The sequence below is a fragment of the Balaenoptera borealis genome (genome assembly GCF_965194805.1).
Source record: "Balaenoptera borealis genome assembly, chromosome: 2".
In the NCBI taxonomy this organism is placed as follows: Eukaryota; Metazoa; Chordata; class Mammalia; order Artiodactyla; family Balaenopteridae; genus Balaenoptera; species Balaenoptera borealis.
Window position 1 is genome coordinate 25897652 of NC_138867.1, and position 72089 is coordinate 25969740.

General features: G+C 33.9%; 1 long non-coding RNA gene across 1 annotated transcript; it reads right to left on the reverse strand.

Moving 5' to 3' along the window:
• Positions 1-15443: 15443 nt before the first annotated feature.
• LOC309624483 lies at positions 15444-55006 on the reverse strand. Its single transcript, XR_014241966.1, has 2 exons — positions 48750-55006; positions 15444-48699 (listed from the first exon to the last, which is right to left on the reverse strand). It is a non-coding gene; the product is annotated as an uncharacterized lncRNA (long non-coding RNA).
• Between the last annotated feature and the right edge of the window lie 17083 nt (positions 55007-72089).

Genomic DNA, 72089 nt, shown 5'->3' on the forward strand with positions numbered 1-72089 from the left:
ATTTTTAGATAGAAAAAAAAAAAAAGGAAAAGAAAACAAGAAACTAGCCAATTAAAATATAAATGGAATTTACTGAAAGATATTTGGATCTTTAGGTGGGTTAAAAAGTCAGGCATAGAGATTACTTACTACATAACCACAAGTCATAACATGGGAACGTTCCATCGAAGACCCCACAACTGCCATTTTACACTGTTGATGTGGGTACTGGATGCCAGAAACTTTTTGCACTTTTGTCCCTGAAGTCCAGGTGATTTGGCCATCATTCTTGCCGTACTTGGATCATGTATGGTGTTTGCTGCCTTCATTCCTCTTTTCTGGATGAAAGTCTCGTATTTAGAATTGACAAGATGGACCCATTGTGAAATATCCTAGCTGTAAGAGAAGCTAGGAAAGCAAATTTCTGACATGCACCTTGGTGAGAAATAACAATGGTATGAGAATTCACTTAAATGTAAATAGGAGGCATTCAAAACTTGCTGCGTGACTAAAATCATGACAAATTTCCACCACACCTATTGGAAAAAGATGGAACACAATTTTGACATCTTTATCATTGTTTCAATGTGTGCACTCTAGAAACAATAATGTGCTTGCTACTCTTGAGTGAACCCTAAAAACTGCACATCTGTTCCTTAAAGAAGTTGACATGATCTGGCCCAGTAATTTTTGCATACTGATTGTTGATGTTCTCCAAAACATCAGTGAACATATTGTAATGCAAAAGGTACTGAATGTCTATGTCTATGTCTGTCTTATGGTGTCACTTAATTTAATTTCACATTGATTACAAATAAGTGCTATACTTCTAATTTCAGTAACAGGTAGTATTTACATCCATATGGCTTAAGTACTAATTAAAAAGTTTGTGTGCAAATCTAAAGCAAAACTGTTTAACTCACAATTAATTCTCAAATATTCTCTAATCTCTCTCTCTCTCTATAGATAGAGAGATAGATAGAGATATATATGTATGTGTGCTACTGAGAGCAAATATTCTCTAATCTCTCTCTCTCTATAGATAGATAGATAGATAGATAGATAGATAGATAGATAGATAGATAGAGATATATGTGTATGTGTGCTATTGATAAAATGCTAAAATGTGTGCTATTGATAAAAATTTTTAACATTTGATTTCAGCTTCAATCAATTGTAATGGAGAACACAATTATTGTACAAAATAATTAGAGGTGAGGAGACAGGTCAATTCAGGAGGAATGAATTATTTTTTTCTCAAGAAATATTCTTTTTATAATAGGCTTCTTGGAAAATGGAACCTAAAAATTAGGACATCGTTGCCTAATTCTTGGATTCCTATCTATTTCCCTTCTTATTAATTTAATGTGCACTTCAGTGTCTCATGGATTCTAGGAGTAGCTAATTAACTTGTCAGCATGTAGTGATATTTGGCTAGCAAAGTAAAGTGATTCATTTTAGAAAGCAAAACTAAAGTTTTTAGTTGCAATTTTAAATGTCTATATTTCATTTAGTACTGGCTAAGAACCTCAGCTTAGAAATTCAGCTCTGATCTATGAATGGGATAGGACAGGGATATATGGCTTTTTCTTCTCATTAACTATTTCTCTGTAGAATATATTTATCTCATGCCTTTATTTTTTTGGCCTAACAAAGAAGCTACAATTACCCAAATAATGTGAACAGTATTAACTATAGGACAAATGTAACTGGTGAAACTTGAAATCAAGTGTTAAATCTTTTCATTACTACAACACATTTTATCAAACCATTTTATTTATAGAGGAATATATATAGTGTGCCAGTCTCATCCTACTGATAACCAGTGCTGCGGCTGGACTGGCTCTTGTGGTTATTACGATTACAAGACAACCTCAGTAATAACCATCAGGAAACTGAAAAAATAAGGAGGTTTATTACTTACAAGTTCTGGATCATATAAGGCACTGTCTGGGGCAAATTGTGAGATCTCAAGCAGAGAGAGAGAGAGAGAAAGAGAGAGAGGGAGCAGATCTGGGGTTCTTCTTTTATTGAGGTTGAGGTGGGGACCCAGAGATTCTTGGTCTCACTTTTTATTAGTGAATTTAAGACACCAGAGCAGGAATATTAAAGCACAGGAAGAGAAAAATCAAATGGCCCAAATGGTCAGTTATGAAAATCAATCAAGATCTCTAAAAAAAAGGAAGGATGGGCAGCCCAGCAGACAATGTGTTTATTCTTTATCTATAGCCATCTTTGAAGTGGATGCTTAGGCTATCAGGCTCAAGTCAGGCGCTTGCATTACAAAAAGAAGAGTCAGATGTAACGGTTTACACTACAGCATATATATATCAAGATAGATATCAAATTTGACAAAGGGAGTCCTAATTGTGAACCTAGACAGGAAAGGAAGTCACACTGTGACTTACCAACCCCTGTCTCATACCTCTGCACCTGGGTCATTGAGTCAAGGCATCCTTTTATATTGAACCATAAGAAATGGCTGGTTTGGGACATTTTTTAACACAATGTCGATTTTCTATGGTTCAATTTAATAAATCTAAAACCATGATTATCGTATAGCTATATGACAGTCATCACATCAGATCAGAGGCTCTGTCTTTTCCTGCTCCACCTTTGGCTACTATAACTACAGCAAGTAGCAAGTACAAATAAAATGTGTGTTTTGTAGAACAGGACATTTTACATCAAGAATTTCTGATTTTAAAAGGCCTTCTACCTGTTTACTGTATTATCCACTTATTCACTCTTACAAAGAAAGAAACATTTCTAGTATTCATCTGATCATTGTCTCCCCCATTTGCTGTGGGCAAATAAAATTTACTAAAGACGTCATTTGTACTGGAGTAACCCACCAAATAAATTGTCATCTCTGGTAGTACAATTTTAGGAGAAATGTGTTTGTGAAGAAAATGGAAGGAAGATGGAGAAAGTGTAAAATTGAGGTTAGTCTAACTTTGATAGTGTTTCCTTTCTAGCATGAAACATAAGAAAACAAATTGAAGAGTAAATTCCAACAAACAGCTTATACTTTATTTATTCAATCTGGGGACAATTTTCTATATGACTGCATTTCAAATACTGCATTTTCTTTCTAATAGTTTATTCCTTTGAAATAATTGGCTTAACTGTGTCAAAATAATACTTTTTCTAATGTCTCACTATGTGTTTCTCTTTTCCCCATGGAAACAAAATGAGATATTATGCATCAATATGCTGGTTACAAATGTAGAAATAGTTGTTTGAGAGCAGCTCTCATGACCAATAATGCTCTGGAATACATCCTTCTTTCCCCTCATCTGTAACCAAGTGAAAGATTTTATTTTTTTGTCTCATTCTACAGTCTTTTTGGACCACTCAGGGCCCTTGTTTATATAGGGCTTCTACTACTCATTTCCTCGTAGTTTTGTGTGTTTTGGCCTCTGCTTTCTGATCAGGTGAGCAAGTCAGCATTGATCATAGGTACCCCATTGGGAAATGTGCTTCTCCCCTTGTGTTTCCTAACAAATGTGAATAATTCTTCTTTATCTTAAATCATCCTGGTTCTTGTTGGCTTTATCAAAGATCACCTGATAAAAGTATGGTAATGTGTGGGCAAGAAACTTATCAGAAAGAGGCCATAGACGTGAGTAAATGACCAAAACCATATAATTTCCAAGATTTGTGTAATTCTGTGAGTATACAATGCGGTCATTGATAAGGATTAAAATCATTTTTTAAATTATCATAGTGATTTAATTTTGAAAAGACAGTGACAGTGCTGAGATATCTATCTGAATGTACCTTACATTTTGGACATTTTACAATGTACAAGAGTCATCTTACTATTTTATAATCTTGGAAGGATACTACATGTCAAAGTACCTGACATCCTACCAAGAAAGTAGAAGTCATTTTCACATTATTTCCATATTCCCTGTGGCTTATTTTATTCCATGGAGGGAAATTAGCTATTGACAAATGAATTGTATTAATTGTAAGTTATCAGGTTATATATCATAAAGGAATAATCACATAGAAAAATGGGATATTCAGAAACACTGGAACATATGCATTGAAACACTTATTAATGTAATTCTAACAAAGTAAAGCCATTTCATCAAATTAGCAGAATATATTGCAGTGTGATCAGGAAATTATTTTTTCTCTTTTCAACACTTTCAAATATAGTATATTGGAATTGTCAGGAAGATCCTGTAGCTATTTTGTTACTTCAAGATTCTATAAACAAGCAAACAAAAACTTAACCTGTTTAATTCAAAATCCACATATGCAATTCCAAGTTCCATTCAAGTTCCTCTGTTTACCTTTTGGAATGAAAACCTGTACTTGGTTTTATCTTGCACTTTTCTACCTGCTTCTTTTATTCTCCATCCCCGTCCTATAGCTAGATCTTCCAAGGCAATTGATTGGAGGAAGTGGAATTAGAGAAAACGATCCTAATTCTTAAATACCGGTGCTGTTGTGATCTGGCCATCCGTACCACAAGGCTTTGTGATGGTAAGCCTGAAGATGTTGCCTCTTTCTCTGTCCCATTCACTGATGTGATTGAACTCAACTACTACTACTTCTGTTATGCTCCCCAAAATAGTGCATCTGCAGCTTTTTTTCTTCTAAATTTTCTTCACCAAAGCAGATATTGTCTGGGCAAAATCTTTTAAAGACGACTTTTCATTTACAAATCTCAGTGGGGTCCAAAAGTAGCATCATAAATCCTTGCTAATGCAAGTGAAAGTTAACTGATTCCTGCCCTTTCTCTTTGCTCTAATACCACGAGTGATTCTAATTAGCCTCTCGCCTTAAGCATTTTCTATTCAAAAAGCAAAAACAGGTACAATGAATATTCTCACTTGTTTCCCTCCCATAGAAACACAGAGTGGGGTGTGAGCTTCCCCTTCTGTGAGTTATCCCTCTTTTCTCTGTAGAATTTTTTTTGACCTTCCTTTAGCCTAAATTTCCCTGTCCCATGGAGGTAGGAGGATGACAGCATCCTCTCTTTGCCTAGATGAATCCCTTCAAAGAATCTCCTCAGTTTATTCTCAAAGAGTCTTCCCTTACATAGGCTATTCTGCGGGACAGGTGTAGGCTGATTTTGCTGTTTGGGTAAGTCTTACACAGATTGCCTAAACTTTTTAAAAGGTAGAGCCTCTTTTCACACATTTTCTCCAATATTTATAAAACATGCAAAATACAGAAAGTCCTCTTCTATATCCTGTTGTAAGGGAGTCAATGAGAAGGTGCATTGATTGGAAAGAAGAATATGGAAAAAGCTGAGAGTTTAAAATGCATGCGAGTGTGTGTGTGTGTGTGTGTGTGTGTGTGTGTGTGTGTGTGTGTGTTTTCACTGTTCAGAGGAATGGGTTTCTTGACCCATAAGGACAAAACAGCAGTCTATATGTAAGAGCATTGATATGGGAGTTAAAAATTCAGCTTTAACTCCATATAAATGCATGAATCATAAATGTTCTTTAAGGTAAGCTCTTACAAGAGGTTCAGAAAATTTTATTTCATATCTTAATAAGTGATCCATTAGGTAGCTCATAAAGTAAAAATCTATTTTTATACCTATGAGTCAATCTATTTCTGACAGATACATTTAACATGAATCAAGTATTCACTTAAAGAGAAATATTTTCTTCATATAGCCTGTTCACTATTATTAGAATTTTTAAACTGTAGATTGTAATTATACTACCTTGTAGTATTAAATCATTCATGCATCCTTATATATGATAAATATATAATCGTAATGTCACATTATAATATCAAATTATCATTAACCTTATACAAGAATTTTTTAAATTCTGAATTATGAATATTTAATAACAGGCATGAGTTCCTAGAAAAGTCCTATTTAAAAGAAATAAACATTTGTTTACATACAAATTATTATTAACCAAAATTCATCCACCTGATTTTATTGACAACATAGAAAATAATTTGTTTTAAAAACAGATTATCTCATACATTAGATTTTAACTGTAGTCTTTCCATTTTGATGAGGTCTGGTAGATTAAAAAATAATAGGTTTAAGAACTCAAAAAGAAAATTAAACAGTAATTTGGAGTCTTACAAAACACCAACATGACTGTTTACTTCACAACAAATTGTTATGGAAAATTTTTTTGAATTAATCATTCGAAACACTCTATGTGTGAAACTGAAGCCAAATCCGCCCTGTGTACCCCCCAACACCAAATTATATCTCGGAGGACAGAGTTTTGGGTGAAGTAGAAAAGAATAGCTTTATTGCTTTGCCAGGCAAAGGGGGCCACATGGGGCTAATGCCCTCAAAACTGTGTGTCCCAACCCGGGGTGGAGCGGCGGAGGCCGTGAGGAGTCTTATAGCCCGGGGTGGGGGGGGGGGGTTGCTGATAAGGATCAGGGTGCCTGCATGGCATGCAATCCTTCAATCCAGATACCACCTGGCATCAGGTAGTGATGGGCGAACTGTGACCTTCTCTGGAATGAAGAGTGCTTCATCAAATAATTAACATCTTCCATTTGGTGAGGGTTTTAGTTCCGCAGAAGAGCTCAAAGATATTGTTATGAATATCCTTTGAGGTGGAGCCAGGACTCTGCCCCCCAAGGCTGTACTATTGTTTCTCAGCTGCTCCTCCCTTGTCTCTGCATCCCCCCGCCCCGCTCCTGATTAGCAACCATTTAAATCTGGCCTTTGGAACTCAGAGAAGGGGACACAGGCTTTTGTGCCCAGGAGCTCCATAGGGTCCTGCTTGGTTTCAAATCTACGGAGAAGAAATGATGCCCAAATTTGTCCTTTTTGATTAACTTACTTTTTAATGTTGGGTTTATGATCCTAACAAAAAGCACTAATTATGTAAAGAGCATAACTTATGGAATATGTGGACATTTTCTTATTCTTCCCAGTCTAGATCCCAGTCATCCAGTCATTTTGATAAACAATTCCTTTAATCTGAGTTCTTTTCTGAAAGATAACAGTACTCACTATTACCAAACCATTAGTTTGCACACCAGTTTGGTTTGTTTAATAATTATGATTTAAATAGAATGAATGAGAAGTGTGTTTCTTCATCGTTCTCAGTCCTTAGAATAGGCTATAAGATTGAGAAAAGTGAAGGAGCATTGAATCCATTTTCCCTCAATCCATTTTCCTAAAAGAATCAAATTCATTAAAACTAAGAAACTATTAATTTTCTCCTCTATTTTCAATTAGAAAAGCAAAGTTGGTAACATACCAAAGCTCAGTTCTTTGCTGCATATATTGCAACCTAAAAGCAAATCAATATGAAACTTGCATTTTTATAAAATGATATATAAATCTGTTATGATGTTTTCAATTCTTGATACACTAGACAGATATCTTGTTTGTTTGCTCTGCATTTTGGCTTTAAAGAAGATAAATGCCAATATGATTAAACAAAAACCTATATTGTGAACATTTGCTTGTTCCCTATAAAAATATAAATATGTAAATATAAACAAGTATAATTTGGGTATGTGAATATACTTGCATGTATGCATACATGGTATATACTATATACCTATACATTAGACATTTCATGATAGAAAATATTTATTGTAACATAATGAAATATTTATGCTAGATATTGTAGCATAATGAAATTTTTGTCTTTCCTGTTACTCTTTCATGAATGTTTTCATGTTATTAGATGACTGATAAAAATGTATTGGGCAACCATGTCAAATAAGAAGTTCGATATGTTTAAATGTGAAAAAATAACTTAGGTACCATCTAGGATGAATTTGTGGGGAAAAAATTTCATGAAGTAACAATTGACAGCTTTATTCCAGAGAGGAGATTAAATCATGATTTATAAAATATACTTTATTTCCATTTCATTGACTCTTTCTATTGAATTTGTTCATTTTCCTTTATATGTCTCATTATTTTACCTGTTTGACATTTCAATTCATTGGTATCTGTAGAAATATGATTGAGTGACAAATATTGAAAAAGACATTTTCAGGCATACAGTTGAAATGAGGCTGATTTTTTTCCTTTTTCAGCTTTTTAATAATAATAACTTGTATTTGTATTTTAATTCTTCAGAATATTAAAAATGTGTGCACTCTTTTGACTTTACTTTGTACAATCATGTATCTGATATGTAAAGTGTACAGAAATTTATGGAAAGTAATAGTACAGTTCATCAGAAAGCCACAGAATTTCAATTTAAGTGTAACTAATCAAATCTTAATAACAACTGTACCTTTATTTAATATCTGTTTTAGACTGTCTTTAATCAAAATCTAATTGAAACTGTACAGTACTTGGGAAAAATTTTTGTTGTGAGTTCATTTATATAAATATTTGAGACAGCATATCAATATTCCTGAATAACTTATTTCTTTATATCAGTAAACATAGATTAGATATAAAATTGAAATATGAACTTTCATTACAAAATAAAATTATAAAGCTATTTACTTAAAATTATTGACTAGTAATACATTAAGAATGCCTTAGACAGCATTTAGGAAAGTCATTTTTAAAGTAATTGGATCTCAATTCATGTATGCCAATTATTTATAAATTTTAAAATATTATACATCATAAATAAACATGTCATTTAAAATAATAAATATTCATATGGTTAAATGGTAACACTGGCAAAGTACTACACCACTCTCCTAACAAAGTGAAGTAAATTAGTAAAACTAGACTCTGTTGCCCAGAAGTAGCCTCACATGGCATATACATATTTAAATACATTTCTGTGGATTTCACTTTGTTCTTTTTTTTTTTTTTTTTACTTTTTCTCATTAACATTTTATCTATCATAATTTTTGTCTATCCTTTGTTCTCTTGTTTCATCATGTGAACTCTTCAGATGGTGAAAATATTAAATGCTTGCAATATTACTTAAAATCATTCTTGACACTTTTCATCAAAGCTATTATTCAATAATTCTTGTTAAATCTTTCTTGGCAATGTTTTTACATATGACAATTATTTACTGATATCACTAAAATGATGGCTGAAAAACTTAATCAGAATTTAATTGTATTATTGCAATAAATATGTAACTAGTCACTTGCTTTCTACATCTGCATATTAAATAGGTGTATGTACACATTGTTTATAAGAAATGTTCAAAGTCCTTAACATGACAATCCAAGCATCTCAAATATAGCATTCAAACTTATCTTGTTATTCTCCCACATAAACGCTCATTTTGAGTATTTCATTATATTATGCTCAGTCTCTCTTTCAAATCTTGTTTACGATTTTCTCCTTTGCATAAACCCAGACATCTTTATCCCTATATATATCAATAGTATTCATCCATCTAAATCTTCTACTTACACTTTCATTATAACAAATAACAGTATCCCAAAGAATCAGAGTCCTAACTAAAGCCCTTTTCTGCAGCTAATTAGGTTGGGAATGTGTCTTACACAATAGAAACAATATATTTCCTCTATCCATTCTTCAGATATTATCTCTTCCTATCTTTATTAACATCTTCATCCATTAATTTTCTGTCCTTAGCTCTTGTATGCTCAATGCTTCTCTTCTTTTGGACTATATCCCTTAAACCATAAATATGGTTAAGCCAGTGACATACGCTAAATAACAACAGTAACAAGGAGAACATTAAATGAACAAAATATAAAAATAAAAAGTATTTTTATTGCACATAATAGTCTCTGTACCTCCCTATACTGCCTGTATTTCTCTATGCAGATGCAGCCACATTCTCTAAAAATAAATAAAATAAAGTATGCTACCTGCCTCTACTTCTTTACCTATCATTTATATTTAACCAATTACAGTCTGGTTAGACAGTTCAAAACGAAATCTAAACTAATTGTCAAGTTAAAAAACAACAAATGACACCTTTTAAATATTCCTTTTACTGGAATTTTGTTCATTTGACATGGTTGCAAATTCCATTGTTGAAACCCTTTATTTTCATGATATTAATGACACCCTTCTCTCCTGGTTCCTTTTTTTATAACTTTGGATTCTCTTCTTAAGGGTTCTCTTCCTCCTTCTGTTAGGCAGACTCCATGGTCTTACATAGAATCACACCAACATCCCAATTATTTACTCTAAGTGTCCTAAGTAGGTGGACTATACTCGGCTTCAGACTCTAATGGCCACTTACAGGGATTTCATTTTCAATCTTAACACTTTATGGGACAGTTTTCGAACTTGGATCTCTGACCAACACACACACACACACACACACACACACACACACACACACACAAATTCAATTTTCCTCTAAGCTATCCTGATACTTACTTTTGCATCGCTATAAATTATGTATTTGTTTGGGATCTAATGACCTGAAGTGATGGAGCTGGATTAAAATTATCCTTGTCCTATCAGTGCCTAGCACAGTTACTGACATATAATGTTGAATCATTGGTTGAAGAATGGATGAATGCAGATATTTCTGGTATTGGCTCAACAAGTTTTATTTTTAATAACTAGAATTCTGATATTCACTAAATGAATTGATTAATGCATAAATGATTCAGTGAAGTGTATGAAATAAATGAAAGAATTTACCTTGACTTCATTTTCATCTGATATTTCACATTACTTAGAGTCTTTCATTGAAAACTGGGTAATGCCTTGTCTGCTTACTTAAGTATTGCACTTGAGTAAATTTATCTAACAAGATTATGTTCTCAATAAAGACAGACATAGTGCCTTACATAATTCTTTTTGCAATTCTTAGGATAATACTGTGTACATACACACTTACTGAATAACTTAAAACCAAATGCTTCTTATCTATTAATTTTAATTGAGTTCTATGGACTCACATATGTAATTGTGTTATAATTCTGAAATATAAAATATTTCATATTTCCCTGGGTGGGGGAAATTACCATTACAGCAAAACAGGAAGAGACAAGGAAGAGACAAAATATAACTTGTTTCTTACTATAAAGCTGATGCCTGCTTTCACTTCCTGGGTTCCACTGTTTTTCTTCATTTTCTTCAGCAGGGTGGAACACACTGATACCATTTATTAAAGCAGCCAAATAATCTTAATATACCCTCAATACATTTGATACATCATACATGGGTGATACTTGAAATAAAACCAGAGAGTTAATCAGATGTCTCAGATTTATAAATGGGGAATTTAGGAAGTTAATGAACTGATAAATCAGCAATAGACCTGTTATAATGACTGAGACATTTTGACTCTCTTCATTAAGATTTGTATCTCATTGAAAGAAAACTGTTTCTTTTTTTTTTTTTTTTTAAACTGTTTCTTAAAGTAAAATCCTCTAGAATTTGATGTGACTTATTTTCCAAAACAAAATTTTAAATGATAAAACGTGGCTATAAAATAAAACTTACAGAAAAAGATAAAATATTTTCTTAGATATTTTGCAAAAAGTAAACAAAATATATTATTTGTTACTGTCTGTATATTTTCCAAGATAACATAAATATTCAAATCATTGATGTTAAGAGAAATACTACATTTTCTAAAACCATAGGATATTCTTGTATGAAATAAACTGACTCCCTTTTATAATAAAAAATAAATAAGAAAAATTGCAGATTTATTCCACACATGTCGGCTGAAGTAATTTTACTTATATTCATGAGGTTTAATTCTGCTAAAATCAGTGACATTACATAGCAAAAGCATATGAAGTATGATTTTAATGTATTTTTAATTCGATTAACAAAATATATCTGAAAGATGATCTAGAATAAACAGAATTTTGAGTAGCAATGAAAAGCAATGTTTAAAATAATCAAACTTGTATCCTGGAATTTCAAAAAATATATTTCAAAAATGGCTCACAAGCATTAATTGAAAACCTTCATGTGAGGAACTACTTATGGGAAAAGGAGAGATTTTATTATAAACCAACTTGCTAAGTCAATGAAATACAGTGGTAAAAAGGAAAAAAAGTAAAAACATATAAAACAAACAAACCAGCAATGAGATTACATAGACTTCAAATTAATTAAATATTTCCAAGAAAATATAACCAAGAAAATTTTGAATTATCCATGAGTATTAATAGACTATATATCTAGCATCACAAAAGTTAAAACTTGTAAATGGTTTAGGTGGGTGAAGAATTGTTGAAAACAACAAAAATCATTCTGAACTTTGTTCATGGCAAAGGCATGAAGGAGAAAGGTTTGAACTACTTCTTGGTGAAATGTTAAAATACTAACTGAATTAGTAGATATAATTACACCTATTATTTAGCTTATATGTTCTATGAAAAGAGGAAAACGAATACAATCTTTGTGAGAAATATCTTAGTGGTTGCCCTGGGGATTGCAATTAGCATCTTAATTTTAAATTACCTGGTTTGGATTAATTTTAAGTTAATTTCAATAGTATACACAAACTGCTCCATTATTACTCCATCTCCACCTTTGTGCTATTATTACCATAAAAATTACATACTTATACAATAGAAGCCCATCAAGACAATGATATAATTATTCCTTTATGCTGCTATTTTTAAACTAGATAGAAGAAAAAGTTACAAAAATATATTTATTCTATATTTTAATTTCAGATGTAATTATACATGTTGGTGTTCTTTATTTATGTGGTTACAAGTTACTGTCTAGTGTCTTTCATTTCATCCTGAAAACCTCACTTAATATTTATTGTAAGACTGGTTAAGTGTGACAAATATTTTCTGTTTCCAGTGGTCTAGAATCATCTTAATTTTTCCTTCATTTCTGAAGGATAGTTTTGATGGATGTAAGCATCTTCGTTATCCATCTTTTTCTTCCATATTTTGAATACTACATCCTACTGCCTCTGGCCTACGTGATTTCTTATAAAATGTAATCTGTTCCTCTTGTTGAGAACCCCTTGTACAAGATGAATCATTTTTCTCATGCTTCTCTTAAGATATCTGTCTTTCATTTTCAAGTTTGACTATGATGTACCCAGGTCTGGATCTGTTTATATTACCTGGAGATCACTGAGCTTCTTGGATATGCAGATTAATGTTTTTCATCAAATTTGGGATTTTTTTCTGAAATATTTGTTCTGCTCCTTTCTTTCTGTCCTGTCCTAGCATATGTTGATATTCTTCATGAAGTCTGATAGATCTCTGAGACTCTGTTTATTTTTCTTGGTTATTTTAAAATTTTTGTTCTGCAAATTGAATAATTTCAATTGACCTATCTTCAAGTTTGTTGATTCTTTCTTCTGCCAGATCAAATTGGTTGTTGAGCTATGCCTGGTGGATTTTTCATTTCAGTTATTTTACTTTTCAACCCCCAACACTTTATTTGGCTCTTTTTTTTATTGTAAATTCTCCTTATTTATATTCTTTATTTGATGAGACATCATTGCCTGACTTACCTTTAATTCTTTAGACATCATTGTCTGTCAGTTTTAGAACATATTTATAATGGCTGATTTAAAATATTTGTTAATTCTGACATTTGGGTCTCTTCAGGGACAATTTCTGTTGATTTTTTTTTCCTATCAATGATCTATACATTCCTGCTTCATTGCATGTATCATAGTATTTTGTTGAAAAGTATTTATGCTAAATAATACAATGTGACAACTCTGGAAATCAGCTCCCCTCAACTTGGATTTATTGTTGTTTCTGGTTTTGTGTTGCTGTTGTTTCAGTTGCTTCTGTTAGTATTTGTTTGTTTAGTGACCCTCTTTGGCTAATACTTTAAGGTCTGTATACATTGTTGTGTGTAGCCTCTGAAGCCTCTGCTCAGTTAGGTTTATGATGGGATAATGATTGGACAGAGATTTTCCCAAATGCCTTGACCTCATAATTTTTTCAACATTGGTCAAAAGCTTTATGTTTATATTGATGGAATATTTTCAAACTCCAGCAGTTTGCAGCTCTGCTTTTGCCTTCACTTCTTGCTTGTTCAATGCCTCAAGATCAGCCAGACTGAGAGATTAAGACCTTATGGGTATTGACTGAGGCATATACACATTACCATATGTGATTATGGCCTTCTTAGATCTCTTAGAATATGTCAGAACTTTTTAAAGCTCACAATGACCTCTCCAAATGCCTTCTTTATGTTTTGGCAAGTCAGTTGATTGTCTCCACTGATATTGTAGCTTCATACAACTGCGATGATAAAAATGGCTGATTATATTTTGTGAAACATCCTAGAGAGATAAGGTTTTTCCTGCTGAGCACCAAGTCAAGTCAAATAATGACAACACCTGGTGAATTGCTTTGTTTTTGTTTTTGTTTTCCCAGGGAACTGTGATACAAGCCAATTACTATCAATGCTCTAATAATGGGATTTTGAGTAGCTCAAAACTTGTTCTTCCTCCTCTGGTGTCTGCAAGGCTGCTCGTTTTCACCATTTCTATGGTCAAGAGGCTGCTGATTTTCTAAGGCTATTATATGGGGAGAGACAATTGAGAGCAGGTCAACTTACAACATAGCCTGTTGTTCCTACAGAGATTCAGCTGCTTTGTTGGTGGTAGTTGGGCTGTTGCTTTTATAAAAAGGCTACTCAGAGTTTTTACAAGGCTTTGGGTAATTCCTAAAAAGTTGATTGCCAGTGTTTTCATTGCTTTTGTGAAACAACAGATATTCAGACATTTCACTCTTCCAGCTCCAAAGTTTCATCTTCACTTGTTTTTTAAGTGTATATATTCATGTCTTGGATTATTTCTCACAAAATATCCACTGTTATGTTTACAATTATTATCTCTTCTCCATTCTCTATGTCTCCAATTAAATTTATGTTAGATGTAGTACTATAATCTCTCTTTCTCTTATATACTCTTCTATATGTCCCATACTTCATGCTGTAGAATTGCATCTGAAGTATCTTTTAGTTCATTAGTTCTCTTTTCATTTATATCTAACTTGCTTTTAGTATTTGCCTTTGAATTCCAAAGTGTTGTGCTATAAATTTCAGTTCTTAATTACTCCTGTGTGTGTTTAATCTGATATAACTGAGTCTGAAAATTTTAGTTCTCTGAGAAATACTTTAACAATTATTTTACATTTTGAATATAGTAACTAATTGGAATTATCTTACACAGAATATATATTTTTTTAACCATGAGTCTTTCGATCTAGTTCTGTTGTCTTTTATTTCTGTTTAGTCTTGTTTAGTGTGTGTGTGTGTGTGTGTGTGTGTGTGTGTGTGTGTGTGTATTGTTAGTCAGTGTTCAGGACATGATACTTTAAAATGTTTTTGAGAGAAGTTTTTTTTTTTTTTAATTTATTTATTTATGGCTGTGTTGGGTCTTCATCTCTGTGCAAGGGCTTTCTCTAGTTGTGGCAAGTGGGGGCCACTCTTCATCGCAGTGCGCAGGCCTTTCACTGTCGTGGCCTCTCTTGTTGTGGAGCACAGTCTCCAGATGCGCAGGCTCAGTAGTTGTGGCGCACGGGCCTAGTTGCTCCGCGGCATGTGGGATCTTCCCAGACCAGGGCTCGAACCTGTGTCTCCTGCATTAGCAGGCAGATTCTCAACCACTGCACCACCAGGGAAGCCCTGAGAGAATTATTTTTGAACTAAGATGAACATATTTTCCTGATATAAAGATTTTTTTTCAGGGGTATGGCGTTTGTTTTTCCCAAGTTCCTTGCAGGGCTACTGGTGTGTGAGTAGGCTTCTTAAAAAGTGTACAGGTTTTAATTTTCTTGAAAATTCAATAAAATGTGAAACCAAACTAAACGTTTATGGGAAGACTGGCTTTCTTCCAAACGTATACCTATTCTTCTCTGGGTTTGTCAGATTCCCAGTTTTTGTCAGGCCCTATGCCTTGTCTTCAAGATTATTGTCTTGATGTAAGGTAGACTCTAATCCGATCTGGCTGGTGTCCTCTTAAGAAGAGGGTATTAAGACACACAGATTGATACCAGAGGTGTGCACACACTGAGGAAAAAAAACATGTGAGGACAAGCAAGAAGGTGGCCATCTGCAAGCCAAGGAGAGAGACCTCGGAGGTCACCAATCCTACTGGCATCTTTACTTGGACTTCCAGCCTCCAGAACTGTAAGAAAATAAGTTTCTGTTGTTTAAGACACCCAGCCTACGATATTATGTTATGGCAGTCGTAGCAAACTAATACAGTAAGGATATTTGTTTTATGTTGTTTCTTGGGTAATTATAATATTTTTAGTTTTGTGAGTTTGAATATGTTGTCTTTTGCATCTGCTGGCTTTGTTCATGATGCCATTTCTTCCTTCTGTGTCTGGTCATCTCTGATATAGTGATGCTTAAAGCACTTGAGAAAAACAGGATAATTTTAAACTTAGGATAAAGGGACTGAACTGCATAGAGGAATTGACTTTCCTGTCAAATGACTGGAAAAACTATGAGAAGACCAATTTAAATCAACTTCAATACTTTTATCCCTGCACCACCTAATCAATAATAATACAAACCAGCAAATATGTGTGAAGGCTGGATTATCTAGAATTTACCTCTTTTGAGCCCATTATAGATGATGTCTTCTATTAGACTATCTTGTGGGAGTGTTTGGCTTCAAGTTTCATTTTTTTAATAATTCAAAAAGAACAGATTCACAGACTTAGAAAACAAACTTATGGTTACCAGGGGGGGAATGTGGGTGGAAGGATAAATTAGGAGTTTGGGATTAACATATACACACTACTATATATAAAATAGATAATCAACAAGGACTTACTATATAGCACAGGGAACTCTACTCAGTACTCTGTAATAACCTATATGGAAAAGAATCTGAAAAAGAATAGATATATGTGTATGTATAACTGAATCACTTTGCTGTACACCTGAAACTAACACAACATTGTAAATCAACTATACTCCAATATAAAATAAATTTTTTTAATGACAAGTTTAATAAACTCCTGCAATCAAAATGGCTTCCATATTCTACATAAGTTACTATAGTACAGTTTGACAATTCCTCTCTACTTCTTTAGTTTATCAATGTCTTTAAAATATTTTAAACCTTTTACCAAACTATTTTAGTTTTATTTGTTTACTGTGGAAAAGTTGGTTTTATGATCTCATAGACCATTACTGGAAATTGGGAGCACTCATTCCATTGTTTCTTTGCTGACCTTTCTCTACTCCTCAATTATAAATCCTGCTATGACATAGAGAAGATCCATTCCAAACTCTAAAAATACTTGTTTATTCAGGATTTATTTCTTGTTTATAATTTTATTATCTGTTCTCATTATTTAGAACACAGATACCCCATAATATACCAAGGGACCTGATTTCTCTCTAGTGGAAGGTTTTTTCTCTTCAAATATTGGTACATCTGTAGGGAAAGTTGCAGAATCAGGAGAGAAGTACTCAGTAGCAGATAGGACAAAATAAGTCATCTATCTTTGTCTCAAATAGCAGAACTTTATTTTTCTATAAACACTGTATAAATCATCTATCTTAATCTACTCATTTAAAGACACTATAACTCTCTGCCTTTGTTGTACCATGACTGTTAAAAAATATTAATCAACCACAGATCAAATATGCTTACTTTATGTAATTTCTTAAAACAATTCCTCAATGACTTCAATATCTATTGTAATCCTTTTAAAACTAACAACATTTAGTTTCATTGCTCTCAATCTCCATTCTGTATTGGCTTCTCAATCTTACTGTTTCATATTGGAACATATTAAATCAAGGCATTTTCCCTTTCCACCAAACAAGATTTTAGTATGATGGGGTAATAATACTAGACTAAGATTCTAATGCTCTCTCCTAAAAAATGATAATAATCATTAAATTTCTTGTTTCCTAATCTCCATTATCAATGAAATTGTACTTTACTCATCTATTATTATCTTTAACACATCGTATCCCTGTGTTTGTTTAAATATACCTATCCCAATAAACTGTTCACCTCCTCTTGATTAGAAAATCAGTCTTAATTTTCATGCATCTTTAGTACTTGAAACATTGACTGGTAACAGATGTTACATGAGTAAGTATTTTTATACTGTTGGCTTTCTTCATTCTTGGCACATATGAATGTATATCTTGGCTATTCAGTAGGTGCTGCTTTAAATAACTTTTTAACTCTATTTCAAGTTATCTGAGTGTAGTGTTTACGGAAGTTTCCATGTTTAAATAAAATATAATTTTGTGCTGAGTTTAGCTTTAGAAATTACAGAATTTTCTTTGTTTGGTTGGTTGGGTTTTTTTGCACCAACATCTGTAGGAAGCAGATAATGTTGACCTTTTAGTATATGGTTCTTATTGTTTTCTATGGAAACCTATAATTATTTATCAGATAAAAATAAATTCTGCTTTGGATGAATCAACAACTTGATGAAAATATTAAAATGTTACAATTCACCAGGGTATTAATTCCACATAGAATATGATGTACTTGAGAAATCATAATTTGTTTTAAGCATGTAGTAGGGGACAAAATGTGAATTTCACAGGAAGGCAAACTAATTTTTACTTCTCTCTTTTTTGCTCTTCTTGATAATAAAAATATGTGCATACATAAGGGGAATCAAATGTTTCAGGTATAGCAATCATCCATTTCTGACCAGGGCTTCTTTAGAGAAAATTATTAGGTGGCCTAGTTTTTGTACATTGTGGTAGTAATAAGATCTAGCTTTGGTGAGTTCAGACTGAATCAAAAGAATAGAACAAATTAGGACAACTGAGGTATTTTGAAATTATATGATAAACAGTAAGAATAATTATAGAAAACTCTAAAATAAGTTTGCAGTCACAGTATTTCCGAAATAAATTGTAAATGGTATAAGAAAGCTATTTGTTTAAATGAGTAGTTTTTATATATCCTAAACTACTTTATAAAATAACACTATTTAATTGTATTTATTTTTATATTAGTGTATTTATAACATACTCCTTTTTCCTTACTCCATAAAAAGATAAGAAAATATATGTAAAAATATTTTTGACATTATATAAAATGGTATATCACATATGTTCTGCCCTAGATGTCATTTTAAACTTACTTAATAAGAAAACATTGCTTAAAAGAAACATAAATAGTGTAGAATGTGACACCAAAGTAACTTTGTGATATATATCTTTAATTCTATAGCATACCTAAGCCATGCTAAGTTATAGGATATTTGAAGTTAAAGTGGTTCTGGAACTTCCTCAACTTTGTAATTTAACATTCTGGAAGATGTAAATTAAGCAATATTATTTCTATGTTCCAGTTATGTCAATCACGTATCACTTTCTAATAATCTGGTGCTCCTGTGGTCTTGGAACAACCCATGACTATGAAATCGTGAATTCCTCAAACAGTCTTAATTCTGTTTTTTTATGGCACCATCCCTAGGTTTATTCTCAAATTTAAATCCATTCATTCAATTTGCTAAATTCTATAGTCTGGAACCCTACAAAAAACATATATTTTTTCTTGACTTGTGAAATATAATCATATATTTGTTACCTTTTAGGAAATATAAAATAATAATTCAAAAGTAGTAATCATTAGTTTCTGTCCAAAGTAACATTGGTGAACATTATCAGGTGACTTTTTTACTGTACAACATAAAAGGGATTAAAAGTTCAAGTAAAGTTAGTCACTCAATTACCTGGAAACCCCATAAGAACATATATACACATAAAAATGAATCAAAGTCTCAGACAAACATTCACAGTGCATATGCTTAAGAATCAGAAATATGTTGGGTTGCTAAGAATAATCATTCAAAATGAATAGTCAAATCAATCAATTGATACACCATATCAACAAAAGACAAAACCACATGATCATCTCAACAGATGCAGAAAAAGCATTTGATAAAATTCAACATCCATTCAATATAAAAATTCTTACCAAAGTGGGTATAGAGGGAACATATCTCAGCATAATACAGCTTTTAATGACAAACCCACAGCTAACATAATATTCAATGGTCAAAAACTGAAAGCCTTCCCACTAAAATCTGGAACAGGACAAGGATGCCCTTCTCACCATTTCTATTCAACATAGTTTTGGAAGTCCTAGCCACAGCAATCAGATAAGAAAAAGAAATAAAAGTTATCCAAATTGGAAGGGAAGAGGTAAAATTGTCATTATATGCAGATGACATGATACTCTATATATAAAACCCTAAAGACTCCACCCAAAAACTACTAGAACTGATAAATGAATTCAGCAAGGTAGCAGGATAAATATTAACATACAGAAATCTGTTGCATTTCTTTACACTAACAATGAAACATGAGAAAGGGAAAGTAAAAAAACAATCTCTTTTAAAATCACATCAAAAAATTTAAAATACTGAGGAATAAACCTGACCAAGGAGGTGAACATCTTATATACTGAGAACTATAAAACATTGATAAAGGAAATTGAAAATGATTGAAAGAAATGGAAAGATAACCCATGCTCTTGGATTGGAAGAATTAATATAATTAAAATGGCCATATTACCCAAAGCATTCTACAGGATCATGCAATCCCAATCAAATTACCCATGACATTTTTCACAGAACTAGAATAAATACCCCTAAAATTTATATAAAATAATATAAAAGACCCAGAACTGCCAAAGCTATCCTGAGAAAAAAAGAACAAAGCTGGAAGCATAACCCTCCCAGACTTCAGACAATACTACAAAGCTACAGTAATCAAAACAGCATGGTATTTGCACAGAAACAGACATATGGATCAATGGAACAGAATAGAGAGCCCAGAAATAAATCCACACACCTACAATCAATTACTCTTTGACAAAGGAGGCAAGAATATACAATGGAGAAAAGTTAGTCTCCTCAGTAAGCAGTATATGGAAAGCTGGGCAACCACATGTAAATCAATGAAGTTAGAATACACCCTCACTCCATACACAAAAATAAACTCAAAATGGCTCAAAGACTTAAACACAAGATATGATACTATAAAACTCCTAGAAGAGAACATAAGCAAAACATTCTCTGACATAAATCAGAGCAATGTTTTCTTAGGTCAGTCTACCAAGGCAATAGAAATAAAAGCAAAAATAAACAAATGGGACCTAATCAAACTTATAAGCCTTTGCACAGCAAAGGGAATCATAAACAAAATGAAAAGACAACCTATGGGCTGGGAGAAAATATTTGCAAATGATGGGACCAGCAAAGGCTTGATTTCCAAAATATACAAACAGCTCATACAACTCAATAAAAAAACAAACAACCCAATCAAAAAATGGGCAGAAGAAATAGACATTTCTCCAAAGAATACAGGCAGATGGCCAATAGGCCCATGAAAAGATGCTCAACGTCCCTAATTATTAGAGAAATGCAAATCAAAACTTCAGTGACGTACCACCTCACACCAGTCAGAATGGCCATCATCAAAAAGTCTACAAATAAAGTGCTGGAGAGGCTGTGGAGAAAAAGGAACCCTCCTACACTGTTGGTGGGAATGTAAATTGGTACAGCCACTATGGAGAACAGTATGGAGGTTCCTTAAAAAACTGAAAATAGAGTTACTGTATAATCCAGTAATTCTACTCCTGGGTGTATATCTGGAGAAAACTCTAATTGGAAAAGATACATGCACCCCAATTTTCACAGCAGCACTACTTACAACAACTAAGACATGGAAGCAACCTAAGTGTCCGTCAACAGATGAATGGATAAAGATGTTGTATATATACACGATGGAATATTACTCAGCCATAAAAAGAATGAAATAATGCCATTTTCAACAACATGGATGAACCTAGAGATTATCATACTAAGTGAAGTAAGACAGACAACGATAAATATCATATGATATCACTTACATGTAGAATCTTAAAAAAAAATGATACAAAAGAACTTATTTACAAAACAGAAACGGACTCATTAACATAGAAAATAAACTTATGGTTACCAAAGAGGAAAAGGGGTGAAGGGATAAATTAAGAGTTTGGGATTAGCAGATACAAACTACTATATTTAAAATAGATAAACAGCAAGGTCCTACTGTATAGCACAGGGAACTATACTCAATATCTTGTAATAAACTATAATGGAAAAAAATAAACTTATCCAGCATCAGCATCAGATAGGCTTCTGACTCCAAAGCCAGTGACCTTTCCCTAACAACATGGTATTTCTATTCATACATAGATGACCATCTCTGCATGTGTTATAAAAAAATAATAATAATAATATTCAGCCACATGATCAGATAACACAGGTTACTTTAGTACTGTTGTTATTCTTAACAAAGGAAAATGTGGCTATTTTGTTCTCCTGAACTGCCAAAAGATAAAATTTGATTAGAAGTACATTTGAAGAAAAATAAGCATAATAGTAATAATATTTCACTGTATCTTCCTCTCTTCTCCAGCTTCGCATTTTTCTAAAACATCCTTTTCTCATTACAATCTTGCAGTTTATAAAAATAAATTGACCTTGTTAGTTAACCACAATTAATTGAAAATAACAGCTAAACACAGGAGTCTGTATGAACAGAGAGCTTCTGATGATCCAGTAAGCATACTGGTGAATTCTGATAGCTTGAAAAAGCATCAGTAATCTATGTCACATCATTTTAATTTGGGAAAAATATTCTTCAAGCACACCCGTGGTTTCATGAGTCTTTGTTAATCATGATAGATTAAATTACAGGTATATCATGTGGCAGGTTTTATAATCTAGAGTATAAGGAGGTCTTTTTTGACTTAGAATGTAAAGAGAGCTCATGCCTTAGTATGAACTTTTATTGCCTCCATTACATATACACATTACTATATCTGGGGTTGGCTGTTTACAGAAATTAAAAAAAAAAACTTTAGTAAAAATGCTATCTGTAGTAGAAATAAAGCCACATAATTTTCCAACAAGACAGGTCAACATTTTATTGCAGGCTTATTAAAATTATTCATTGTGTTTACAAAGCCAGAGTTCCCAGATCAAAGTTTACTTAACACTGAAAATTCATTTTTAAAGTAATTAACAGTTTTATTTCACTTTATACTTTCTCCCTTCCCTGTACATACTCATTATTATTGTTGTCAATTATCTTCTTAACAGTATGATTTTAATACAGGTAGCTCTACTATTAGCAAATTGCTCAGAAGCTGCTAATAGCTCTCTGGAGAGCACTTGTCTCACCCTATATCTCCCACCTTATCAAAAGGTCACATTAATTATATCACCCTTACTGAGAGGAAATCAACATGTCAGTCAGAGAGCCTCACAACTGTGCTTCAGGTAGAACATAAGGAGTGAATCAGTTATATTTAGCGTCCCAAAGTAGCCCATCTACATTTAGCTCTTGTAAATACAGTTAACACAAAGGAAAAAAAGATCACACTTACACTTATTTGTTTAATTTTTTGACAAATGCTAGTTTGATATTACTTTATGTTTATAGTTGTAAAATATTAGATGTTAATTTTAACAAATCCTTAAACAATGCTTTCAAAAGACTAAGCATTTCATTGTGCAGCAGAGATCCTTCAGTCATCATTTGAATTTCCAGGTAATTATGCACATAAATTGGTTTCTGATTAATCTTCTTTTACTTTCATGTGCTCCACATTCTTGGGATCACAGTTTAGGAATTAATTCTGAGAAAAGCCAGGACAGTGGCAAAGAAAATCTGTAGGAAAGTGAATGTCTAATTATTAATAATACATTTTACCTAGGTATCTAAATGGTTTCTAGTCATTTTTTCAAATGAATTCTATGTGCCAATGCTCCATTTTTCCTGCTTGATATTCTTCTACCATTAATAAACTATCTCCCATATAAGAAACAATTATTGGTTCACTTGGAATAGTATATGCTTTAATGACTTATTGATGGTTTAAACTGAGAATCATGCCATTGTTTACAATTATTTTGTATTATTTTGGTCAAATAACAGACTGTGTATGAGTCATGGTGCCAGTAGGAAATAAGTGGCAAACATGTTTTAGGACAATTAAAAAAAATTTTTTTAAATGACCGTTCATACAATTGGCAGTTGGTGAGGAAAACAAGAAGAGATAATGCAGCCTCCCTGGTGAGGTAGCAGGATCTGGGTATCTAATCCCAAAGAGACTGTAGAATAGGGCAGAGAACAGTTGTAGTGACAATGGACCTGGAACAATGGAGCCCCAATAACTGCAGAGAGGAAGCCAAGGGGTCAACACCCTTATCTCATTCTCCTATTTCCTTCTAACCTTGGTTCCCTTTTTGGCAACACTTTACCAGAAGCAGAAATCAAGGGAGACCACTGATATAGTCCATATAGGTCAACTTACCAGCGTGGATAGCAGAGTGGAGAAAGGCTGAAAATTGATCTGAAGAGTCAAATTAAAAATGGCAGTTTTTGAAACTGCATTCATAAATTTCTAATTATCAGCTGGGATGAAACATGACATGATACAGGGAAAATCTGATATGTGCAGAATCAAGTAAGAGCAGAAAATTAGGCAAAGTTGCAAGCATTCTTAAAAAAAAAAGAAAAGAAAAATGATTCAGAGAAAGTCACAACTTATAAAGGGGTTACAGACTAGCAAATAATTATATATTTGGGAGAGAAACAGGTTAGAAATCCTGAACTTTAAGTAAGAATAAAACTTGATATCAAGCACACAAACTTGGAATTAATTTGGGAGGTAAAGTTCTCTCAAAAGCACCAGTTGCATACTTCGTTACTGGGGAAACTTAAGTTACTAAATATGTGTTAAGCCTAATTTTTCTCATCTATTAATTAGCATCTAACAGAGTAAAGGCATGCTTAGGACTGTGAGGTAAGAAGATGCAAATGAGAGTCCTCAATTTAAGCTCCATGTAAAACAGCTCAATTTAAGCTCCTTTTAAATGTATATGTATATATATATATATATATATATATATATATATATATTTAAGTAACTTAAGCTTACTTTTCTATACACTGTTATAGCACTGCCTTTTTCCAATATCCATTGCAAAGTGAAAAAAAAGCACAATTATCATTTATCTGAAAATCTAATAATTGCAGGGCATAGCTACTCTAATTTTCACTTCCTTGTAATGAACACTTAATTATATCTTAGATTAAATGATTTCCAATTAGTTTTTGATGTACTAGAGAATGCTCTTTATATAATGTCTTGAACCCAATTTTAACAGATTTTATTAGTGATAACATTGTAATAATGTCTTCATTAATACAGTTAACCATTCTAGTTGAAGTACATATTTCTCCCCATAGCCACATGGGCACCAGTGCTGCCCTCTCATTACTCAAATGCAATCTTGCCACCAAAGAAAACTCAACAAAGGAGAATTAATTCTATTTTCAACTCTTCTGAGTTTGAAGAGGAGGTTACAGCCTCTTAGAGTGATTTCTATAAATAACTTTTGGACTCAAGATTTTAATATTTTATTTTTGACTAGATGGAGAAGCAGAGAAACTAAAAAATAATTTCTGGTGCAAAATGTTTTTCTCATCAGAGTGCCACTGAACCTGAAATAACTACCACTAGAGTATTCCTAGAGATTAAATTACTACCGCAAAGACAATCTTTTAAACTCCATATGTATTATTGGGGGATAAGCGTTCCAGTTAGGCACATTAATGCATATTGATAGGAACCTTTGATACCATTAGCTTGTAGTTCTTCCAAAATCATTCCAGATGACTTATGTTTTGAGATATAGGAAAACATAATTTTGATGACTGATTTAGGGAGTGTTAACAGGTGGCAACTAATAATGCACTAACTTCCATAGAGACTGATTGTGTAAACTGCATCAGTGAATTAAAACATAGTCCTATTGTGCTCTGTTTATTAAACAAAGACTGTGAAATTGACAGACCATCAGGAACATATGTGTCATGAAAGCAGATTTTTCAATTGAGGAGCCTAGGTTTTAAGTTGGGCATTTGTCTACACTCTTACTATAAAATAAAATAAAATAAAATAAAATAATATAATAGCATTCAGACAAATGGCAGTACTATCTTTTCCAAAGAGGAATTTCATACTGATAGACAAACTGTTCTTAATATATTTGTGAATTGCCCATGATTTTATTGGGAAGGGGATTTTGAAAGTTCAGTACAGCTTGTATGACCAAGGATTTTGGATATAGGCTACTTTGGTTAGATTTCAGGTACAACACTCACTACTTTGACATTGGGCTTTAGTTTTGCAGTTGCTAAATGGGACATAATGGTATTATGTCAATATCATAGTTTTGTTATGAAAAGTCAATGGATTTTTAATCAAAATAAGTTAATATTTATACAGCACTCATAGGTCCACTCGCAGTTCTAAGCATTAAAATATATATTTAGTATTTACTGTATATATATAAATTACATATATATATTTAAAGGGTTTAGAACTGTGACTAGAACTGTGATTGTTATAAAGATATTAGCTATTATTTTATATTATTATTTGGATTACTATATATGCTATCAGTTTTTCTATGTACATATACTTGAGAGAAGGGAAAGGCAAATGAGAAATGCAGTAAGTACAGTTCATTACCCTTTTGAGATAGTTTATCTTTTCTTTTTCTCCCCATAATTCTGGTCTACTATTCTGATCTGAGTAATGCTTTTCTTGAGTAATTGATTACATAGGGTATTAAATTGGTTGAGAGGAGGCTTGGAACACAGTTTACAAAAAGTGCTTTTGCTTTGACAAGATGTTGACTCAAAAAAGAAAAAAAAAAGAAGACAATGATTATTAGAGCTCCAAACAATATAAGACAACATTAATAAACTCAGCTTCCCTTTTAATGAACTTAATCATATTCCAATGTCAGAAGAAATAAATGAAATGGTAAGTTAAAATAAGGCAATTATCATATGAATTATTAGAAATATTGCCTAGGGTGAGAGGCAGCAAGCCGCACAAGAGTATATAGTTAAATATGTACACCTAAAGACACATATTTGTTATTATTGCCAAAAGAATATTAAAAAGATAAATGTAAACTATAAAAATTTATTACAAATCAGGGAAGAAGGAGAGAAAATTGTGGAGGGAATTGGGAAAAAAGTTATACTTCTCTATTTTTATATAGTCTTGATTTTTGTACATGTAAATGATTATATATTCAGAATAAAATTTAACTAGAGAGAAAAGGAAGTCCAAAAATTGAAAAAAAAATTACAACAGATTAACTTAACTTTATGTCAAATTAGTAATATATAACTACCCAGAGAAAATATTTTGTACTTATTAAAGAACCTAACAAGCAGTAATACTAACATTAGAAATCACACTTTTCAGAATAGAGAAAAAATATACAAATATAAAAGTCAAAGAAATTATGGATACCCTCTGAAGATTAATTATTTGAATTGGGAGTATAAATTCATCTATTTTTTAAAATTTATTCCCTGCCCTACTCAGTGAAACATGCTGTATAACTGTGCAACTCAATGCAATGAAACTCCAGTAGTTTATCACTCCAAGAACTCAGATGTTTATTTCTAAACAGTATTCCCTCAAAAAGGAACAGGAAATTTTGGTAAATGGTTAATTCCACGACTAGAAAAGGGGAACTATAAGGTGATCCTGCCACATATTGTGCCAGAACATATGTAAACAGGCAAAGAATGTTGAAAGCATGTCAAAAGGGTACAAGAGCCTTATTAATTAAACAGCTTTATAGCTTATAGTTGAAACAAATTTATTAAAAATTAAAATCAATAGGAGGCATGGGCTAGAGAAAAAAATTACTATAAATCAAAAATTTCACTGTGAGCCAAATCTATGCACATATTTGTGACTACACTTTTTTTTTTTTAAGATAGTGGTCATCTTTTCTTTTTTAAATTTATTTATTTATTTATTTTTGGCTGTGTTGGGTCTTCGTTTCTGTGCGAGGGCTTTCTCTAGTTGCAGCAAGCGGGGGCCACTCTTCATCACGGTGTGTGGGCCTCTCACTGTCGCGGCCTCTCTTGTTGCAGAGCACAGGCTCCAGACGCGCAGGCTCAGTAGTTGTGGCTCACGGGCCCAGTTGTTCCGTGGCATGTGGGATCTTCCCAGACCAGGGCTCGAACCCGTGTCCCCTGCATTGGCAGGCGGATTCTCAATCACTGCACCACCAGGGAAGCCTGTGACTACACTTTAAAATATGTTGTTGGAAATAAAGACAAAACAAACACACCCAAATTTAGCAGCTTTTAGATAAATTATGGGTGATTTTATCCCTTTAAGTTTTCTAAACTCTCTATCTTGGTCATATTTTATAATTACAATTAGCGTTTAATGGAATGAAAATATTACATGTATTCTTTTTTTTTAATATTTTCTTCATTCATTCTTTTTTTGTTGTTTTTTTAAATTTATTTTATTTATTTTTTTATGGCTGTGTTGGGTCTTCATTTCTGTGCGAGGGCCCTCTCCAGTTGCGGCGAGCGGGGGCCACTCCTCATCACAGTGCGCGGGCCTCTCACTACAACGGCCTCTCCCGTTGCGGAGCACAGGCTCCAGACGCGCAGGCTCAGTAACTGTGGCTCACGGGCCCAGTTGCTCCGCGGCATGTGGGATCTTCCCAGACCAGGACTTGGACCCGTGTCCCCTGAATTGGCAGGCAGATTCTCAACCACTGCGCCACCAGGGAAGCCCTGTATTCTTGATGGAACAAGAATACTCAGCTTAATGAATCATTCCACTGCATTTAATAGAATATTAGAAATTAAAGCATTTGAAAAAGATATACTAACATGTACTGTTTGCAATTTGAAAAAATACAAATATAATACCTTATTTTGTTCGTATTTTAATTATAGTTCTAATCTGTCTCATTACTAGGCATTAGTTTCTTTCCAGATCAGATTAATCAAGCTGAGGCCAGGTAAATATTTTCAATCACCTGAATTCTAATATTAAAAAAAAAAATCCTGACATTTAAAAATAGAAATATTTAATCTTGATATTAATGGGATATTGAAATGTCATATCAGAAGGCTTCAATTATGGAAGTTTCCCCAGATCAACTGTGATTATAATTATTTGTGGAGAAAATATTGTTTAAACATTTTTACAATCTATTTTTATTTATACAAACTTAATTTAAAATATGTGTATTTTTGAAAAAATTTTAAAACTAAAATATTGTCTTCTTATCATGATATTTGTTGAATGTTTTTTGGGTTTTTTTTCCCCCCATAGGATGGTGAATAATTTTGAACTTTAAAATGTACTAATGAAATAAGTCACTCCTTTCAGGGCTATAATATCTATGTCAAGTAGTTGTTTTTAATAGGATATACAAATATGTAAATGTCACAAATTTTGTATAAAACATATAACAAAATGTGTAAATCCAGATATTAATTCAACAGAATACTAGAGAGAATATAATGTAATAAAATAAAGTATCCTCTGTGTCATTCTAATTTTAGACTTTTAACTATAGTTTCCAAGTACTGGTAGTATTTCTATGAGGCTAATGCTTTGGCTAAACCCAGTATGATTAAAGTAATATTTTCCTGATATTTGGATATTTGTCTTCACTTCATATTAAACATAACATAAATTTCTCTTTTGGTCTCTTTATATTTCAATAATAAAAATTTTGATGTGTATACTGATGTTGCTTGTAAAATAAGATGGATATTAAGTTCCTCGTTAATAAAGAAAAAATACTTGAAAGAAAATAATTAATTAAATTAGTAAATCCTTTTAAAACATTTAATCAGATAAAAAGAAGAACCCCAAATTTAAAGTACAAAAATGGCATAAGATTTTCTTATGGTTTTAAAAAGAAATTTTCTTAGGCAAAAAGTTAGAGGTCATTTAACTTTGTCAAGGTCTAGAATTTCATTCTTGAACATAGTTGAAACTAACTCTGATAACTTTGAGTGTCCATCAAATTTTCCCAAGAGACATGACTTGAAATTACCTGTCATAATAATGGGTATTTATTAAAATGAATTTGGATAGCTTCTTTAATTTTAGATTTATTCTTTGTCTCCAACTGCCAATGTTTCCACATCACTCCCTTCTATTTTTGAGAGCACATGGTTTTGTCATGGTCGAATATGAGAGTATTATTAGCCTCCCCAGCAGATTTCTTTCTTTGGAAAGTTAAGACATTTTTAAAGAAAATCTCCAGATTTCAACAACTCTTTATTAATAGAAATTCTGAAATAGAACTTAGGAGTTATAATACATATTACCCTGATGTGCTGGATATTTTCCGTTTGTCCTTCCTGATCCCCTCTTTACCCTTCTTCATCTTCCCAGTGACCTGGACCACTGAACTTTCTGCAAGGCATCATTGAGCTTTCTGCTCTTTGACTCTCATTAGATGTAGTTAGTTGGAACAACCAGTAGATTAGAGAATGAAAGAGTAAAGCCAGGACGTCCAGGACACCTCCCTACTTGCTGCCATGGGTTTCTATGTCACTCTATCTGAAGTAACATCTCTTGTCAGACAGCACTACCCTCTCCATCTCATGTGACCACTCCCTTCACCCCTCTCTGCTCCCTGTTGTTGCTAGCACCAGGTCCTGTGCTATCTTTTGTTGCTATCCTCATCTACAACTTTGGAAGTAGTCCAGTTATTTAACTTTAATCAATTATCCTGTTTCATGGGCAATCATTTTCTGATGAAGCCTTACTGTTGCAACTACTGAAGAAAAACTGTGATGTGTTATAGAATAAAGTGAAATTAGTAAAAATATGCACAGGAGTTCATTTTACATGCCACCCTAAAAGCACTAGAAAATATATACATAATTTTGATATTTTAGGTTGAGGGATTATTATAGCTTGTAAATCTGAATCGAGAAAAGTAGATCCAGGGTATTTTGTTCATTTGTCTGTTTTTTGAGATCATGGTGCCCAGGTTTAGCATCGGTGTTGAATATTTTCTGTTTTGTCTTCCAAATGTAAATTCCACCATTTTCTATATTTCTCTGTGCCCTGAGAGACTGATATAGCCATAATGTATCATCTGGGCTCCCTTGCTATTTGGCTTCTAGTTCATGTTGGTCAATGGATGGCATCAAGAAGAGATGAGAAGAAATGAGGAAAGGTAACTTGTGGTATTTATTCTTGCCGCTCCTTCCCTCTTCCTCCTCAGACCTAAAGATAGTAACAGTTTCTCAATATTGCTAGATCTTGGGAGTTTCACCATCTTTTTGTGGTTCCCTTAGCTCTAACCACACTTTTGTGATCATGTCCTCAATAAACATTATTCAGTTAACAATTTGCGTGTGCCTTCTATTTCCTTCCAGGATTTTGACCAATTCAGCATCAGACTCAGTTACAAATTGACAAAAAACAAAAAAAAACAAACAAAAAAACATAATGTGTCAGGAACCAGCTGCAAGCTGACACAGTTCTTGCAGCTTAAAGCATGGCAAAGTCCTGCTTAATTCTTGACAGGACCCGAAAGAGTTATTAGAGAAGATATGAGTCTTGGCCCGTGAGGTTGCTTGTGGTTTCTTTAACTATAGTTTGGCCTTGGCATGCTTCGGTAATCACAGTCTGTTCTCACGCATGTTTATATTCTGGTTCGCAGAATGTTTTGTACTATAACTTCAACGTTAAGGAGATACTGTCTGATGATTCTGTCTTGTGATTTTAACAAAAACATGTATTGTCTACTGCAATCTATAAAAAGAGTTTTGATGGGAAATAAAGTGTGTGTGTGTGCTTGTACACCACTCTCCTGACCCCGTCTCTTCTTAATCCCCTCACCTGCTCTCAGGACTTGTTCCTCAGTCTAACAGCGACTGACAATAATGTCTGCACCTTGTATTAAAGTAATTGTCTTTTTTTAGCAGCCAACTAGAAAATTTTAAACTTTAAAAATGAACACATTTTCTGCAATCTAGTAGTAAAAAAATCTAGAAGTTTTATTTTAACCCTCAAATTACCTTGAATCTAAAATGCAACAAAGCTAATTTTAAAAAACTACAAATAGCAAAACAAATAGACAAATAAAAACCAAAACAAGTTCATATCAAGAGAGTTGAGAGCCAGGGTGATTGTCCAAGGAAGTCTCAACTTATACTTAGTGTCAAAATTAAATTAATAAAAATGTTCCCATTCACTAAAAAAAGGCCATTTGGGCAATCTGTTTTATGGTCACTCATTCATATCATAATATTATTTTAATTTGTTAGATAATATGTGAAATATTTTATACAATATAAAGCATTTTCAGGCTAAGGTAGTTGCTGAAGTCAAATGTTGAATTTGTTCAGGTAAGGGAGGTGCCAGGAAAGTTGTTTGCAATTACATGTAAGCTCCCTTTCAAAATATATGAGTCTGTAACTCAGGGGGAAACATCTACAAAGATATATTTTAACATCTTTATTTTGTTAATTTCTATTTGTTAAAAAATAATTTTGTCACCTTCTGAGGCATGCATTAATTTGTGGTGATTGCCAAATTTATGAGTCACTGTTTATTTCATAAAGAGGTAGGGTTTTTTTTGTTGTTGTTGTTAAATTAATAGCTACTTTATTTATTTATTTATTTTATTTATTTTTGGCTGTGTTGGGTCTTCGTTTCGCGCGAGGGCTTTCTCCAGTTGCGGCAAGTGGGGGCCACTCTTCATCGCGGTGCGCGGGCCTCTCACTGTCGCGGCCTCTCTTGTTGCGGAGCACAGGCTCCAGACGCGCAGGCTCAGTAGTTGTGGCTCACGGGCCTAGTTGCTCCGCGGCATGTGGGATCTTCCCAGACCAGGGCTCGAACCCGTGTCCCCTGCATTGGCAGGCAGATTCTCAACCACTGCGCCACCGGGGAAGCCCAAGAGGTAGGTTTTAATAGAAATTTTAAATGTCTACTATAAAATTTCTGAGAATACTGTAGAATTGGCATGCATTTTAGTGAGTATAAAATAATATTGTGCTTGGTGTGTGTTGTTAAAACATGTAGTGATTTAAGACCCAGACTCATTTACAAAATGGTCGTAAATTTCAACACCATTCTATATGAACTTTCAATTTATTATCTTTTATAGATTAAAAAAAATAAAACAATGCAAAACAAAACAAAACTAACCCTAACATCCCTCCCATAGAAATGTTTGTCAGTACTTTTTGTTCTGCCCTTATGGAAATTGTCTGCCAGTGATCATGGCCATAGAGATCATTTGGATTTGCTAACAATTACACCTAGTAGCCTTTGGTAATCTAATCATATGATTGAAGGAGAGTCAGTGCTCCTGATTTAACTCAGGAATAATTGTAATTGTGACAGTACCCTTTGCCACATTATATTTAGTAAACGCCTTAAAATATTTGAAGGATGTCAAAATATATCAATCTTTTCAAATATAAAACTTCTGTCAAGGACTAAGAATGTAATGGTTAAGGAGATGAGTTCTTGAAGTTATATAACAAATTACCTTCACTTGTTCAATTTTAAAAGAAGTAGGAGTAAATCTTTAGATGGAATTCATTAATACGTCTTAAAATTAAATACTACCATTGTCCTATCTGAAAAAGATATTTCATTTCATTTCTGGCATTTTTTTCTTCTTATTTTAGATGCATAAAATTAGTCACAACTTTTACAATACATTAAAAAGTTTCAGATTTTAGGAAGGACCATACTAAAGGAAGGCGCATCCTTTAGGAAGGATGATCTATGCTAACACAAAACATTTCAAAAATATCTAATTTCATTTTTTATATGGATAAGTGTGTTGGTTATCAATTTATTGCCTTTAAGCTCCAAAAGTACTCTTTTTTGCCTCTGTTAAAATGAAGTTAGCTCTTTAAATATTTTTTCTTTGCCAGCTGACAGTGCAGCTGCGTCAGTGGAGAGTGCTGGTGAGATATAGAAGTGTAGAAGGAAAGAATTTTGCTTCCTGGTTCTGGTGTGCTCACTTGGCACGTTTCTGCAGTGTGTATAACTTCCTCCTGGACCTGGTTCCCCAGTGCCTACAGCTCCTGCAACGCATTGTGGCGGGCAGTACCCAGGGACCAGCAGTTACCCTGGTTCAGGCAGTTTTGTAGCAGAGTTCCTCCAGCCAGCTCCTGCAGTGTTCACAGCTTCTCCAGTGCTTGGCTCTTGCACTGCATGGCGGCCAACAGAACCCATTGCTCAGCAGCTCCCCTGGACCTCAATTTGGACAGTTTTGTAGAAGAATGCCTCACCAGAAACCTCTCATGAACAGCTTTCCTTGACACACTGAGGGCAGATTTCTGGTAAGTTTCAGAGAGAAAAATTCCAGCAAATTCTATTGTTATAGCACCACAGAAACTTACTGTCATCTCAGAGCCACAGGTGTGCCGTCTCCAAAAAGTCTGAATCTTATCTCAACAAATGAGGCTTTTCATTGGAGCAGTCACTGCTCTATCTGCTGTTCCTATGTTCTTCAGAGTTCACTTCTTACCAGCTAATTCCCTCAGTATTTTCATCTTCTGCTATATTAATAATTATTTATATTAAACTTTTTCTGTTCAAATTTACTGTATTGTTTCTATCTTTTTATTGGGCACAGAATGATAACAATAAGTAATTTTGCAGCACCATTCATTGATTAGTCACTTTTTCTGCATTTATCTGTGTTTATTTACATCAGAAGACTTGAAAAAGAATGTTCACAACAGCTTGCTATTTATAAATTTTAAAAATGGGAAAAAATGGAAAAATTTTTTAAAGTTCATATCAGTCAAAAATAAAAAGGAAACAACTCAAATGTCTATTAAATTAGAATGGATTGATAGATTTCATGCCAGTTATAATGTCTTATGCTCCAAAGCCCATTTTGCCAAAAGTTTTACCAGCAACTGAATACCACTTCTGTTTCATTTGGGGAAAGGTAATGTTTCTTGAAACGTGTAAGTAGTGGGAGAGGTTAGTTAACGCCTCCACACATACTCTGATGGATAGATCTTGACTATTGACTTAGTTATATCCATCCAGTTGTCTCCATTTGAATCTGTGAATTTTAAGGTAATGATGAAAAACCTCATCGTTTAGAATTTCTTCCAAAGGTGTCCTAGCAAATGTCTAGTTGCAATGTCACCTGTAACATCTTAAGCAGATCATTCATTTGGTCGATTCTTGACTCTTCTCCATTTGCTTTTATTGCTGTCTGAATATAAGTATTTGAAATACTCTAAGAAATTAATAAAAAGAGTTTAAAAAAAGGATTGTTTACAAATTTTGAGAAAGTGTAACAGACAGGGAAGTTACTCAGCACTAACTAGCCAGAGTATGAAGTCACTGCTACTCCCAGAACTTAAGTGGCAAGAGGAGTGTGAGGCTTAATTTTATGTTTTAACTTGACTGGGCTATTGGATGCCCAGATAGCTGGTTAAACATTATTTCAGGGTGTGTCTGTGAGGGTGTTTCTGGTAGAGATTAGCATTTGAATGGCTGGGCTGAGTAAAGCAAATGGCCATCCCCAATGTGGCATTAAAAAAAAAAAAAAAAAGCAAACAACAAAAAAAACCAGATGTGATCCTTGTATTTTAGTTTACATGCTTGAAGTTGGATCAGTCACACAATGAGCCACAAACTGAATGATTGCGATAGATATTTCGGAAAGATCATGATCTTTCTACGATAATTTGCTGGATTTGTTTAATCACTGAAGTGTTCTATATAGAGAGTAAGCGTCTCAGGAGGCAGCAAGCTTTTAATAAAAACAAGTGTTACTGACTATCTGGGACCCAACAAGAGTCCTCCTGCTTGGCGTCACTAGAAAGAGACGGGGTTCCATTCAAAAGCAAAAGAGAGCTTTATTTTTTATCAAAGAATGGAGATCCAAGTCCACACTCTCCCAGACAGGCAGTGGGCGGGGCTGCTTTCTAGGGCTCTGTCCGCGGGGAGGGGCGAGGGCGGAGTTCTCACGAGGTGGGCGCGGCTGTGCCGCTCAGGCGCCAGAGCGCAGTGCCGGGCGCAGCGTTTCTGCACACGTCCCAGTGCCGCCATCTTGAGTTGAGTGTCGTGTGTGGCACTTCTACATACCATCCGGGAGCTGAGGTGTCACCGCAGCCGTTTCGCACTAGGAACTCTGGTCTGAGGTGCCTGCGACAAGACCTCTGCATGCAGCACCCTATGAGCGAGTGAGACTAGACTAAGCGCAAAGGAAAAAAGGTTAGACCGTATTACCCACATTCTATTTTTATTTCCCAGGAATTGTTAATAGGCTTTGCCGGTGACACTATTGTTTCTGTTTCTCTGGAGAATCCTAATTGGGAGTGAGAAGAGGGAGCTTTTTCCTAACTGCTACAAGAGCTATAGATTTTGGGGCGGTGCTGTCCGACCCATGTTGTGGCCTGAGGAAGGGGAACACAGGCATGACAAACCCATAAAAGAGCTGTGAGATAGTGAGGCAAATAAACATCTCAACTTTTTCCTCTGTGCCCTCTGCTCTACTTCTGAATCCTGTGACTAAACAAAACCAGAATCATCAACAACTGGAGGATGAGAAGTAAGAGATAAAAATTCCAATTAACCTATTATTGAAACAATCCTGAGGTTCATGCTTCATGGCTCCTCATAGGGCCCCCAATGGATTAAGCCACAATTGCCGATGTCAGCAAACTTTTCATTTAAGGTATAAATAAATGGAATTCCTGTTTGCCTGTCAAACTTCTTCCTCTCCCGTACTTGAGCTTCATAAATTTATCTCTCAAATAAACTGCCTAAACTTACTTCCTTGTCTCAGGTTCTGCTCTTAAAGGAACCAAAGCCAAGGGACTGGGTACCAGAAGTAACTTTAGGTTTTCAGAATGACATTCAGAAATTGAATCAGTCCACATACAGATAGCAATAAGAACCCCGCTATTGTTAAGTGGCTTGGTGATAGTCTGTGGGTTTCTGGAATAACAATTACTGAATCTCCTACCTGTAGTAGATTGGGATAAAGTACAAGAAAAATAGGATGCATTGGCTTATTCACTATATCCAGCATTTGAAAGCTATGGGAGCTTTGATACATAAGAATCTACATATACACACCACGATATATAAAATAGATGACTAATAAGGACATACTGTATAGCACAAGGAACTCTGCTCAGTACTCTGTAATGACCTATATGGGAAAAGAATCTAAAAAAGAGTGGATATATGTATATGTATAACTGACTCACTTTGCTGTACACCTGAAACTAACACAACATTGTAAATCAACTACACTCCAATAAAAATTTAAAAAAAATAAAAGAGGAGGAAAAAGTAAAAAAAAAAAAAAAAAAAAAGAATCTATTGTAAGGGTAAATAGACCATGTTATTTTAAAAAGTCAATGTTAATGAGTTGGCAACATGGGTTCTGCTTATTACGGAACCAAAAATTAGCAAAGCTGGAGACCACAAGGCAGATGTCAGCTGACATAATGGAAAATCATGATCTGAAAAACAATTGAAGAGACCTGTTTCTTTTCAGGAAGGACCCTGTAACACTATCACATGTTCATATAATAAATATTACCCTAATCTTTTCCTTAAAGAGATACAAGAATATTTACCAGAGCAACTGTACAGTAAGAAAATAAATACCCATATATGTCAATGTCTGTTAAATATAAGTTATGACCTGGCTTAGTATCAAAAGAACCTGAAATGCTATTATTTTCATTTATAGTAGGGGCTTACTAAATAATTTTGAGTAAAAAAACATCCTATCTCACAGCCATCTCACAAAGATTACAGTGGATTCATGGATTAATTCTGCAGTCATTTGTGTGTCTTCTGAGTGGAGCCATAATTAGCAGTAAATCATAGCGCTATCACATTAGTTCTCTAATTGTGGAATAAGTGTCAGTATGGTAAGAAGGTTAATTAAAAGTTCCTGAAATCACCTCACTCAGCCATATACTAAGTGAGATAGTAGGAATTGCTACTCTCGAATATTTAAAAGACACCGTGATAGTCTACATGATATTAATATTCAGTTCATCAGTATGGTGCCTATGAAAACTACACAGATCATGTTGAATGACAGTGGACTATTCTAGATTTATCCAATTACTAGCCCCAATTGTAGCTGTTATATCAAATATTGTATTTTTAATAGATTAACACAGGCTCTAGCATTTGGTAATTGGATATTTATGTGGTAATTTTCTTCTTTTCCATCTGCATCAGAAAAATCAATCAAAAAAAAAGGTCACTCACGTTCACAAAGGAAAAATAATAGTATACATCCACTTTCTTGGCTCTGGCTGAAGTTATTTCCCATAATCTCCATTTCAATATATAATCTGGAGGGACCATGGCCATCTTGATATTCTGTAAAACATTATGGAAGTCCATATTATTAAATTTGTGTTGCTAATTAAGCATGATAAACAGAAAGTGGGAAGTATCTGGATGTCCTGTTCAGACACAAGCATGCAAGATCATGTGAGATAAAATCCACAAAGTTTTGGCAGTCTGTTATATTGGTAAAGATTTTCAGAGTCCAGTGATATGTACCCTGAAAATATTCCACCTTGTACATCTTACCGCTAAGAAAGAGACTCATAATTGGTGGCGTCTGCAAATTATAAAAGCAGTATATAGCATACTTGGAAATATGGCCCTATCCAATTTAACAAGTCACTTGGAAGGATTTCATATTTAAATAGGTCTCAATAAAAGAAGACTTTGCAGCAAAGCCAGGGTCTGGTGTAACCTGTCATTCCACTCAGGCCACATGACCCAGAGGGCAAAATTACGCTATAGGTACTCAATGTAGATAAGGATATCTGTGAGGCAATAACCTATAGGAGAGTCATGGTGCAGACCCTTATGTTTCCAGAATTTGATCATGCCTTCTGCAAAAAAGAACTACCCAATGCTGGAAAAGAAGCTCTTGGTGCTTCTAGAATCTGAGGTCTTGATTATGGAGCACCAAGTAACTACAAAATCAGATATGCCCATCATGAATTGGCTATTGTAAGATTTTACAAGACATATTACTAGACAGGCAGTGATCCTTCATGAAATGGAAATGATACAATTTAGTATGTGGTTCAAGCAGATACAGTGGGGAAGAAACTCAGATTTAATTTGCAAATTAGTTGGCTTGATATGTTATTATAAGCTGAAAATGAACTGCTGTCACCCTGAAGTACATTTCAGGGATGGTTCTGAATGACAGGTTGAGGGAAAATCTTAATGCTATGAACAGTCCACTTAGTCATCAACTTTGCAGAGTAGGAGAAGTGTTCTGTAAGGCTTACATAGATACTTAGGCAATGGCCAATTGTTTGACAAGTAGTGGTGGCTTTAAAGAGCAAAATTGAATGGATGGCCAATAGTTTGACTGGTGGTAGTGATTTCAAAGTGCAAAATTGAATGACCTGATCAGTGAGCCTGGGAAAGAAGCATATGTATGAAAGGATAGGTGTAGGTACAAACTGTGAGAATCTTTATTATAATGGCCATACCCAACAAAATGTACCCACTGCAGTAGTGCTGCTGAAAAAACAGCATAATTCATCTGGTGGATGTTAATCAGTTTTTATCTTAAGCTACTCTAGTGTTTAAACAATAGTCCCATGCATAGTGTAGCCATGGTGATATGAATGTAAACTAGACAGGTTCAACCCACATGGGTTCTCTCTCACTATGGCTTATCTTACAGATGGCAGCTGTTAATGTTTAGTCTGTCAGCTTCAAAGACCAGCACTGAATTATAAATGTGATATAATTCTTTTAGAAGACCAATCACTTGTCAAGTTGTTTACATGAGATAACTTCCATCTTAGAGGAGGTAACAAATTTTCCTCCCTTGGACTGACATTTATTTTGGATATGGAATTGTTTTTTCTGCTCTTGATAATTTTGTTCTTGGTGCTTCTGCGAAACTACTATCTGAGAGATGATAAACTGCCTGATATAACAGTGTAAAATCACATATAACATCCCCTTAGGACAAAGGATCTATTTTAGGGTGAAGATTAAATTGGTCTAAAAGGGACCCTTTGGTCCTACTACAAACTACATCAACTACTAGCCAATAGAGCATTGGTTTATTCGCTTAAAATTTCATCTAAACCATCAAAATGGGAATTGTGTGGATGAAGCAGTGTAGTAGATGTGATGTTATATATGTGTACCAATGTGGAGCTTGGGTAAGGGGAGAAAATCCCTTCCAGTGCACTAAATTTAAGGATACTTTCAGGTCATTTTGGTCTCCAAATGCTGGCCCAGCAATCAATCAATTAATCAATCAATCAATAAGATAAAATAAAAGAGGGCATTACTCTATTGGTAGGTGAATTGCCTGTGTAACAAAGTTCTATGCATGTTCCTATATAAAAGCAAAAAGGAAGAATAAATCTAGAACACAGAGGATTCATTGGAATACCTTTACAAGCTTCTGAACATAGTAACAAAAATCAACCAGCTGAAGTGCTAGCCAAAGATGAGGGTTACAATTGATTAAGAAAGAAAATAAATATTAACTACAGTCTTTGGTGTAGTTGCAGCACAGGGATTCTAGCCTGTGGACTTACCTTCCAGTGTTGACATCATTTTTCAAGACTATGGCTAGCCATTACTATGAAGTTTCCGTAACAGAAAGAAATCAGTGTAGGTCATGGGCAGATTTGAATGCTGCAATGGGTGAACTATAAAAGCCAGTGTAGATGCAGTGCTTTGTACTGTCTTAGCCACCTCTGAGTCCAGGTAAATCTGCAGAAGACATTTTCCCTCAACACTGACAGCTTTCTAACTCAGACACATGTGTCTCTTTGCTTCTTTGACTGAGGGCTTCTTATAGCACCATGGGAGCTAGCTAGGTTCACCAGTTGGATAGTGCTGGAATGCCTGAGATTTAAGGTTGTCATAGTCAGCACTCAATTCATGAAGGACAAAAGCCAGAGGTTAAATATCCTTATCTTCTCATACTTCCTTAGAACAATTCTGAGGACACTCTACATAGTTTCTCTGTTACTTCCAAGAAGATTGAGCTTAAATTGCCCATCTCATAACTTACTCATAAAATCACACTTTATTGGCTATTCTCTTTCCTCTGTCACTCTTTTCTACGCCTTCACTTGTACTATATGGATCACTTCCCCAAAATCTACCTGTAATATTTTCTTTGTTTCAGGACTGTTTCTGGGGAAAATCAAACTGACATGTCTCTAGTTTTGTAGAAAATATAACGAGCCTGCATTATGATATTGGTTTCAGTTCTAGAAATATATATCTGTATATTACCTCATAAACATGATGTTGGTCCATAATTTTGTATTTTTCTCCATAATTCACATGTCAGTTCTCCCCAAGATAGTTAATCAGTGAAAGATGAAAGAATATTCAAAGTCCTATTCAACCACTTCTGGAATTTATCTCTCACTAATGGGCAGAGTAATCCTGCTGTAACATTTCATCCCTTCATATAAAAGTAGTAATCCCCCTTGCTTTTCAGACATAATGTTAAAGTTGCTGCTGTTAACTCTTAGCACATTCTTAAAGAGGAGTAGAAAATCACATACTAAGACCAGGAACTAATCTCTCATAAGCAGAACAGATTTAAAGAGGGAAGTTGATTGCTTTGAATAAGCATCCCTCTAAGGATGCACGAACAGATATAATAAGACTATGAATGATTTTTCTCAGCGTAAATGTTAGTGTTTTCTAATATTCTACTATTTATAATCAGAGAAATGACAATAGCTTAAATGAGGAATTACAAAAATCTAATTTTGATAGAAAATTATTATATTAGAATTATAAGTAAAAATTATGTATAGAGCTTTTATTTATACATTGTGACTGCAACTATGTAAAACAGGTAATAATCTTTTTTTAAGAAAATGTGTGGTAACGAGATTTATATATAGTTGTGCAAACATAATATTTGAAACTTTGCATTCAGTAAGAGATAAATTAGTAATTATTTTAAAAGTATGTCTAGAAAAAACAAAGTTCCAGGAAAAAATACTACAGCAAATTAATATTGACTATTTCCATTACTGAGACTTTGGGAATTATTTCTTTGTAGATTTCTATATCTTCTGAATTTTTTTAATGAATGAAAATTAATCAATGAAATATTCAAAATACTATTTAAAAATATGTCAGATGTGTGTATAAACTGCAAACAGCCTGTGATATACTTTTAACAATTTCTGGATACACATAATTGAAAATCTCTAATCTACATGCATAATATATGGATATCCAGCAACTGTTCTCTTATTTTACAGTAAAGCACTCTGTATTCCTTGTACTTTGTCCCCATTTTACATCTTGCATATCTTATAACCTTTCTGATATGTTCAAATTTCTGTTCTTTTTCTACTCTTTCCAATGTTGTAGTTACTAGCCATTTGTGAGCCTTTGACATGTGGCTAGTGTGACTGAAGCATTGACAGTTTAAAATTAATTGAAAGAGAGATTTAAAGGACCACATGCGGCTAATGATTGCCATAATGGACATCATAGTTTCATGTGATTTAAGCTAACAACTTTGAATTACAATGGGGATTAAAATTTAAAAAGTGAAAGCTGATCTCTTCTTAAATATAAAAATGACCTGAGCCCTGAAAATACAAAGATTATTTGACTGATTCAGTTTAGGTTTCATTATCTTCTGATGTATTTCATCAGCAGATTTGAATACTAAAGAATCAATTAATTGATATTAAATATGTACTGTATGCCTGTAGATTTTACTTTTATGTTTTGTGGTTGGAGGATCAGTGGGGTTTGAATTCACAGTAAAACTTAATGTACTTTTGTGAATGAATGCAACTGTTTCTTAATTGAACACGTTAAGATATTGAACTATTTTATTAAACTAATAAAAAGGCTAATATTAAGTTAGGCAATATGTCATTGTATGCTTAGGGGAAGTGAATGAATAATTTAATTTAATATTGAGTACTTTAGAGTTAGAATACATGTATTACAAGGTAAAATGGTGATCATTGCTGATTAAAATGAGCTAGTGAGTTTTATATCTAAGTGTGAATGCTAAAATCTCCTAAATATGTTTAGTATAAAAGTATTTTTCTTTCTATATATGTCATGTATAGATATATAATTTTGCATATACTTTAATATAATTAATCCCTTCAGTAAGATATTACTATAGAATGATTTTTTTCTGTTATAAATCCGAAATACATAGATGCACCTTATTATATTCATCACAAATATGAATGAATTGACTATCCTAGTGGGGTAAAGTCATTGTCACTCTCCAGAACATAATATTAGAAGAGCAATATACTGAGAGTTTTATATTCTAACTCCTATTTGGTAGCATTAAGTAAATCACTTAAACACTCCTGAAAAGTGCTTGCAAAATGTTAATTAATGAGATAATAACTAAATCACTTTAATCTATGGTTTCAAAAGCATAAAGATTGAATACAATTTAATAATATTGATAATAATCCTATGTAGTATTTATCTGTATATATATTCAGAGAGGCAGATTTAATTTTGAGAAAAATATGAACTATGCATATATGCTGAGAATATCATAGAAGTATATTTACTTATTTTCTTATATCACAAGAAGGTACCAATTTGGTTCCCTGCTTTAAACTAATATTATTTGTGCAGAATATATTGCACTTTTTAGAAATGATAATAAAATTAAAAATCACTGGTAACTCTGGGTACTTCCTAGAACATTTTAGTATTGTCTACTTTCCAGGCACAGTTGTCATAAATATCCTGATTATATTTTTTGGTGTTTTACTGCTGCCATATTTTAAGGTCTCCTCTCTCTCCTTCCCTTGTGCCCCACATCTGGCAAAGCTAAGGAAGCCTGGACCCTCCCTCCTTTGGTGCTGGTGAGAAATTCCCTGCCCACATGGGAATCCTCACCCTAGGTCTATGCTCTAACAGCAATAAAAAACCCCAAGCCAGTCTTCTGTATCTGCTCTCTCAATTCATTTTTGGACCAACTTATGAGTCACCCTGCTATCTCCAGAAAGCCTCATTTTTTATTTCTTGGCCAGCGCGGCTTGTGGGATCTTAGTTCCCCAATGAGGGATTGAACCTGGGCCCCCTACAGTGGAAGCACAGAGTCCTAACCACTGGAATGTCAGGGAATTCCCCAGAAAACCTTATTATATGAGTAATAAATCTTTTTATACCCTCTTGGTGTGTGCGCTTGGTGTCATCTGTTTTAACGTATGAAGCCATTCTGAATAGAGGGTGGGGTCCATCCTTCCTATTCATAGTGGCTGCAACAATTGGCACCGTAATCTGGGTGTTTAGATGATGATCACCACTGCCTGGAATCTTTCTTCTCTTGTTTAGCTTGCTAACTGACTCTGTTGCCTAACCAAAGCATGTACTTTGAGCTGCTTCTTGTTGGCTAGCTTACACTGTAAGCTGTACTGCGTTGTGCTGTATTTCCTGAGTTCTATACTGCTTCTGTTATGGATATTACTCAACCTAAGCCAGAAGTTTTGATAATTGGCATTTGGGACATGAGGACTGAGGTCCTCCTTAAAGTGGCCCTGGGTCATGTGACTTAGCCCAGAGCTATCAGTATGTCTTGGATGAAATTGCGCATCTCAGTTCCAGCATACACATGATTGACCTCAGGCTCAGGGGAACAATTTCTACCCTATGACCTTTGTGTGTGTGTCTCAACCTGGTGTTGGCTGCCATTCTACAGAACATGCACGTGAAAAACGTATACCATGTCTGATATATAGGCCCATCAGATAATTGCTTTTGTGGAGGAAAAATATCACTATTTGGTTTACTGAGGTCCACATTTGGAAAAGCAGATGGCTCACTAGGATCCTACAAAATAACTTGTATTGCCACTGCTACCTACATTTCTGTCACCAAAAAAGAAACTGATCCTAAGGTTATAAGGAAAAGAATACATGGCACCAGAGCCAAGGAATTAATTCAAGCATTTCTAAGGGATAGGTGTTTAACCCTGATGGTACTGATTTGAGGCTCTCTGGAGGAAGAAACATAAATATGAGCTGGGTGACAATAGCAAAAACAAGAAAGAAAGAAATGGACCAACTAAAAATACAGGGTTTACTAAAATAATTTATACAGCAAATAACAAGGCACAGATTTGGTTTTGCACCTCTAAAACATGGTCTCTGATTTAACTTTAACATGTACCAAAATGCACAATTGGCAATCATTCATGGCCTTAAGCAATACAGGGACTCAAATTTCATTTATACCTGGAGATCCCACTAAATTTAAATGAGGTGCCACTATAATCTTAGAGAAGTTACTGAAGAAAAAATAGAGGACGAATAGCTATGCCTCACCTTAACTATTGTAACTATTACCTTGCCTAAATTTTCCAAGGTCATAGCACCCATTGTTCTGAAATATCCCATGGTGTACATGGACACTCTGATCCAATGAATGATAAATTAAAATATTTAATTTGGCACTTGCAAATTGGCTTGACAAGTAAGACCCCTTGGCCCTTCCCCCACAGATAAAATACTTAATATGGCCCAATGTAAATTCTCTCAAGGATTGAAACTCATTGTACAAGATTTATTCAAAGAAGGAGTGATTATTTCTACTAATTCTCTATTTACAGTCCAATCTGGTCTTAAACTTGGAAAAGATGAATGGCAGCTCACATGGATTATCACAGCTAATGCCACTTAATGCCATGGTCCCATCCACTGACAGTCCCATAACCAATATTATTGAGACTACTGACTATCCAATCAGCAACTGGTAAATATTTTGCTCTTATTAGTTCAGGCTAATATATTCTCTTCAGTGTCTATTTCAACATCTCAGATGAAGATACATTATGTACTTTTACCTGGGTATCCATGGTCTACCCCAGTAGCTCTGATAGTTCACACAATCTTTGTAGGCATGATCTTAACCACATTCAATTCTATTCAAGAGTACTGGAATAAACTTGCACTGATGGTATCCTCCTCTGAGGAGTTTCATTTGACTCCTTCAGGATATAAAGATACTCACAAAAGGGCTCACAAAAAGGGATGGGCATTGCCCTACACATAGCAAATCCCATCACCGCATTTAAATTTCTGTAAACTATGTTGTCAACTGAGGGATACTCTATCCCTGACATTGTAAAAAAAAAAAAAAAAACAACAACAACAAAACACAAAACCCAAAAAAACAGCTATTGATGCTCTCAGTACCCATGATGTTAAAACAAGACAAGTATCTGATAGGATCTTTTGGGTGGTCCTGGAGGAAAAGTATTTATTATTTACAAATTTTACTTAAGACAATTTATTCGATTACTAGCAAATCAGCCCATCTTGAATGAAACTCCCTTCAACAAAAGGTGCTAGTATCTGTACATATAGCAATTCATGCAGGCACTTCCATTTGTGCCAACAAAAACTCCTTTATTGTAGAGGCTTTAGAAACTTCATCTCTTAATTCTTAGAGTTTAGCTTGCAATTTTGATGCCAGAAATTGCCCATGGGTTTCTGATGCAAGAAACTGCCCCTCTTGGCCCTACAGTACATGCCATTATAGTGACAATTCCTTATCCTTCATGCTAAACTACCTACTGTGCTTCGGATCATTGAAGCAGCAACCACAAATTCAGCACAGCTATTGAAGCCTCCTTGCTACAGGATGGAGGTAAACATGGACCTTCTTGTATATTCCACCTGCAGTTTCTTTGACAGATGTCATGTTGCTGTAGGAGGTCACTCCTTTCCCAGACCTCTTGGCCACCTAAGGAACTTCCTATGATTAACTGAGTAAACAGAGAATAAGGTTCATATAATTTACAGATGGCATCACCATCAATGAACACGATGGAGCACAGCAGGAAGTGGCTGTTTTCAATACATTAACCAGGAAATCCTAATATAAAATGGGACCCAAGGGTCATCACAATTAATTACACTTCAGGCAGTCATTTTAGCACTGGATGCTCTGGCCAACCATCAACCTCATCTGCACATTTTGCAGACTTCTGAGCAATTGTCAAAGGTAAAATAGTTGGCCAGTGCCAATTGTGGTAGAATGAAAGACAGACATATGGATGAAGTGATGAATAGATATGTGATAAAATAAAGTAAAATATTAATGATAAAATATCAGTGGTAAGTATATTTATTGTAAGATGCTTTTAATACTTCTATACATTTGAAAATTTTCATAACAAATGTGAAGAAAGATTTTTAAAGGCCATAAAAAAGAAGAAAAAATGTAAGCTAAAGAACAAAACAAACACTTATAATACTTTCTTTTTGACAGAACCCAGATTTATAAACAAAACAACTATAAAGATAATTTTGGTAATGTTGGGAACATGTAAATGTGAAACGAGATTTAAATTACACAGTTTTTAAATGTTTTACATGTAATAATGACATCACTTTTTCGTAGAAAATGTACTTAGAAGATACATAACTAGAGTGAAGTTTTATGATATATACAACGTGCAGAAAATGTGAAATGGTTCAGCAATATAATTACAAAATAAATAAAAGATACAGATAGATATAAATGGATAGAAGCAAATATCATATAACAAAAAAAATGTTTAACCTATGCTGTGAATCAAGAGTCATAATAATTCTCTTTTTTTTTTAAACTTTTCTTACTATTTTTATTCTTAAAGTACAGTGTTGGAAGGAAATATGAGAAGAAGCAACCAGGTTTAATGATGATTGGAAATGAGAACTTAGATAATAGATACTGGTACCCTTGAATAATTTTACATTGACCAAAAAGTGGGATACTTAAATGTAAAGGCTTTGTTGCTATCATTTTTTGTAATTGTTTTTTTCACTTCTGGATTGTGTAAGTCAATTCTGATAGGGATTCTTATAGGTAATAATTATATTGCTTCTTTTTAGTTCTGTGTCTTTTGTGTCTTACATTTATCTTTCCTCCATTTTCTTCTACATATAAAATGATCATGTTCTGATATTTCTGAATTTTGTTCAAAGAAATTCACTTGCTGCTTTGACCACAAGGTGTCCCCTGCCACCATCTACTTCAGTGGATTGCAATGTAAACTGTTAGTAACCCTATATTTATTAACACAGTATTTGAAGGATTCTATACATCAATTTAAGACAGAGCCTAGAGAGACTTTCTTCTGAAATGAATTGATTAGAAAATACCTACAACTATACAAATAGGTGGGCAAAACAGATTTATAGCTAACTCTCCACGAATTTGAATTGAAAAGTCTTACTGGGTGTCAATGTTATGCCTGGCAAAGAGAACAAGGAAAGTCCATTTTCAGAGAGAGTAGATAAGTCCATATGGCATGGTATCTGTCATGTCCCCATTCTACAATGTAAAAAATCCAACAATTGTCTCTATGGTATTTGTTATGAACTAAATGTTTATGTTCCCCCCAAATTCATATGTTGAAACCCTAACCCCCAATATAATGGTATTTAGAGATGGGATTTGGGGAATAATTAGGCTTAGGTGAGATCACCAGTGTGGAGTTCCCATGATGGAATTAGTGGCCTTATAGGAAGAGGAAGAGACACCAGAGCTTCCTCTCTTTGTCATGTAAAGATAGAGTCAGAAGATGACTTAAGCTCCTAGTCTATATTATTTGGTTGTTAAAAGCTTTAGAAGACAAAAACAGTATTTTATCTCCCAGGAAAACACACATGTTTCTCAAAGGCATTCTCACCAGATAATAATTTACTATAGGTTAACAGACTATTTTAGTGTAAAAAAATGAAATCAGAGTCCTAAGAAACAAATCAGGAGAACATTCAAAGAATATGCTAGTTTTAACATATTGTCATCCTTCTCTATTCATTTTGTGCTGCTAAGATGGGGACTCTGCCAGCACATCTTTCCTTTGTTAGCTGGCTACCAGTTTAGCTCTTCCAATAGGAACACCAGGGGAAGATTGACAAGCTGGAGGATGAATAATGCACCTGCTCCTTACTGTTCTCCTGCTTGATTGTGTCAGCACCAATTCAGCAATGACTCCATTAGTGGATTCCAGTTAGAACTGATTCTGCACCTCCCCAGAGCCTCCAACACCAGCTGGTGGGTGTAGAACTGATTCTGCACCTCCCCAGAGCCTCCAACACCAGCTGGTGGGTGTCTCGGCCCCAAGGTTTGAATCTTAGACCAAATAGATCTAGCTAGTTCCTGTGGCACTTTAGAAAGCCCTCCATCAGACAAGCAGAGTGACAGGAGAGCTTGAGGTGGGATGCTGTCAGTGTGCATGGAAAATGTCTTTGGGGGCTTCAACTGGATTCAGAAGTGACCAAGAAGATACAAGGCAGTGCATCCACATTCACTTCCCAAGTCCATCTATTGCATCATTCAGATCTGCCTATGCCCTATGCTGAGTCCCCTCTGTTATCGATGCTTTAAATTAAGGGCTAAAAATATCTAAAAGTGATGTGACACCAGGTGTTAAGTGGAACAAGCTGTAGTCCCTGCTGCAGCAACTGCTCCCAAGATGGTATATAATGCTCATCCCCTTTCTCTAGCAACCGTTGCCCTGGATTAGCACATCAGTTGTTTGTGTTTCTTGTTCAGGAGAGTGGTGCAGACATGGAAGTCTGATGGTTATAACCACCTGCTTACCTAGCCCTTTTCAGGCCACAGTAAATGCATTGCCAGTGATTTTGTCACCAGTGAATTTTCTGAGTTCCAGACTTCCTCTTCCTTGTCCCCATTATGTAGCAATAAGTCTAGCACCCATTATCTACTAGATAGTTCACCCACCAGTAGAGTAAGGCCTTACCTTGCTTACTGATCTATCTGCACTGAGAGCCCAAAATAAACTGATAGCATTCATAACTTTAGTTCATGGAAGTGATTCACTTCCCCCACCTCAAAGAGATCAGGATCCTTAATCCCTCCTATACTATAAAGGATGGGAAATACAAATTCATCAATTGGTCACTGACAGTGATGATAATACAAGTCAGTCCTATTATCACACCTTGATTTCTGGATGCAAGTCTTCTATCTATTGACATCTCAGCAAGATAAAATGACAATTGGTTCAACATCTATACCATGTCATGTCTAACATACTACTCCAACAACACATATCTTATACCCTATCTAGTGATTCGGCTGAACTTTTAAGAGAACATCTCAGTGCTCTACTAGACACTAGCTCTAGAGCCAGTTTGGCTGTGCCTTGTCTCCTAGTTCTGAGTCTCTGCTCTTCAGTGTCTTTAATATAATTTTCAAAATCTATAGTCTTAACTTCATCCATTTGTTCCTCCCAGCTCTACAGGTGGAAGCTCTTTCCTGAAGTTACTGTCTCTCTGAATCCTTGGTGCCCACCTCCCTTTTTTTTTTTTTTTTTGCCCTTTCAGTTCTCTACTACCTGTTCAAATAATTCTTTATTTGAACTTTGTTAAAATAACCAATGTGGTTTGTGTTTCCCTGCCTAGAAACAGAGGAGGGGGAGGGGAAGCTTGTGAAGAAGGAAATGATGTCAGAGTATTGTAAGTATATTGGGGCAGTGTGTTAAATTGAAATACAAGTACCTAAGAATTTTCCTGAAGTCCATGAAATGTGGTACCTTGCTGAATGTTGTCCTCGGAGGATAGGAACAGCAGGAGCAGGGGGGATAAAAAAAGAGAGAAATTCAAGTCTTTTGGAAAGGATCATCACTTTTTGGTGGGACTGAAGGAAAAATATAGAAATAGTTTGGACACTCAGCAATATTAAAAAGAACTCTTCTAGATGTTGTGGTACAGAATAGATCATATAGAAGTTCAAACAAACTATATTTACCAGGAGTGATACCAACCAGGTGCAGTTGTAATTGGGTGACAGAATTATTTGAAGCCAGAATGTTTGGGAGTTACTAGTGTAATTTAGTGACAAAGGACCAGGGATGCTACACATGCTGCAATGCATGGGACTACCCAGCACAAGGAAAAGCTGTCCCTAACCAAATGCCAGTGGCACTCCGATGAGAAATACCATCTCAGATATTATTCTTAGTATTTTTCCTACTGATATTTTTTCTTAAAACACTTTCTTGTATTTTTCTCACATACCATATGGCTCAGGTAATACTGTAGTAACTGAAACATTTAATGAATATAAAAATGTTAGCTGAATAAATCTTAAACATAAGACTCTTGAATTTTGTAATACGTAATTTCAAAATTTCATAAGTACTTTCTATTAATCATATTCAATTTGGAAAGCACAGATATTCTCAAGATGTCAAAATTGTTTATATCAGAAACAGTAATAAATATATGCAGATTTTCTCAGTGGAATCAAGCAGTTTTGTAAATATTTTCCTTTCGGAATAGTGTAAAAATTTAAGTTCATTTTTTCACAAATTCCCTGCTCATCATTCTTTCCTTTGTACATATTTAGATGAAGTAGTCAGAATATAAGCCTCTTGATAAAAAGAAAACCTGAAAGACAAAAATGTAGATTTTCTGTGGCGGGGAAAAAAAATGGTGCTGAATCAATGCTGCTACCTGGCAATACCATAATCAAAATTTTCTGTGGTTTGTACTTGGTCCAGTTGTGAATATGATGTCTTTGCATATAGATTGGAGATAAGTAAATAGCACATGAGTGGAAAATTCAGAACAAATAATATCCAATTTTAAAATGTGTGCCTATATTGAACGCAATCTAGAGTGTATGAGAGAAATTTCTCATCCCAAACCTTGTCTGAGACTAAACTATTTTTTGCTTGATGTAATTTATAGTTTCCTCTGGAGAGTAAAGCATTTCTATTAAAATCCTCAAGTGTTATTTTATGATTTTAAAGAGATTAAGAATTCATTCTAGAGAATAAGAATCACCCACCTAACTGACAGACCATCTATCCTTATAATCTTTTAAGCATCTCAGCTATTCCTTTAATCTACCACATTTGTTGTTGTTTCTGTGTATGTTTTTCTTTGTCTGAAAATGCATCTACAAATAGTAAAAAACCTTTGAAATGATTTTTTAAAGCTCTTCTTCTCTTGTCAATTTGCAATACAAATTTTGACAAATATAGTCAAATTAATGTACATGAAGACAATTATGAGCAGAAATAGCTCTTTCATGTTGAAATAATAATAAATTTTAAGAATTGTTACTGACTTATAAGTAGCCACAATAAAATTTCCTTACTGGCTGTTTCACAGTGAGGAAGGGATTTCCACCTAGAGTTGTAGGGAATGGCCAAATACATGATACCTAACACCAGACAGATGAAATCAACAGCAGTTTATTAATCACATATACTCATAACCCAGGGGAGGATGGCAAAGCAAGCCACACAAAGCCATAAGGAGTTGCATTTAGGATCATAGTGAAGAAGCAGGAGCCATTGGGGTGAGGGGTGACCCCTGGTCCCGCAGGAAGATGTGATTACTTGTTTGAATAATTCCATGGGATGGCAGAGAAATCAAACCTGCTACTGACAGTGGTGTTAGTAAGAGCTCCAAAATGGAGAAAGGTGAATTTAGAGCCAAATGGATCCAGGTCTGAGCTTGAGTTGCCCCACCTACATATTTCTGAGCTCACTGGAGAATCCAGAATAAATACTACCTGGGGGTTTGTCCTCTGTGTTTGTCTCCTCCTCCTGGCCTTGTGTGGCCTAAGTATTATACCTTGAACAGCATATTTCATCCAAATGCAATACTAGAAGCTGCACCTTTTTTGGACTTCTGCTGGCCTGTTTTATTTCCTTTATATAAATGTGATTTTTCAGAAGTTGATTGTAAACACTATTCTAGTCCTGTTCTTAATCTAAACTACCAATTTTAATTAAAATTAAGTGCTAAAAAAAAAAAAAAAGCTCTGCTAGCTTTGCCTGGTTCCACCCTCTAGGTGGACTTAGAACATTTTGAGAAAGACACTTCAAAGCCAGGGTCCCATGTGCTAGGGTTTCTGTTTGCCCAAGACTAGGAGGTTCAAAAATAGAAAGAGACCTAGACCTCTCACGAACCCTGAGTTACATCCACATAGAATAATTTTTAAAATTTCTTCTTTGTAAGTGAAAACACTGCATAATAAAACATTCAAATCTCTTAACCTGAAAGACTTTTCAGATAAATGAGTTATGGAAATATAACCTAAATACATTTAAATCCCAGATGACCGTGCCAATTACATAGTAGTTTATAAAACAAAATTTTATAATTAAGTTAGAGAAAAACAGTTCATTTAAAATATTACTTTTTAAAGTAATTATTAGGCTCCAGTAGGTACTACTTGAAGTTTAGGCAGTTTAGATAAAAATTGTGTATTTAGGAGAGCATTTTTCCAACCCATCAAAAATATTTTCAAAGAAATTTGAAAATGGAAATATAAACTGTTATAATGTGCATGATTATATAACTCTTAAAAAGTATTTTAAGCTCTTTATATGTATTCATTCTCTCAGAACTGTTAAATGGGAGAGATGCCATTACACTGAATAAGTACTTAACCATTTCTATGGAAACATATAAGAGCAAAACAAAATCTCAGGTGCCTTATAAGTAAGATAATAAGCAAAGAAATCTGTAATATACTTAATATCATTTTCTCCACCTTGCCCGTTATCTTCAATATTCATTTTTATTTGGTTTGATAGATTTTACCCTCTTAATAATCATCATTTTCTTCTCTGCATCTCACATGCAATTTAGTTTAGGATTCTATCTATTCTGTATTGCTCCTACCTTGCCCTCCTCCTTTGGGACAGATTTCCGTCAGTTGTCAAAGTACTCTTTCTAAAAACAAAAATAGATCATGTTACTTCTCAAATTCTTCAATAAATCTTAATATCCTTCAAATTCAAAGCCATTTATCAACAGTAGGTCCTTGGGGATCAGCACATATTGAACTATCTTGTCTCATTCTGTTAATGTATCATTCATCCATCCCTTCATTTACCTATCCATTTGTATTTATAGACCACCAGGTTTGGGTCATGAACTGTTATAAATAAGGCTAGGGATGATATAGCATGAGCAAGCACCATGGTTCTTGCTCTCATTCACCATGAAAACGGTGTCTTAGTGGGTAAAAATACAATGAAAAAAAAAACAAATAAAAAACATAACTTTGGAAAATGATACAAATCTTAAAAAAATAATGAAATGGCACAGTTTGACGGCAATGAGATTTGGTTACCTCCAACCAAAACAAGACAGTCAAGAGAGATTACTTCAAGAATAGTGGTGCGTCCTTCACTAGTGCATTTTCTAAATCTTTGGTAATGAAAGAGGTTTCTGATCCTCCCAGGAGGTATGCTTAGGAGATACAGAGCAGCTTGTAAATAATAGATCCATTCCAAGGTTTCCTTCCCCCTGAGCTTGCAGATTCCTTTCTCTGCAGCATGCCAAAGATCCCACTTTTTGACCTTTTTAAAACTTTCATACTCATTATTAAAATTTTAAAACACATCTAAACTGCATTGAGTACCAACACTTTCTTGTAGCCAAGAAACCCACAGCCTTGTTCAAGCAGGCAATGGGTCCAGTGTATGACTTGGGGTACACTGTTATTTTTCACGGTGAGGGAAAAAAGAAAGGATAGTAAAGAAGAAATAGACATTATTTCTAACTCCTGCTCAGGACTCTGAAAGATAAAACTGAAGGATATTAACTGTAGGTCATTCATTAGTCCAGGTGACAATTGTTGAAATACCGCAACTGTAACTCCATGCCCATGTTCATGAATCAACACACTAAATCTGAAATTCTAGGTGACTATATCCATAGTAAAGAGATCGGCTTTACTAAGCCTATTATTTGTTCTTACTTGGTTTAACACGCTTGAAATCACCTCCCACATAATCTCTTCAGAATACTAATAATATAAATTACTGTAGGCTTGCCCTTTCAGTGTATAGGCTATCTCCTTCTAGAATAAATCTTCAATATTTATATTCAAGACTATGTTGGAATCTAACTCATTTTGTACTTGAGAGCAATAAGATGTGGTGGTGAATGGGAGAAGAACCTGGAGGAGAATCAATATCAGATTTTGATAAAGCAGTTATTGAAAATATGGTATATAGCAAATAGAAGGCTTGTTCCCTCAGATGTGGTAAACTAAAGCTGTCTCCTCAGCTAAAGTTGTTCAGAGGAACATCAATATTCAAAATTCTCAGTCTCATTCACAGCTGTCCAAATGACCCTCTCCCATGATGCAAAGTTCCAATCTCTTCTTAAAAGTATCCTGGTACCAAGGAACTCTTCTTTTGGTATTAAAACCTGATGTCTCAGTAATATATATTACCAATAATTTATACTTCATTTTAACATCTTTGAGTGGCAGATTGGGAGCTATTAAATGAGAAATAAAATCAATTTAATGAGTAGACAACATAATTTTTAAGTGAAATAATTGGGCCCCCCAAAAAAGAATATGTCAGAATATATTACATATAATAAAATACTAATTTTTAAAATTTTGATATTACATACACACACAAACACAAATAGGGTTAAATTTAGATTTTGCCCAGTTGTTCACTAAAAAAATCAAGTATTTAGCTTTTCTTCAGGTTTGAATTTCAAAAATCAAATACCTACCTGCTACATCAATGTCATTTCCAGCATCCTTGTATTTGTGGCATGATCAATGATCCACTAACTTTGTAGAGTATCATCAGGTCTGATCAACATAATAACATGGCATGACATTCTGATTTACTAATAATATCTGAATATTTTAGTTAAATTCAGGTAAGCTTTCTAGAAGAATATCAAATTTATATTTTTAAATGCCATACACAAATTGCTTATAAATATTATCAGCAGGAAATAATACTGCAAAAATAATGATGATTTAATGCATTTAATTATAAAATCAATTTGCAAATAATTTAAATAGGTAAATAAATAATAAAATTCATTTAAGCTTCTGTAAATGAAGGGATATGTTAGATGTAGCTGATAACAGCTGTAAACAATTTATAAAAATTCAAATAGGGGCTTCCCTGGTGGCGCAGTGGTTGAGAGTCTGCCTGCCAATGCAGGGGACACGGGTTCGAGCCCTGGTCTGGGATGATCCCACATGCCGCGGAGCAGCTGAGCCCGTGAGCCACAATTACTGAGCCTGCGCGTCTGGAGCCTGTGCTCTGCAGCAAGAGAGGCCGCGATGGTGAGAGGCCCGCGCACCGCGATGAAGAGTGGTCCCCGCTTGCCGCAACTGGAGAAAGCCCTCGCACAGAAGCGAAGACTCAACACAGTCATAAATAAATAAATAAATAAATAAATAAATAAATAAATAAATAAAAGAACGTGAATTTCTCTAAAAAAAAAAAAATCAAATAATATTACAAACCAAAATAATATCAATTTATAGCATCCTAATTTTAATTCTTATAAAACTGATGTAACAATTTAATTAATGCCAAAAGTGACACTAAAGTGTTTGCAGGGAAAACATGATAAAACACACATTTTAACAAGGTTTCTCATTGAAAGTCTGAAATGAAACAAGTTTGGGGGAGGAAAACAACAGAAAGAACTCTTTCCATAGTCAGATGAAAAATGATAAATATTCAAAATAATGTAGGGAATGTTGTTAGGGGTTCAGAACAGCCCTCCCCAAAATGTGCCACTTTGGCATGTGGATTTTTTTGAGCTAAAGGAGACCCTCTGGGTTCAAAGGAAACAATTGTCCCTGCCTTAACTACCTTGAAGAATTTAAATTGGAGATTTTTTTCCTGAAAAAGAGTTACTACCAGAGACAAATTTTATCTAAGTGACCCCATCTATATGGCAGGGCAAACATCTAATTATTAAACATCTGCTCTTCTTCTTGTTGCCCTGTGAATAATCCTCCTATCCTTGGATGCCCCAGGCCTCTGTCCCATTCCTTAGGTATATGGCCTATATACCTCACTTTACCTTTCTGTCTGAACCTGTCAGGTATGTGGGGTTCCCATATGTACAGAATTAAATTTGATGTTCTCCTGTTTATCTTCCTTATGGCAATTTAATTCTTAGACCAGACAGAAGAACCTAGAAGGGCAAAGGAAAGTTTTCTTCCTCCCCGACACTGTATCAGAAATGAAAGAGAGACTTGAATGGTGATAATAAAGTATGAGCAACAAATCTTGATAGAAAAATAATTGGATGTAAACCCTGGGGAAAATGAAGGAAACTAATTTAACTCATGTTTCTGTTTTCTGTAAATGGGTAGTTGATGGTATGAGAGGTACTGCAGGATGACACAGATTTGTTGGAATAGCTGATAATGTGGATATGTGTATTTGAGGCAGATTGAAAGGGGATTGCATGTAAGGAAGTAAAAACAGTGAATAAGGAACTGTCATTCTAGGTATTTGGGGGTGAAGGAGAATTATATCTTATTTATTTTAAAGTAGAAGAGATTTGAACATACATTTACTTTGAGGAAAATTTGCTAATAGAAATAAGTAGAAGTGAAAGATACAAGGAAAAGAAGGCCTGAGAGAGGACGTGGAACAGAGGTTTGAGCAAAGACGGTAGGATTAACCTCCAAGAAAGGCAGAGATACTGTTCTTCAGAGACACAGCTGGAAGCTCTGAAATTAGCTTCCAAAAAAGGTAGATTAGAACTATTAGGTCAGTGTGTCCAGGGGTCTCATTCAAGAGAGCCTCAAATTTCTCGGAAAATAGTGGAATACATTGATATTACAATATATTTAAGAAAATAGTCTTTATAAAATAAACAAAAAGTAATTTTAAATCTCTTAGATACAGTATAAAGCAGCAGTAAATGTGAATCTACCTGAATTTTCAAAATCTACTATAGTTACCCCAATTATCCATATTTTACCTAGACAACAAGTAATGGAGCAAAACCATTTGTTATCGTCTTTTATATGTGTATATATTTAGATGAAAGCGTAAAAATTGGTAGCATCTCTAGCATCTGAAGTTATGTTATACTTTGTATTATATTATTTTTTAAATGCTATAATTATTCTGACTCCAGTAAAAGCATCTAATTAAGTCTGCATCATGAAAAATGTTAATATTGCAAAGGGAATAAAATATATGGAAAGTTTTAATGTCAATGATCACTTTGCCAACATTTTTCTGTAATTATAAATCAGTTTAATTACCAAATAAATACAAATAGTCTATTTCTCAGTCTTAAAAATTCACTTTTATTTCACAAGACAGATTAGTAAGTATCAATAGTATCAATTATATAGAAACAAGGCTTTTATCCACTATTCTTCCTTGCAAATATTTCAGGCACTGTATTTACTAAATAGGTAGGTGAAATAATTTTTTTTAACTGTTCATATTACGAATTTTGTTTTCTTTTGATTTTGAAAGCAGGCTATTAAGAATGTTCAATATCTTAGTTTTTTTTTTTTATGGTCAATCTTTGAATACTAAACATAATTTTAATTTAATATGAACAGTTCTTTTTTTTTTTTTTTAAATCTTCCTAGGGCACATTCTTAAGTTGTGTGGCGGGAAAAGCATGAGCTGAATATGTCTCTGTTATAGATTTTCTGTTGTTGCCTAAACTGACTAAAAGTAATTTGAAAATTTGAAAGTATTTTTCCCTCTGTCACAGATATTGAAACATATCATTGTATCCCCTACTTATCATTACTATTTTCTCAGTGTAGGTTAGGAAGGTGTGGGGTATCTGATATTGAATATTTTCATGAAGTAGCAAGTGTATATTATTTAACTAGGCCCTCATCTGATCACTTATCCTAAAAAGAGAATGATAACTCATATACGTCCTGAGTACATTCAAGAGTAAGGCCATATTTCAAATCTTTCACTAAGAACAAACCCTTTCATTCTGCAAGTGTCCTTTCTCCTAACTTCCTTTTTAGTCAGATAATCAGAAGCAGGAATAGTTCCAGGTGAAAAAAAATAAAATAAATGTATCAGTTAAAGACTTCTCAATAAAAGTATACTTTACATTTGTAAGTGTTAAAGTAACATATCAGACATGGTCTTTGATTTCCAGAAGATGAAAACCTAACAGGAGAAACAATATATTTATACCTAAAATAACAAAAATGATTGTTGTCATGGATGTGCCCAGAAAGTTTTCAGTAAAAGAGTCATTCTTGACTCTGAGGACCTCATAAACATTCCAGACACAGGCAGTACAGTAGATATAGTCCAGAAGAAAACCACAATTATTCTTTCACCAAATTCAAATGTTGTCCTAGTCTTTGTACAGAGGATAATGGATTAATGCAAGTATGTCTGGAAGTTCCAGGATCCTTTCTGTCCTTTGTCCTTGGTCAGCCAAAAGTACTCTGCTCTCCTGTGACAATGACAAATACAACCCCAATTCTAGTGGAGAAATTTTATGATATCAGAGTGGATTGTGCTCATACTCAAACTCTCAGCACAGGGTTCTAAATAATTAATTCCCTGTCAGCTTTTAAACAGTAGCCTGTTTGTTGCATCCAATCAAGGAACCCGAAAATTGTATTACTTACTCATTTGTTTTTATCCTAATCAGGTGGTGGATGGGATGGCTGTCAATTTACATGGATCTTGAATTCAGTCAACTGAATTGTGCTGCACACCATTGTGTGTGTTGAAGATATGTTCTGATAGTAAGAACACAACTCTCCTTTGAACCCAGAGTCTGATTTGCTTATGGGATTTGTTTTAGTCGGCTAGGGCTGTCATAACAAAATGCCACAGAATGGTTGGCTTAAACAACAGAAATTTATTTTCTCATATTTCAGGGGCCTGGAAATCCAAGATCAAAGTGTCAGCGGGTTTGATTTCTCCTAAGTCCTCACTTCTTGGCTTGCAGATGGCCGCCTTTTCTCTGTGTCCTTATATGGCTTTTGCTCCGTGCAAACTCACCCCTGGTGTCTCCTCCTCTTATAAGAACACCATTTCTATTGAATTAGGGCCCCACCCTTTTGACCTCCTTTGACCTTAATTACCTCTTTAAAATCCCTACCTCTAATAGAGCCACACTGGAGTTTAGGGCTTCCACAAATGAACTTTGGTGGAAAACAATTCAGTCCATAATGATATATTTACATAATATTATCATCAAAACCAGAGATTTATTTTGGGTTGCCTTATTACCAAAAAAGCAACTCAAAATCCAGTAGATTTTTGGTTAGAAATTGCTGGCAAATACTTGTGCTAAAAAACAGAATAAAAAATAATTAAGTGAAACAACAGCAACAAAGATCCACTTATTTGCCTGAAATGCTTAACAAATTATTTTCAATTCCAATTTTTCAAGGAAAGTGTAATTACATATATGCCTCTTTTATTTGACTCATATATATAATACCAGGTTATATAAGATGGTATATTATACTCTCTAATATGGTTATATGAACAATAACTGTTTCTGAAGTTCAGAAAAGTGGGCTAGAGTTGTTAGGAATGGTAGACTAGAGTTTCCAGAACTGGTTTTGCAGACTGAATCACAAAAGCAATAACCAGGTGATTTGTGATTCCTTCTGATCCTCCACTGTAAGTGAACATGGATGCCCCTAATGTCACATTTAAGGGCTGAGAGGAATTCTTTTTGTACTTGTTTGTCTGGACACATTGAAATATAGAGAATAAAGGGGATTAGCTGAGAAAATCACATGTAACCAAACTTATTTTCAGTTGTAATAATTTTAAGAACAGAAAATGGCATTCTAAGTCAGGGTACATGGAAAACAAAACAAAACAAAACACCAAAACATAAAAAAGGATCAAACACTAAGCTAAAGATAAGCCATGAATCATGCAGGTGGTTTCCTTTACTGTTGGGCAAATATGAATATCCATGACTGAGGTGGATGGATAGATAGTAGATAAAAAAGTTACTCCACGTTTCTGAATTATTTCCAAGTCATGTAGTGCTTCAACTCTGATGAATAAATAGATAAATGATAGATAGAATAATTTATTTACCATCTTTATGTGATCAAAATATGATTAGTAAAATATTTGTTTTTAAGGACAATTTTAAAATGTACCAACCTCATGGTATTCTGTAGAGCACAATGTCTTGTAAATATTTTTTATTACAGGAAGACTTTTGAGAAAATGTAAATCTAAGTATATAATATAATATAATATTATATAATAATTCCAGACAGCATCTTAGCACCTTATATACCACAGCATGGATTTTGCAGACTCTTAGGTAGATATGGTAGTTCTCTCATCCCTATAGTCTAGAGACACAAAAACCGTTCACTCTGACATTCGCCACTTGCAATCTATTATGTGGTTCTTTGTAATATTTCTAGGTTTTGAGTATATAAAGTCCTATAGCTCTTGGCATAGCTTTTAGGAAGTATAATTCAAACCCAATTGCCTTTTGTGTGGAAAGCTAATTCTTAATATCTAACATAAAATTTTCATTCTTTAGCTTGTGGCAATTGTTCCATGTTCTCTCTCTGCTGCCTACTATAGAGGCAACTGGTCACTTAAAGGACATTTTCTCCCCAGGGTCTTGAAATTAGAATCAGGTGATGTGTCTTAATAAATACTGTTTTAGGCATTATTAGGAGGTTATGCTGGATATTTAGAATATATTTTTTTGTGTGTGAGACATAGTCAAACCTATCTGGTGTTTCAAACAAACTGGAAGGACCTCAACCAGAATAGAGAGATTGCCAAAACACATATCCTATATATAATAGAATACAACCAAAACATATATCCTATACATAATAACTTGGTAGACTCAAGAAATCAAGTTCATTGAACTTCTTCAGCCTGACACTGGTATCCAGAGCTGAGGCTATATTCTCTTGAATTTATTACAGCAAACTATAACTTCTGCACGACTTATGTTGTAGAATATTAGATTTTGTCAAAGTCAAAATCATCCTGTGAGAAAATGTTTTACTTTTAATGTATTATATATTTGTGATAAATGAGCATTAGCTGAATAATATATAGATATTGATATGAATTTGAACTAATGTTACAATGAATACAATACTCCTCACCAAATGTGTTATTAAGTAACACAATTTATCCAAATTCATGGCCAGCAGTTGAACTCCTCTACTCTTCCTCTTCTTCCCACTCCCTCATTCTATATGAGGACTGTAACCTATCACATAAATGACTTGACTGATTATTTACTTGTAACAGTAATTCTTCGGAGGACAGCAAAATCTTCTATTAAAGCTATTTTCAGTTCTTAAAGAAAACGTAGTCTAAAGAAAACTAAAGGAAACTTAGCGACTTACAGAATGTTTTATGAAAAACAACTTATTGAGAACGAAAGGATGACTGTTGCTTTGTAATTCCTGTAAAGTTTACTCACATTTGTAGAGCCTGAAGGAGACTGTGTAAAGAAGATAAAATAAAAGCTTGGATGCCACACAAGATTAACGTGGCAACAGAGATAAGAACATTTAATCAATGGAAAACTAGTTTCATGGAGCAGATCAGATCACAGTGACTGGAGGGCAATGTACAAAGCCCATGAATGATTGCTATTTACCTTTTGAGAACAATGACAGTAATATTTTGCATTTTGATAGCTACTTTGATCAGAAGTTTCCAAACTCTTAGCATATTTTAACATATTAAGCCTTCTAAGATAGATATGACTTCAATCAGAATTTTATAAAGGGATAGGCTGCTTGAATTTCTGTTGGAGAGAATGCAAGATGAGTGGAGATTAGAGATGCTTTTGAAAACATCCCACAGCACAACCCTTGTGGAGTACAGGTTTACATTTTTATGAGAAAACCAATAGAGTTTCAAGATAATCAGAATCCTTAGCTAGGTATTAATGATATTTCCATGTAGACAGAAATATTGAAGTCTTATTGTAAAAGGGATGCTGTATATTAATCACTAAAAGTAAATAAATCATAAATCTTAAGGGAGCAAATATATAGCAGTAAAATTGGAGTAGAAAAATATCAGAAACAATAGCAATAGCATCAGTTTGAATGTAGTGAGACATTATATGATTATATTATGATGAATTAGGCACCCTTATGTAGAGTAATTATAAACTAATAGCTATTAGTTATAAGTAGTTAGCACAGGTATGCTAATGGACATTCATTAATATTACCTTCTTTAAATGAAAACATCTTTCACACAGTTTGTAATTTCACACACATAATTAAAAATAAATGTCTTCCCTCACTACAAACATGTGACGTACCCCAAGACTTTGTAAGCTTAGGAGAAAAAAAATACCTTTAATGAGACCCAGATAAAGAAGGGGAAAGAGTAGTATGGTAGAAAGAGAAGATCTTTTATAGTTCTATTCTTCTACTAAATGAGTAGATAGATAGATTGATGATAGGTAGGTAGATAGAAAGATAGATAGATAGATAGATAGACAAAAAAATAGATAATTTCTCTCTACCTTACATTTAGGGACAGATTTTATATTCATTGCTTTCTGTCTCAGACTGTATATAACATCATGTTTAATATTCCATAGCTTGTCTCTGAGGGAATGGATTTCTCCACCCCGATTTTCCTTGTTATACAATATCTTTGTGCAAATGTGTATCCAAAAATAATACTATTCACCTGGAGTTATTAGAACATGTGCTTTGAATTTATTAACTAGTTTGAACTGATATATTAAGCCCATTCTTTTATTCTTATCAACTTTCTTATAATGAATAAAATAGATTTTCAGGAGAGTTTTCTAGAATAAGGAGGAACATGATTAAGTTAAATGATTTGCTATGCAATTGAACTCTTGACTTAAATCTCATCGATGGTCTAATTAAAAGAGCTAACTTAACTACTCAGTAACATGTTGCCAAAGACAGCACTAATTATTGTTAAGGCAATTTATTATGGGGAAAATGTACAAATTTTGAAAACATGGTGGAAAGGGACCAAGACTGAAGAAGCTGATCCTAACATTATTTAAATGACCTCAAAATTTGGGAATGCATTCAATTTTGTAATGAGAATCCAAAGCTTAAGAATGATGTGCTAACTCTGCATATTTCCTATTTCAATACTATAAGCCAAGTTCAACGACCTCGAGGAGGAAAATATATTGTGCATTGTGTAACTGGATATTAACTAAGGGTACCAGATAAATTTCCAAGAAAGCATCAAGCGAAAAGCGATACAAAAGAGTGGCAAGGATGTCTTCAGATATATTGCAGACACTGTTAATACTTAACTGACAATCGCACTCCTTTCTCATATATTAACAGAACTTTACTTTCATTTATGTTTTGGATTATCATATTTTTCAGGAGCTCTTCCCAAGGCATGTAGAATTGTTTTTATTTCTGAACCAGTACATAAAGCAAGAATGGAAAAGACCCACATTTCTATATATCACAAAAAAACTCTGGGAACATATATTCCACATTTGGCGTTGGAGCCAATGCTTGCTCTAAATCATGTCCTTTAAGTGTTATTCTATGTCAACATAGAATTGCAACATTTTATGTCTAGTCACGTGAAAGTGACTAATGTTATTCTACATAAGAAGAAAAAAGAAATTAAGACTCACGAATATCTTTATTTTAAACATTTTTCTGATTTTTCTTTTTGAAGTAGAGTTGATCTATAATATTGTGTTAGTTTCAGATGTACAGCAAAGTGATTAAGTTATATTTTTTTCAGATTATATTCCATTATGTTATTATAAGATATTGAATTGTAATTCCCTGTGCTATACAGTAAATCCTTTTTGCTTATCTATTTTGTATCTAGTAGTTGGTATCTGTTAATCCCATACTCCTAATTTATTTACAAATTAAACAGGTCTATTAATAACATGTTTTCTCTGTACAAGAAAAACAAGTATTAATATTTCTAATACACTTACCATTATGTAGCAAATTTAAAACATGTCAATTTAAGTACAGACCTTTATACTTTATAAGATAAGCACACTAAGTTATTACATATAAGGATTCAAATAGTGGTGAAGCAAATAGTAAAATTTTATAGGATTCTTGTTTATTTTATTAGTATATGAATGCATGTAGATCAGACTTATTTGGGGCTTTAATTTTATTGTTTTCTCTCTATTTGTGTGTATGTGTATACATACACATACACACATAAAAAGGCAACGTGAAATTGCCATTACATTTCTCTGAATTAGACAATCTTATGAAAACAAAATTGGAATATTGTGAATCTCTTTATTCCGAAATGTCTATTTTTATTCATGCATTTAGCAATTTCTTGCATTTTAGTTTTGCTAAATAAAAAAAAATATTTATATGCATTTTGACTATTTTTGAATATAGCTAATCTAGACATGAGAAGTAACATTTATCAAATGTTTGATAACATAAAATCTAAGTATTTTAGTATTACTAGAACACTTAAAAAAATTTTTTTCAGGACATAAAAAATGCCAGTGTATGTCACCTGAAACATGTATCTATAAAGCTAAGTGCTGAAAAACACTACAAATCTATATTACTAAAAACCTTTATTACTAAAAATAGTTTTCACTGAATTCTCAATCTCACTATAATGAGTGGCAAACATTAAATTATTTTTCAAAACAAATATTTAGAGCCAGTTCTCAAAAAAATGACATGAAATCAATATAGGCTTTTATGTTTTGCATAGGATTTTTAAAAGATTCAGTATTCCCTATAAACGAATGGAAAGAATCAGAATAAAAGAACTAAAAAAAAAAAAAAATGAAATGAAATGCTTCTATTGAAAATTTTACCTGATGATAATATTGGCTTTCAGAAATAAAAGGAGACATTCTTAAAGAATGATTTTATATTATTTTTTAAGATAATTGTGTATTAAGTAGCTATCAATATTACAAAAACACAAAGAGAAATTCATCGGTATAATTATATTGCCACATACTTTATAATTACATACCTCTAACTGATGCTTTTAATCACCTACTGTGGTTGAACTACACCTGCAGAAAGGTTATACTTAGACTTCCAGTACTAACTAATGTGTTTTCAACTGCAGAACTGAGTGTAACATCATAGAATAAATAGAAATTTTCATGAAAATCATATTAAAGTTTTGAAGTTATAATTCCCAATAATGTTTACAATATAATCCCAGTCATATTAAAGTCCTCAAAGTGAGATAGGATGATTTAGGACTTCTAAAATAAAAATATGCCCATCATGTGTTTTTCAAATATCAATAGATTGTGTATTCTACACAACTACTATGTTTTAAATGTTTCTTTAAGAGAATGTGATCAAAATGCCTTTCAAGCTAATTTATTTGACCTCCTAAATAGTAATTGCTTGAAAGTGATGTCATTATTGAAGTTTTAATACTACTAATACATCCTCCAAATTAGGTCTAGAGAGACTTTTCTAAAACTTACATCTGATAATGTCATAAAATTATTGAAAAACACTCACAGCTATCGAGGAAAAAATTCTTAGACTATTTGGCATTAGTCCCTATAATATACCCTGGTATATATTTAATTCTAGGCTTCAGCTATTTATCATATATACCCTCCACCGAAGGTATATCAGTTCAAAAATCTCTATTTGTCTCCAAGGCCTGTTTAAACCAATCTCTTCTATCTGTTTAACTCATTTATTTGCTTACTTTTTCTTTATGTTTAAGACATCTTCCCTGGAAACTGTTTCTGGATATTCTCTCTCTGCTTTAGCAGCCTGTGTGTTACCTATATTATCTAGCAAACATCACAGTACACTATATTTTAATGTATGATTTACATAGGTGAGCTCTTTGAGGGAAAGAATAGTTTACTAATTTTTCCTCCCAGGGCCTATCTGTGACTATTTTTAAGGGTATTTCAGAATCTCCTTTTACACTTTAAAACATACTTAAGATAATTAAACTGTATTATTGAAGACAAATCAAAAGTCCTTCTTTCATCTAGCATTTTCCCCACATTGCCAAATGTTACCATATGTTCTAAAGTAATAATTTTCCAATGGCACTGGATTTATCAAAAGGAATACATTGGATAAGTTTACCATAATATAAGTATATGAAGTATTAATACATTTATTCATAAATGTAAATTAACAGAGTTTTTGTCACAGAAGAAACCTAGCTGTTAAAATTTTAAAGATATACTTTCATTTTAAATTGACTTGATTTTTTTAAATTTATTTTTTATTGAAGTATAGTTGATTTACAATGTTGTGTTAGTTTCAGGTGTACAGCAAAGTGATTATACATAAATATATATATATGTATATGTATATATATATTCTTTTCCAGATTATTTTCCCATATAGGTCATTATAAAATATTGACTATAGTTCCCTCTACTATACAGTAGGTCCTTGTTGCTTATCTATTTTATATTAAATTGACATTTTAAACCACTATGTATTAACTATGTAAAAAACCTGACATTTTAAACCACTGTGTATTAACTATGTAAAAAAAGCCCACAAACATTTTAGTTTTACTATTCCCTAATTTTTTGGGGGAGGGGCAGAGACATCTATGTACCCTTTCACATGTTTTAATTTGCTTTCTATGTGAGGTTGAACAGTCCAAATGACAGAATTGTCTGAGTTTTGTGATTTTTGAGGTTATTTAAAAAATAGATATATAACTCTCTTAATTACCAGTACAAATTACTATAACAGTTGGATACTCACTGTCATTTTCTGTCCCCACATCTATCTATTTTGAGCTTACTCTTTGAGCTATGGGCAGTTAATATATTTTATTTTTCTTCATGGAAGTAGTATTTCCACTTCCTTTACAGAATTTTTCCTAATAAAACCCATTTTAATATTTATATATTTGAAAGTTCAATTTATCACTTTTTTAACAAAAATTCATTTTTCTTCCCTCTCTTCCTATATAAATAGTGTATTAGTTGGGTTTCTGCAGAGAAACAGAAGTAATAGGACGTGTGTGTGTGTGTGTGTGTGTGTGTGTGTGTGTCTGTGTCTGTGTGTCTGTGTGTGTGTGTAGAGAGAGAGGTTGTATTTTTTTTTTTTTAAGATTTATTTTATTGATTGATTGATTGCTATGTTGGGTCTTCGTTTCTGTTCTAGGGCTTTCTCTAGTTGCGGCAAGCGGGGGCCACTCTTCATCGCGGTGCGCGGGCCTCTCACTATCGTGGCCTCTCTTGTTGCGGGGCACAGGCTCCAGACGCGCAGGCTCAGTAGTTGTGGCTCACGGGTCTAGTTGCTCCGCAGCATATGGGATCTTCCCAGACCAGGGCGCGAACCCGTGTCCCGAGAGGTTGTATTTTAAGAAATTGGCTCTGCAATTATGGAGGCCAGCTAGTCCAGAATCTGCAGGGTAGATCAGCAGGTTGGAGACCCAGAGAAGACCCAAAGAAATTAATCATGCAGGTTGAGTCTGAAGACAGTCTGGAGGTAGAATTCCCTTTGTACATTTGTGTCCAAATTTTCTCTTCTTATAAAGACATAAGTCATATAAATTACCTCATTTTAACTTAATTACCTATTTAATACAGTCTCTAAATACAGTCATATTCTGAGGTACTAGAGGTTAAAACTTCAACATATGAATTTTTGAGGGAACTTAGCTGGTTAATAGATACATAGAGATGTAGATATGGAGAGATGAATAGATATAAATTAAAATTTAATTTTGTATTCATAAGTATATAAATATATTCAGATGTATTGATAATTCATCTCAATGAGATGAAAACAATTATTAAAAATTGTTTAAAATATAAAATATTTATATTTCTGTGCAAAAATTTTGTTTATTTCTGTGATCTGACAGCATTCAGCAAGGCTATGCCTTTAGATTTTGTATATAGAATTAAGAACTAGGAAATCTTAAATAAGTAGATGGCTATAGTTCTGAGTTGTATTCCAAAAAAGAATCAATTTTTGCATATAACCAAATGTGTTGTTTAAAAATAGATAATAACAGATAAGAACATTAAATCATATTTCAGTTTTTGGGGAGATAAACTTTTTGAAATAATTTGATTTACAAAATGATTTTTATCTAGTCACTGATATAATCGACTTTCTCTATACAAACATGGTATTTAGAGTTGCATTTACTTGATTATCTGCAGAAGTTTACTTCACTTGAATAACAGATAAGATTCTGGATGAATAGAGATATGCTTTCTAGGAAATGAAGAGTGAGGAAAGAAGAATTTTCATTGCCCTGGGCATTTCTCAGACAATTCAATTCTGGAAAAAACTACATATAAAGTTATGTACCTGGTATTAATTGACTTAAAACTACCCATGCCCTTATACACTTACAGCGAATTTTTATATAAACAATATGAAGAATGCTTTTATGTATAAAAAAATAATTAATAAAAAGAATGCATATATGGATATTCTTTTACGAATATTAGCATCAACACCAAATAAATGAGTTAGATTGTATCATGTGTATATACTCAATAACATACCAGGCAAGTGCATGGTTTATATGTGTTAGCTTCATTAATCCTCACAATAACCTTGCATATTAGAGATAAGAAAGTTAGTTAGTAGTTACATAATTTGCTTGAGATTATAAAATTACTGAGTGACAAAATAGAAATTTGATCAAGATATCCTTAATTTTTTAAAATTTTATTTAATTAATTAATTTATTTATTTATGGCTGTGTTGGGCCTTCGTTTCTGTGCGAGGGCTTTCTCCAGTTGCGGCAAGCGGGGGCCACTCTTCATCGCGATGCGCGGGCCTCTCACTATCGCGGCCTCTCTTGTTGCGGAGCACAGGCTCCAGACGCGCAGGCTCAGTAATTGTGGCTCACGGGCCTAGTTGCTCCGCGTCATGTGGGATCTTCCCAGACTAGGGCTCGAACCCGTGTCCCCTGCATTGGCAGGCAGATTCTCAACCACTGCGCCACCAGGGAAGCCCTATCCTTAATTTTTTTAATTGAAGTATAGCTGATTTACAATGTTGTGTTAATGTTTGCTTTACAGCAAAGTTATTCAGTTATACACACACATATATATATATACTTTTTTATGTTATTTTCCATTACGGTTTATCACAGGATATTTCATCTGCTAATCCCAACCTCCCACTCCATCCCTTGGCAACCACAGGTTTGTTCTCTATGTCTGTGAGTCGTTTCTGTTTCATACTTAGGTTCATTTGTGTCATATTTTAGATTCCACATATAAGTGAAGGATATCCTTAATTCTGAAGCCCGAGTTATTTCCACTAATCTTGCTTGTAAATATTTGGGTTTGGGTTGAGTGGAAAGCAGATTTTTTGCTATGGTAAAGCATTCAACTCATGCTTAATATATTTGGAATTTGGAAGATACTCTTATGCTATCTTAGTAAAATCCATTAAAGACTCTTAGACAATGTCCTGAGGCTGCTTAGATTTCTCATTTGTTCTAGAACTATGTCAGAAAAAGAGTGCCTATGCCTAAAGAGCGGGTGGCAGTCTCTAACAACAATTATCTTGAGCTATGCTTGACAAAGACCTAGGGTGATCTAATCAAAAGCAATTTCTTGGGGCAATTTGTTATGTAGCCCTATATTTATGACACTTTTCTACAGAGCAACTATAAGGAATTGATGATGTACTTTTAATACATTCACTGAACATGTTAGTTCCTGGGGACCTAGTTATAAAAAAGACATGAAAATTCAAAAATAATTTAGTAGTAAAAATGGTAAATGTAAAAACATAATACGATGAGCACTATATCAATTATTTATTAGGAGAAAAGACAAGCTATTCGAATATCTGATGAAAGTTTCATTCTGAAACAGGACATATCTAAAATTCCTGTATAGATTTGTTAACAATTTCCCAGAAGCTAGACTTATTGACTAGGTAACTCAGAACCTAATTCTGATTCACAGGGAGGAACTGGTTAGAAAAAGTTGCAAGTGTTGAAAATATTTGAAAAAAATATTATTTTCTAATTGTCTTGAGTTTTGTCTAAGAGGAATTTTGGAAAAAGTCAAAAGCATTCCATATATAAGAGAAAGGAGGAGTTTTAATAAGGTCATATTTAAGTTGAGATTATAAATCAAGAATAGTCTACCTCCAAGACCAACTCTAGATTCAAACCAAGAAAGTCAAATTTTAAGAGATCAGATTTCTTGTATTTCATAGGTTAAAAAAAATCTCTATCATAGCTTGCTGTTCAAGAAAATGTCAGGGCAATACCTTCCTGAAGAGAGAGATGGTATTGTGAACCACAAAAGCTATTATAAACCAGTGAAAACTTCACCGTTGTCTGGGAGGAATAAATTTTTCTCTGCCTTTCTAGGTTCTTCTGGCTGGTCTAAAAATTAAGTTGACATGACACAGATTAACAGGAGAAAATTAAACAAAATTTAATAACATGTATATATGGAAGAGACCCAGGAAAACTGAGTAACTCACCAAAATGGCTAGAGCTCCTACCTTAAATACCACCTTCAGCTAAAGACAAAGAAGATGTTGCAAGTAGGTGCGTTTGTTACTTCAAAGGGGAGAAAGGCAACTCACAGGGAGATGGAAAGCAAATGTCTGGTAAACAAATATTTGCTGGCCCTTGCAGAGACAATGGGACACAGAGTGCACTCTGATCTCTAGGCTCTGCTGGGTTTCCCTCACCACACTTGGTCCACGTTCTTTGCAGATATATCTGGTGATTGCTCTATTCCAGGAATAGGCACTATCTAAATTCTTTTAGGCAGTTAGGGGAAAATCAAAGTTTCTTCCTGAGTCTTTTGGGTTTTGATTGTTTTCATCTTGAAATAATCCACATGTCAAACAAACATTTTGGTGTGGGAAATTTTGCTCCCCTACACTTTCACAGCACAATTTATATAACATAGCTGTTCTTCCTCTCCCAGTGCCAGAAAGTCCAAAACACTTTGTTCAGGGAATGGTTGTGTCAAACCATGGGAGTAAGAGAGAAAAGTAGACCATTTACTGGAAGAAAACAAAGCAATAGCAAATGTACATTTTTGCAGTCTAGGAAGAGCTATCAGTAAAATTAGAAACTTCAAGTTTAAAATTATTTAAATATAACCTAAATGCATATGTCATTTAGAAGTTATGGCTAAGTTCTTTTAATCATAATTTGGTTACAGATTTAGCAAGCATCTATAAAATAGATAATTCCCATGCAGCAAAATTGGAATAAGATAACAAACTAGGCCACTCCTCGACTTCTCATTTGGGGCACTTTGAGAAACATTATCGTGTCTTGGATTTCTCCTTTTTAAGTGTAACTATCCAGCTGTTATCTTAATTAAGTCTGCCACAGGCAAGGATCTGGTTTTCCACACCTGTGGAGAAGATTGTCATGGCATTTTAATGACTTAATAGGGCTTGAGGAAATGGGAGCTTGTGTGAATGTGAGTAATGATTAGTTCAACTGAGTGTCAAAGCTGTCAATTTCCAATTAAGAGATGTGTTTGTTCCTCAACAATGTACTACCACAAATTGGGTGTTTTGACACTGTTAATACATCTTTTGCCACCTGATAGAAAAAACTCAAATGGCTCCCAGTAAAACCTTCCATGAGAGAGTTATTGAAGTTAGCCACAGCTGTATATCATTTAAAACCAAACAATATTTTCAGCAATAGAAATATAT